The sequence below is a fragment of the Notechis scutatus genome, chromosome 5 (assembly GCF_049901735.1).
Source record: "Notechis scutatus isolate UNSWTSFEM ecotype Mainland chromosome 5, rNotScu1.2, whole genome shotgun sequence".
In the NCBI taxonomy this organism is placed as follows: domain Eukaryota; kingdom Metazoa; phylum Chordata; class Lepidosauria; order Squamata; family Elapidae; genus Notechis; species Notechis scutatus.
Genome location: NC_142013.1, coordinates 47,442,276 through 47,514,364, shown reverse-complemented (window position 1 = coordinate 47,514,364; position 72,089 = coordinate 47,442,276). Strand labels below are relative to the sequence as shown.

General features: G+C 35.4%; 1 long non-coding RNA gene across 1 annotated transcript; it reads right to left on the bottom strand.

Moving 5' to 3' along the window:
- Positions 1–28,718: 28,718 nt before the first annotated feature.
- Positions 28,719–69,444, bottom strand: LOC148130468 (uncharacterized). Its single transcript, XR_015749974.1, has 3 exons — positions 69,358–69,444; positions 60,633–60,710; positions 28,719–28,800 (listed from the first exon to the last, which is right to left on the bottom strand). It is a non-coding gene; the product is annotated as an uncharacterized LOC148130468 (long non-coding RNA).
- Between the last annotated feature and the right edge of the window lie 2,645 nt (positions 69,445–72,089).

Genomic DNA, 72,089 nt, shown 5'->3' with positions numbered 1-72,089 from the left:
TCTGAATAACTTTAATAAAGGTATGCAAAAAATTCATAGGTAACTTAGAACAATCTAGGTCCTCATTTTACTGACCTTGGGCAGATGGAAGGCTGAATCAGCCTTGAGTTTGTAAGAATTGAACTGCTGAACTGCTGGCAGCCAGCAATCAGCCGAATTAATCTTCAATACTGCATTCTAACTACCCATATAATAATCACACTGCTATGATTTTGGGAAGACTCTTTTATTAACATAATATTTTGCTGAATGATTTGCAAAGCCGTAGAATTTACCCTGCAATGTCTGTCTGTCTGTCTGTCTGTCTGTCTAGTATTTTAATAATGCAGATGAGTGAGATTTTATTTTCATTTTTTTTTTTTAAGAAAAGACTTTGAGGAACTGGGTTTTGGTACATTAAACAATTATTTCTGTATGCTAGAAAGTGCATTCCAAATAACTGCTAGAACTCCTTTTGTGTTTAAACATCAGTAAAAATATCATAATGTTAAATATTAATTGGCAAAAAAATTATCCTGAGGAATAAATAGGCCAATGTATGCATTGCAGTTAGGCTGTTTAAGAAAATATTTCAAAACACTTAAAGGCAATATTTGTGAAATAATATTTCCCCCAAAAGTTTGCTAAAATGTCCAGATTTCTTCAGGTGCTTAACATCGTGCATTGATATTCCTTACTAATTAAAACAAACAAAAAACAGGTAAATGATTCCCTTAAAGATAAAAGTTCATTGTTCGTCTTAATGGGTTGTAAGATAGATAACATTCTAGATGGAAAATGTTTTGTTATATATACCATACAGAATTATCCTGTGTATATTTGTTGAGGTCTGTAATTTCACTAAATATTTCTTTTATATGTGTAATCTTGAAAATAAATACGTCAGTTGAATAGTAATTATTAACACATGACAGAAACCTTTCTGCATTATTGAACCTTTGTTCAAATGCAATACTGGCAAGAATAATCATAGTAGTTGTTAAGATTAGCGTCAGACTGAATTTGTTTTTTTAAAATATTATAAGACAATTTTATGTAACTCTGTTCTCATGTCATTAACTTCTGAATAAAACCCTGCACTAATAAGCAAATACAAAATGAATAAATACAAAATAATTTTAACTTTCTTTGCATTTGTTGTTCTTTTCAGATTTTTTTTCCTGACTAGAATTCAGAATTCATATTCCAGGTATAACCTTGACTCTGTATTTACTGAAAACACAGTAATAGAAGACTAGAGATAATCATATAAATGTATATTTCATTCATTATGCAGATGATGCAGAATCATAGAGAAGTAAAAATATTGATATGGATAGTAGACCTGACTGATAAAATACACATTCTCAAGGCACCTCTAAGATTATTATTCAACATTTCTTTATTTCTTTAACATATTAGATTTGGGAAGCCTCTGCCCCATGACTTCAGTGGGCCACTTTCTATTTTGCAATTGATGGATGTCCCTTATACATTTGTTTAGTATATTTATATGCTGCTTCACATCCTAAAGCATTCAGAAACTCTTCACCAAACATATTACATTAAAACAAGGCATCTATTGAAAAGATGGGAAGAGGATAACAAAATATTCAAAATTATGTACCATTAATTCCTGAATGGGTGTTCAAAAGGTGCCAGACCATGGGTACTAGTTCAGAGAGCTGGTAAGTAACCTGGAGACAAGTTCTAGCACCCCCTTCCCACACAAGCTACTTTTTTTTCTTTCTAACATGGAGTGAAATTCCATTTACAACAGGTAAATCATGGAAAAAATACAACAGGTAAATCATGGAAAAAATACAACAGGTAAATCATGGAAAAAATACAACAGGTAAATCATGGAAAAAATACAATAACCATTGCCTGAAGCCATTAAGTCAATTCCCCTCATTTAGCGGTACTGACTGAGCAGAGGACCAGAAAAATCTGTGACAGAATAGGCAACTATATCCAGTTCTTATAAAAAGAAGGTAATCCAACACAACTGGACCTGATGTTCTGCTGCATAGCTTAGAATATATTATATCAAAAGAAGTGTTCTAGCTGATCCAAATCTAACTAATTTTATATCTGTATCCCTTAAAATCTATTTATTTATTTTATTTATATGATTTGTCAATCGCTTACAAGATGATAGGTATAAGAATAAACATGAGTATGAATACAGGAAGTAGGTATGGATAAATGGGGACAGGGACAGTAGGGACGATGGTGATGACCCAGGATGGGATACAAATCAAACACAGTCACAAAAAACACAGTCACAGGTGAAGCCCCTTTTATTCCTTCACTTTGCTTCCAAGCTCCGAATATTCTTGACAGAAGACAAAAAACTCCCACACAAACAGTTACAAGAAGAAGGAAAAAAGCAACACAAACCAGGCAAGATAAGGGCTGGAGGACCTCCACAGATAACACACACTGGGAAGGATGCCAAACTCAGAGAGGAACCATAAACTAGAGATATTTCCTCGCTTTGTTTCCAGTGCTCTCCTGTATACATGTCCGTTCTTTTATTCAGTTGTCACAGCTGCAGCCCATGAAGAGGATCAAGGCCCTCTCCTCCCAAGTAGACCATGTCTCTCACTTATCCTCTCCTCACTACATACCCTAGGTGATGGGCCTGGGTCCTCCTCTGATTGCTCAGCCGGCCTCTGCCGTTCCCCAACCTCCTCCACAACTTCTGGAGCCATACTTCCACTCCCTGTCGGCTGTTCCTCCTCTCTCTCAGAGTCAGTCTCCACCAGGGGCATGACAGTCCACTTATGCATGCCCCTTACAGACCTCTTAGGAATGGGGTGAGGTCAATAGTTTAAGGTTAAATGAGTGGAGGTTTCAGGATGTAACAACAGAGTTAGGTAGTGCATTCCAGGCATTGACCATTCTGTTGATGAAGTCATACTTTCTGCAATCGAGTTTGGAGCAGTTTACTTTGAGTTTGTATCTGTTGTGTGCTCTTGTATTGTTTCGGTTGAAGCTGAAGTAGTCATTGACTGGTAGGACATCGTGGCAGATAACTTTGTGTACTACATTTAAGTCCAACCGTAGGCAGCATAGTTCTAGGTTGTCCAAGCCCAAAATTTCAAGCCTGGTGGTGTAGGGTATTCTGTTGCAAGCAAGGGAGTGTAGTACTCTTCTCGTGAAATACTTCTGGACTCACTCAATTGTAGTAATGTCCAACATACAGTGCAGATTCCAGACAGATGAGCTGTATTTGAGTATTGGTCTAGCAAAGGTTTTGTATGCCCTAGCTGGCAATTTAATATTACCAGAGGAGAAGCTTTGTAAGATTAGGTTTACAACTCAATGCCTTTTTGGCAATGGTGCTATAGTTAGCTCGGGCGCTTAGGTATTTTGATATGAGTACTCCATTATCAGGTCTTTGAATACCTCTAGCATTGGATTTTCTAGAACTGTTGATAATAGAATAATAGAATCCTCACCATCTTAAAAAGCTTTCTTGGACTACTTTTTTTTTTAGTCTTGATTACCATCTGTTAGGCCTGATTGTATTCACTAAAGCCAATCTCCTGGCAAATTGTAAATCACTTCTGTTTGAGCCATAAATAATTTCTTCTCCTGGCTTGTTTCATTCATTCACAAAGTTTTCAGAAAACTAGGAAAAGATCAGGAATTGCAGTGCACTTAGAAGTAATTATATCAATGGCCTATTGTGTTTCTATGTCTTCATTTCAAAGATGAAGAACAGCATTGACAGGACCATGCTTTTTGACTTCTGAAAATTTCCTTAGTGTCAAGAATGTAAATTTCAGAGTGTAGCCCAACTGAATGGATTCAGGCTAATGTCTAGTTTGGGTGTTCCCAAACTTGACAACTTTAAGACATGTTGTAAGTGGGCATAAAGTGACCTCCTGGCTGGCAGGAAAATTCCAGGAGTTGAAGTCCACATTCTTAAAGTTGCCAAGATTGGAAAACCCTACTCTAGATTCCTTTTTTTTGTTTGTTTGTTTGTACTGAGGCACAAACCAAATTTGTTTAAATGCACATTACATGTGTGGATAAAACACTGGAGTTCTTCCTTTATGGTAGCTGTGAGTTGTGAAGGGGCATGTGAAGCAAGCAAGATGGTATCCATGAGGAGAATGAATATCAGTAGTGATAGTACTAATCATTATAATATTATAAGAAAGTTGTCAGAGAAATAGGTGGCACATGACACAGCTATACCACACTTAACAATAGGTTGTTTAGCAACTGTTCAAAATTATGAAGAACCCCCAAAAGGTATTTATGAACAATGCTGAAGTTCCATTGGCCACACTCTCCCCCCTGCCATGGTCATATGATAGCATTTTGAGCACATAGCAACTGGCTTATCTTTATAGACACTTATAGTGACATCACATTAACATGATTTTTTTGGCCAGTTTTTCTAGCATTTACTTCTGGTTTATGGCCAAAAACATCCATTAGATCAGGGTCCCCAACCGCCGGGCACGGAACAAGCCTTACCGGGCCGCTGGTTGCTGGGCGCCGCCATCTTTTTGGTAAAAAAAGCAATTTTTCGTCAAAAAGATGGCGGCGCTAGCTGGTGAGCTTTTCGGGTAGAAAGCCATTTCTACCCGAAAAGCTCACCAGCGCTGCGCCGCCATTTTTTATGAAAAATCACTTCCGTGACGTCACCGGAGTGATTTTCGATCAAAAGATGGCGGCGCCCAGCTGACGCTCGGGAACCGGGCGCGGCGCCAGCTGGCGCGGAACCGGGCAGCGGCGTCAAAAAGGTTGGGGATCCCTGCATTAGATAATGGATGTTAATGCTTAACAATGAAGCATTCATGAACTACTACCTTAAAAATATCATAAAATTATGCATGGTCACGTGATGATCCGCTTAATGATCCCAATGACTTACACTGTAATTCTGGGATGTCATAAGTTAAGGACTGCCTGTATTCAGCTGTTACCATTAATATAAAGCATCTGGACCCATGTTATGACTAGCTCAGGCACACCATGATCACTTAGCCCATACCATAACAGCTGATACAGATCATGATTCTTTTACACACACACACACACACACACACACATTAATTTTTCTTTGGTACCAAGTATAAATGAGTAATAAGCATATGTAGACAGCTCTAAAATTTATGTTCTTTAAGCACTGAATCTATTAATTTAAAGGTGAAGTGCTTATGTATACCTAACAGAAATCAGAAGGTTTCAATCATTTTGGAATAATTTTTAATGATGAAAATAAATATCAAAATTTAAAAACAATTACAATTAAAATTCCAGAAGTTTCTTGAAGTTTGCAGAGGTTCTTTCCTTCTTACATTTGTTACTTTTATTTATTTCAGATTCTTACTTCTTTGTATTGCAGATTCCCAGGGAGAATTAAGCTTCTGTTATTTAGCATTTTTTCAATTATAACATATTGCAAGTAGGACAGGAGCTTACATAATATTAGAGTTTACAAGAAAGGAAAAAAGAAACAGAGAAAAAGATGTAAGAGTAAATGGAATCAATGACTAATTTAAAGGATTACATGTAATTGGAAAGCACTTAGATTACTATACCTGAACTCTCTAAAGCAGCTTAGGAAAATTAATTCTTGATATTTCAGAGTGGGTTTTCACTTAAATTGAAACATAGTCCAGTCATTTCTACTCCGTTGAATGTGCAAATGTGCAAATGCATATGAAACCCATATATCGTTTATTAATTAATACATTAAATCTCTAACCTATCAGTAAATATAATGCATTTTTTATTTCCACCAGAATAAGTAGCTAAATTATGATGAAGATACCATGTAAAAATTTTCTAAAATTTAGAAAAAAAATACACTACCACAGCAGAGATATGATGGACAATTCCTTTGGATTCAATATAAAGTCGGAAAGGGCAAATCCAAAATCTTTGCAAGAAGTGGGGCAGGAAACTTTAAAAATTGGAAGTAGGAAAAATAATTGACAATACATATTCTGCCACATTTAGTCTACTGATAATTCTTAGAATTCCTATTGTTTGACTCAGCTTTCTGCTGCTTATGTATTTCCTGAATCAGAAAATTGGTATTTGAAAGTGGTATATAAAATCAGAAAGCTGGATTTGCATTTGCCAGTAATGAGTTGGTAGCAGTTTTCTATTATTTATTGGAGCTGGCATATTTTAAATGTAATTTAATTAAATGTAATTTAATCTTGACCAGCAAATGCTCCGCCCTAGTGGTGTTCCCCAAGGCAGTGTTCTAGGACCAACTCTCTTCATACTCTACATAAACTACCTCTGTGATCATATTAAGAGCAATTGCGTTCTCTTCGCTGATGATGTAAAGCTGTTCAATACCACAGACAATACTGCTACCCTACAAAAAGATCTTGACTATGTATCAGAGTGGTCAAACAAATGGCAACTTCAAATCTCAACAAATAAATGCTCTGTCTTACATATTGGCAAAAAAAATCAGAAAATAAAATACAAGCTGAATAGTCAAGATCTTGTTGATGACCCAAGCTCTGTAAAGGACCTTGGAATACTCACCTCTAATGATCTAAGTGCTAGAGCCCACTGCAACTACATAGCCAAAAAGGCATTAAGAGTTGTTAACCTAATCCCACGTAGCTTTTTCTCTGGTAATATCACACTACTAACCAGAGCATACAAAACATTTGCTAGACCAATACTCGAATACAGTTCATCAGTCTGGAACCCACACTACGTATCTGATATTAGCACAATTGAGAAAGTCCAGAAATATTTCGTTGTAGAATACCTTATGCCACCAGACTTGAAATTCTAGAACTAGAAAACCTTGAATTACGCCGTCTTTGGTCTGACTTAAGCATGGTATATAAAATCATACATTGCAATGTCCTACCTGTCAATGAATACTTCAGCTTCAACCATAACAACACAAGAGCACACAATAGATACAAACTCAAAGTAAACCGCACCAAACTTGATTGCAGGAAATACGACTTCAGCAATAGAGTGGTCAATGTCTGGAATACTCTACCCGACTCTGTAGTTTCTTCCCCAAACCCCAAAAACTTTAACCTTAGACTGTCTACTATTGACCTCACCCCTTTCCTAAGAGGCCTGTAGGGGGCGTGCATAAGTGCACTAACGTGCCTACCGTCCCTGTCCTATTGTTTCTCTTATTCTTTTATTTTTCTTATATGTACCCATTTCATGTATTCACAACTATGTATACATTTATACTTATTATCTTGTAAACAATTGGCAAATCAAATAAATAAATAAATAAAAATAAAATAAATAAAAATATTGGCAAAAAAAATCAGTACACCAAATACAAACTAGGTGGATATAATCTCGTTGATGATCCTCACTCTGTCAAGGACCTTGGAGTTCTCATATCAAATGACCTAAGCGCCAGAGCTCACTGTAGCAGCATTGCCAAAAAGGCATTAAGAGTTGTAAATCTAATCTTACGAAGCTTCTCCTCTGGAAATATCAAATTGCTAAGTAGAGCATACAAAACTTTTGCCAGACCAATACTTGAATACAGCTCATCAGTCTGGAATCCACACTGCATATCGGACATTAATACAATCGAGCAAGTCCAGAAGTATTTCACAAGAAGAGTACTACACTCCTCTGCTCGCAACAGAATACCCTATATCACCAGGCTTGAGATTTTGGGCTTGGACAACCTTGAACTACGCCACCTATGATTAGACTTAAGCGTAGCACACAAAATTATCTGCTACAATGTCCTATCAGTCAATGACTACTTCAGCTTCAACTACAACAATACCAGAGCACACAACAGATACAAACTCAACGTAAACCACTTCAAACTTGATTGAAAGTACGACTTTCCAGGTAGTGCCTGGAATGCACTACCTGACTCTGTTGTTACATCCTCTAACCCCCACTCCTTTAACCTCACACTATCCATTATTGACCTCACCCCATTCCTAAGAGGTCTGTAAGGGGTGTGTATAAGTGCCATCATGCCTACCGTCCCTGTCCTATTGTCCCATTTATTCGTACCTATTTCCTGTATTCTTACTCATGTTTATACTTATACCTATTATCTTCTAAGTGATTGACAAATCAAATAAATAACATAAATAAAATAATTGGAGACCAGGATTTGTGGAAGTCATCCAGTATTTTTGAGCAGAGGTAGTTGTTGTTGTTGTTTTAATCTCCCCCTTTCCCTACTATATTGGTCTACTGTCTTTAGCTGTATATGCAGGTTTATTGTCATCTTTTTGTTTTTTTTTTCAAAATCTTTGATATAAGCTTTCAAAAAAAAAAAAAAAAGGAGAACATGTATTTGATCAAAAATTTATTTTCAGTTCATTTCACAGATCTTTTAGAAATCCTTATGAACCAAGCACTTGTTCTTATTTAATTCCACAGCTCCTTGAATGTTTGAAATCCAGATATGTTCACAGATGAGTCAAGGAGAGCAAACTACAAATATGTTTAAAAAGTTTTAGAAGGAAGAATTATAAATTAGAAAGAAGTATAAATATTCATAGAAACTGGATGAAATAATGTCTCCCAAAACCTTTTAAAAAAGTAATGTATAAATGTATCTAATTAATAGTATTTGTACACTACATACTGGAATTATGTGGCATTATTATATACCTGCTTGATCTCCTGCAGAGCATAGTTGTGGCACAAAACAAAGACATATTATTACCTGTGGTTTCTAGCTTTAAATATAAATAACCATCAAATCCGTGCATTATTTAGCTGAAATTTCAAAGCAACCGTTTTTGAATGGTGCAATATCCTGTACTTGCTTTGTTCTCTGCATGTTTTAGGATTCAAGTCTGCATAGCTCTAAACACCGTGTTGAATGAATAGACAAGAGAATGGACACTGTAATTTAGGATTAAAATGATCAAAGGATATAAATAATTCATTAAAAAATTAGGAATAGTTTAAATGGTCAGGAAAAGAATGGTTAAAATTACTTTTCATATATTTTTATTTTAAACCAGGATATACCATCAGAAGATTCATTTAATTCAGTCTTGCCATAAATATATACTTTTAAGATAATAAAGTTTTGGAGATAAAAATGAATTTTTAGTGTTATGTACCCAGTTTTGTTAATTGATGGCACTGAGCTACTTGAATACTGTTGTTAGAATACCACCAAGCTTGGACAGCATCAAGGTAGGAGGAAAAGGAGGAGGAGGGTACTGTAAAGATAAATAGTCAATTTGATAATAATTTTGTGTGTGTGTGTGTGTGTGTGTGTGTGTGTGTGTGTGTGTGTGTGTGTGTATGGCGTTCGGCTTTGTTCGGGTATTTTCCCACGTCATTGTAGTTGTTCTTTTAAAGTTGTAGCAACGTTTCAGCAGAATCTCATCTGCCATCATCAGGCTTCTGTATAGTGTTAGTCTGTGAGTCAGACTTTTACAGTGGTTTCAGATTTAAATTTGGGGCAGCCTATTGCTGTGCCAGAATGGTTTTTTCTTCATCCTGATTGGTTGGGAGTCTTGGTCTGTGTTTATTAGTCTCAGAGTTTGCTGTGTTCTGCTTGATTGGTGTCTCTAATATCTTCTGTCTGTTTTTTGGCTCTTTTTGTATCTTGAATGGCTGGCAGCATTGTGTTACTTTATTGGAGGCCTTTAGTGCAGCTTGGCTTCGGGTAAATGGACGGCTATCATTAGTTAGGAAGCTGGGTTTCATCTGGGTGCCTGGTTGGGGTGTGTTTGAGCTGGAGGTATCAGGGGGGATCTGTTTGTGCCCAGGTGTTTGCCTGGCTTGTGGTGTGGAGATTTTTTTGTTTTTGTTTGTGAGTGCAGGCTTCCAAATGATTGACAGCCTGGTGGAATCATCTCCTCTATTCATGCTTTCTGATCTTTTTTCAATCTCTATGGCTTCTCTGATGATTCTGTGGCTAGGGTTTTCTATAGTGGCTAGGGTTTTGGTGCCATTGAAGTTGATGCTATGACCTGTGGCTTTCATGTGTTGGACTAGTGAGGAAGTGTGTTCCAGCTTTTTGACTGCATTTTTGTGTTCATCCAGGCAGGTACTTATTCTTCTATTTGTCTGTCCAATGTATGTGGCTGGGCATGATGCACAGGGGACTTTGTATATGCCTTGGTTTTCCAGGTCAATTTTATCTTTGGGGTTGCTAAGGATGGCTGCTATTTTTCTGTCTGTTTTGAAGGCAGTCTTGATGTGATATCTGTGTAGTACCTTACTAATTTTGTCTGTAGTACCTCTTATGTAGGGCAGGACAGCTGTTCCATAGGTCTGTTCATCTTCTGGGTGAATAATATATACATACCTGTGATAACAAATATAATGTGGGAAAAATGAATTGTTCATTGAAGAATTTATCTTCATCAATCTAAATTTTACAACAGCATAAAGACTAAATTAGCCCAGAGAAGCAAGGATAATTACTGCATTTTATAATTATGATATGAAAACTAGTCAATTAAACTTTGCTTTCAGGAACAGATATAAGAGACTTATTTTTGATTATAAACAACTAAAGGATAGTTTGATTATATAACTTTGAAAGAGGTTAATGACTTCTAATCGTTACAGAAGAAAAAATGACACTATACATTTTAAAAATATTTGGTTCATATTTATTTTTTAAAAAATAAGGAAAGCAAACAAATAAGTCTTTTTCATTTTCATCAACTTAATGATTTGATTTTACACAGACGCATACACACAAATAAATTAATTTTGAAGGAACCAAATTATTATCCAACACTGAACACTCCAGCAAGAGAATAATCAGGGAAGCCATTGAGATAGAGAAATACCCCCATAATATGAATAGATGGGATGATACCTCCCGCCTACCAGACACCTGGAAGCTAGCCCTCACCAACAAATGACTCCCAGCCACGAAAACCAACACCAGACCCAAAACAACACAGGACACCACCACCAATCCCCCTCATCAGATCCAGGCCCAAGCCCATCCTATAAACGAAGGACAACCACCATCCAGAAAACAGACCACGGCTGCTTTGCCAGCTGTCGCACCCCCCCGACCCCAAAACCAAACAAACTGACACACGCCAAGAACACAGACCCAGACCCCAAACTTAAAGCCAGACTAAAACCCAGAATGCTACATCACAGCCACCCGCTCAGGACATCACATCAGAAAACTCAGGAAATTACACCACAAGAACTAAAGAAGTTGCAACACAGCAAATGACCCAGGATATCACAGCACAAGACCAAGGATACCACAGCAATAAATCTCACAAGGTCATCACACAACCCATTGCCCAAGCTGTTACTACACAGGAGGCTAATGGAAAAGAGATCAAAACACAAATGACCCAGGAGATTACAACGCAGGACCCAGGATACCACAACAAAAGAACTCACAAGCCCATCACACAACCCATTACCCAAGCCGTTAAAACACGAGAGGCTAATGGAAAAAAGATAACTACAAAACAAACGACCCAGGAGATTACAGCACAAGGTCCAGGATATCTCCACAACAAAACTCACAAGGCCATCACACAGCCCATTATACCAACATCAACTCCATCAACCAATCAAGAGGCAGCAACGCAGCCAACCAGCCCAGCAAACCAGCCCCCTCCCCACCAGTATTTATAGAGAGACGGCAGCTCCGATCACACACTGCTTCCACTGGCACGAAGCCGAAAGCACCAGCCTGAGGATGGTGAGTGGGACAGCCAACCAGCCAATAACCAAAGATCCACATACAAATACCCACGAAAACCTCAGAAAACACACACACACACACACACACACACACACACACACAATATATATGTATGGTATTCAGCTTTGTTTGGGTATTTTCCCACGTCATTATAGTTGTGCTTTTAAAGTTATAGCAACGTTTCAGCAGAATCTCATCTGCCATCATCAGGCTTCTGTATTGTGTTTGTCTGTGAGTCAGGCTTTTACAGTTGTTTCAGTTTTAAATTTGGGGCTAGCCTACTGCTGTGCCAGAATGGTTTTTTCTTCATCCTGATTGGTTGAGAGTCTTGGTCTGTGTTTATTGGTCTTGGAGTTTGCTGTGTTTTGCTTGATTGGTGATTCTAATATCTTCTGTCTGTTTTGTGGCTGTTTTTGTCTTGATTGGCTGGCAACATTGTGTTCCTGTATTGGAGGCTTTTAGTGCAGATTGGCTCCGAGTAAATGGACGGCTATCATTTATTAGGAAACTAGGTTTCATCTGGGTGCCTGGTTGGGGTGTGTTTGGGTTGGAGGTATCAGGCGGGGGTCTGTTTGTGCCCAGGTGTTTGCCTGGCTTGTGGTGTGGAGATATTTTTTATTTGTGAGTGCAGGCTTCCAGATAATTGACAGTCTGGTGGAGTCATCTCTTCTATTCATGCTTTCAGGTCTTTTTTCAATTTCTATGGCTTCTCTGATAATTCTGTAGCTGGGGTTTTCTATAGTGGCTAGGGTTTTGGTGCCATTGAAGTCAATGCTTTGACCTGTGGCTTTCATGTGTTGGACTAGTGAGGAAGTGTGTTCCAGCTTTTTTACTGCATTTTTGTGTTCATCCAGGCGGGTACTTATTCTTCTATTGCTCTGTCCAATGTATGTGGCAGGGCATGATGCACAGGGGACTTCATATATGCCTTGGTTTTCCAGGTCAATTTTATCTTTGGGGTTTCTTAGGATGGCTGCTATTTTTCTGTCTGTTTTGAAGGCGGTCTTGATGTGATGCCTGTGTAGTATCTTACTGATTTTGTCTGAAGTACATCTTATGTTGGGTAGGACAGCTGTTCCATAGGTCTGTTTGCCTTCTAGGTCTCCATTATGTCTCAGTGTGTTTTTGTGGATCGGGCCAGTGATTTTGCTTTTGTGGAAGCTGTTGGCTGTCAGTACTTTAGTCAGGGTGCATAGGTCAGTCGAAACTTACCAGCAGATCTTTTTGTTCCACATGTAGATCTTTGATCATTTCCAAGAGGTGGTATGAGTTTTGTACATGTGAAGCTGCTGCTTCAGCATGGGGCTGTAGCTGCTTTGCTAGGTATTTGGCTTGGTTTTGTAGTGGTGCTCCTCTGGAGCTGACTATGGGTCTGAGAGGTATGCCTTCTTTGTGTATTTTTGGGAGGCCGTATAGTTTGGGGCACCTGGAGGATTTTTCTTTTGGGATGATCGTTTGTTGGATCTCTTTGCTCATGTGGCTGGTTATAATTTTCTTCTTGGTTATTTTTTTCCAGATATGTGTTTGGGTCCGTGTTTATGGGTTTATGTGGAGTCTTGGAGTAGGTCTGTCAATTTTATTTCATAGTCTTTTCTATCCATTACTACTGTGGCATTACCTTTATCTGCTGGAAGTATGATTATGCTGCTGTCGTTCCTCAGGGCTTGCAGGGCTTTTAGTTCCTCTATGTGCAAGTTGCTTTTGGGTGGTTTGCTTGTGCATAGGATGTTAGTGACTTGCTGTCTTATTCTATCAGCTTCATCTGTATTTAATTTAGTTAGGCTGGATTCCACTCCACATATGATGGCTTCTGTGGGGATTTTTTGGGGTGCTATAGCATAATTGAATCCTTTGGTTAGGACATCTGTTTCTGTTTTGGTGAGTTCTCTGTTGGAAACGTTGTATACTAATTGTTTCAGGTGTTGTTGTGGGCTTTCTTGTCATGTTCTAAGTTCTTTAGTTTCTTCAGGAGTTTTTTTTTTTTGTAAGTGGTTTCAGTTTCAGCTCTCCAAGTTGTAAGTTGTTTTATCTTGTCCCAAAGTAGAGGGTGGATTTTGTTGCTCAATTCCAGGTGTAGGGTTAGGAGATCTTTGTTTAACTGATCGAGGTGGAATCTCTTTCTGTGGAGCTCGTTCCTTAGTAGAGCCATTTCAGTTCTTTTCAGGATACATTTAGTAGCTGCTGTGCTGTGATGAAATGTTAATTTGAAGCAGGTCAGTGTTGCATTGTTGTCTCTGCAGCTGCATAGGAATTTGAGGTCACATAGTATTCCTGCTCTTTTAACTTCCAGCTTCTCATAGGTTTTGGTCTGGTTGTTTATTTCCTCCCTGTAGAGGTCTGATATTTGTTTTCTTAAGTTTTCGCAGGTATTTACTCGGAGCCAAGCCACACTAAAAGCCTCCAATAAAGGAAACACAATGTTGCCAGCCAATCAAGACAAAAAAAAAAAAGCTACAAAACAGACAGAAGATATTAGAAACACCAATCGAGCAGAACACAGCAAACTCCAAGACCAGTAAACACAGACCAAGACTCCCAACCAATCAGGATGAAGAAAAAACCATTCTGGCACAGCAATAGGCTAGCACCAAATTTAAAACAGAAATGGCTGTGAAAGTCTGACTCACGGATGAACACAATACAGAAGCCTGATGATGGCAGATGAGATTCTGCTGAAACATTGCTACAAGTTTAAAAGCAGAACTATAATGATGTGGGAAAATACCCAAACAAAGCTGAATACCATACATATAAATACCCGTGAAAACTTAAGAAAACAAATATATATACAGAAGCCTGATGATGGCAGATGAGATTCTGCCGAAACGTTGCTACAACTTCAAAAGCACAACTATAATGATGTGGGAAAATACCCGAACAAAGCTGAATACACACACACACACACACACACACACACACACACACAGCCTCAACATATCTATATTTCTGTAAAAATGTTGTTCACTTTTTTTTTATTATCTACGTAGTATACATGTACTTTCATGGACCACTGAAAGGAGGAAATGGCTCACATGCCTTACCCAAGAGGGTGATAGGCAACAGGCTTTTATGGGGCTGCCAGAAAGAGGGGGGGCAATGTATTTTCCAAAGCCAGAAGGCAAACAAGAAGCAATGGATGGAAACTGAACAAAGAGAGAAGCAACCTAAAACTAAGGAGAAACTTCCTGACAGTGAGAACAATTAACCAGTGGGACTGCTTGCCTCCAGAAGTTCTGGGTGCCTGATCATCGGAAGTTTTTAAGAAAAGACTAGACAGCCATTTCTATGATATGGTATAGGGTTACCCCCAAGGCTCCTTCTAAGTATTATTCTGTTATTCTGACACTTTTCCCAAGACCTCTACTCAAGAGTTTGGCATCCTCAGTTTTTACCTGCCTGAGCAGGGGTTGGACTAGAAAACCTCCAAAGTCCCTTTCAACTCTGTTAAACACACAATGCTCTGGACTATAGATATTCAATGCATGTAAACCCTGAAAAATATATGGTAGCCCTGGGCAAAAGAAAGGCAGTGAAATCACTCTAGGCGAGGCAAACTCTGGAATGGTGAAGGAGGGGGGAAACAAGCTCCATGGATGGTGGGGGGGCTAGTGTGACTTGCAGGCTTACCTGTGAGCAGGAAGATCAGGACTGCTCAATTGGGGCACAAGGACCATGTGGGAAGGCAGGTTAAAAAGGCAAGCCATGAGGACCCAGTGTGGAGTGAGGAATGACTGGGCAAGGCAAGAGTTGAGTGGGGTGAGCAAGCATCGGGTGGGCAGGGAAAGTGAGCGAACAGTGACCGGGCAACCAGGTAGGGTGTGTGGCCAATCTGAAGTCACAACCGGTTTGGTGACCCATGCCAAATTGTCACTACTGGTTCTGCTGAACCGGCTGAATACCAACATACACACACATGTATACATGTATTTGTATGTATGTATGTTTGTTTGTATGTATGTATGTATATGTGTGTGTGTGTGTGTGTGTGTGTGTATTAAATGTTATTTAATTTGTTGACATATAATGAACTTCAAAATATGGATTTGAAATATCAAAGACATATCAGGCTAACATTAGCTTTTTAGATGGAGTAAATATGGCAGAAATGCCATAGTCATATCTTAGCAAGGATTTGACAAATTTGATTGACATTGTAATGACTATTAATTAATGTGTTAATTAATAATAAGTTGTGTAGCTTGGATGTTAGATGGATGTCAAACTGTACCCAACAGTCCTTATCAAATTGGATGGAGATAACTGTTTATCTTAGTGATCTACTTATCTACTAACTGTGTTATCTCCTGGAAACAGCACACTTTATAACTTCACAAAATAGAAGATGTTCTTTACATATTTGTAAATACTTTGGAAAATAATCTTAGAAATGGGGCTGATTACAAATGAAATATGAACCAGCTGATTGAAAAAAATCGCTACAATCAATTTGAAATTGAAACTGGTTACCAAAAAATATAATGCTCCCCACCCCTGCTGAATATCTTTAAGCAAAAGCTACAAGCACATATGTTCAGGATGTTTTAACTTGAATTCCTTTTCTGATATTAGACTCAATAATCCAGTTTTTAAACATACTCTCTCACATATTTACAATAGTGAAAGCAAAGAATTACCATTGTAAAATGTATGTTCTGTCTGCAGCTCCCAACTTTTCCTCAAATGAAGCAATGAAAGAAAGCTTAAAAATCTTATCCCATCAAAAATAAAAATAGAGATAAATTCTTCTCTAGAGATTATGATCACTTTTGGGAACATCATTACTCATCACAGCTGGAACTATTATAGTCTTTCACTTGGTGTATTCAAACTTCTTTTTTTTTTAAGTGCACCGATTTATCTCTTTCAATCAGCATATAAAAACAAGGAAAAGAAAACAATGAATTCTATAAAAAAAATTGAGATCATTTTATAATTTCAGATCTGATGCCAAACTGAACATTTGCACAGGAGAATGCAATTATAAAAACACAAATGACAGGAAGCTAGTGCCTATAAAGAATTCTTCTTGAAGTGCCTCATCGAAAACTGGCAAATGGGTTTAAACACAATAAAATTCATTACTTCATAAAATATTAAAATGCAAATATCTACCAGCACTGTGAGATGCTGAAAAATGCCAGAGGGAAGAAAAAAGATGTTAACATATTGTTCATAAGGATAAAACAGGATATATAAATATAAAGCAAATTTGTCCTTATTGGTTACATATGCCTTATTCTTTAATGTTCATTTTCATTTATATAATTGTAGAACTCATAGGAGAGACTCTGTTGTTAAAAGGGCAGTAGAACAATAGGATCAAGGATCACAAGGATCAACTTTTTCAAATAAAAAAAAAATCTTATTTGATTAGCCTTTGAAAATAGAAATTGCTTTCAGTAATCATATTGTAGTTCCAGAGTTTGGCTTCGTTTTGCTTAATGTCCTTTGATGCTATCCGCTGTTAAAATAGTATGTGTCTGATTTATAATTGTTGTTGTTATATTGTATTCACAACTATTATATTTTCTGAATGGATTAGAAAAGAAGGTAAAATGTAAATTTTGCTTTGGAAAAAAAAATTAATTTAGAAATTTAATATTAATCATGAGATTAGATTTGGATAAAAAAACTTTTATAACAGATAAAATGTTATTTTTATTTATTTATTTATTTTGTCAAAACCTTACAATACAATAGAAAGAAGAATAAACATAGTTTAAATGTAAGAAATAGGAACTAATAATTGGAGACAATAGGACAGGGATGGTAGGCAAGATTGTACGCTTATGCATGCCCCTTACAGACCTCTTAGGAATGGGGTAAGGTCAATAGAGGTTAGTTTGAGGGTAAAGGAGTGGGGGTTTGAGCAGGTGACAACAGAATCAGGTAGTGAGTTCCAGACATTGACCACTCTGTTGCTAAAATCGTATTTCCTGCAATCAAATTTAGAATGGTTTACATTAAACCACTCTAAACCACAGTTTATATCTGTTGTGTGCTCTTGTATTGTTGTGGTTAAAGCTGAAATATTCATTAACTGGTAAGACATTGTAACATATGATTTTATGTACTATGCTTAAGTCCAATCTTAGTCGGCATAGTTCAAGGTTGTCTAAGCCTAGAAACTGAAGTCTGGTGGTGTAGGGTATTCTGTTGTGAACAGAGGAATATAATACTCTTCTGGTAAAATACTTCTGGACTCACTCAATTGTATTTATGTCTGATATACAGTGTGGATTCCAGACAGCAGAGTTATAAATTGTACAAAAGAGGCTCTTCCATAATTTGGTATCATCATGACAAATGGTTCTATTTATAGTACTCACCAGCCTTGCATTCTAATATATAATGGTAGCAGTATCATAAAAAGAAAAAGTATACCCCAAAAGTATATGTTACACCATTTTAAGCTGATCTTCAATAGAAATGATACCAATCCAGAAGAAAAGTTTGAAACTTCTACATTAAATATTTATTTTTCTTATCCTAATTTACACACATGGCAATAGTTGATGATAAACTGTCATATAAGAACCCATAAGAGACAAAGCAGATATATTAAGAATGATTCATTCAAAATCTTATTCTTTGATAATCACCTGCAGCTCTATGCAATATATTTAAGCAGCTAAAAACAAAATAACAAAAACCTTCTAGAGTACAGTTCTTTCAGTCTATGTATAGAAAACTTATCTACTCAGTGATGCATAGGTGGGAGATATCATTTGTAAAATTCCTCCCATTATTTCCCTGAAGACAGCAAGAAGCTATATTATGTTAGTTGTTGAAGCAAAGTAACTTTAGCAAAGTTAGTTGTTGAAGCAAAGAATTTTTATAAATTGTACTTCTTTCAGGAACAATTTAAATTTAATGGTTCATTAATTGATAGCATACTTAATAGAATTGTTCATAGTCCTGTACAGATTATAATTGCCCCATCTATCAGAGATATTCATTCATTTTACTATAAGTATATTAAACACAAAACTATTGATCAGCCTACATGAATATAAAAATCTTTATTTTGATGTAACTGATTAATAGAAAGAGAAAGAAGGTAGCCTGCTAAATGTGTATGATCTTTCTTTTATCTAGTGACCTTCTTGGTTTGTGCAATTCCCCAGTGAGAATTAATTGGTTTCCACAGCATTTATTATGAAAGCTGTGGTCAGCTTAAAATTATTCATTACCAGAACATATTGAAAGATTTATGACCACAAAGCTTGATAGAAAAGAACCCTGAAAATAACACAATGAAAAAGATGAGTTTTCATGAAGTTACATTGAATGGTTTGTTGGTTTCTTACTGTACCTCAGTACACATAGAGACATGTACACACACACATGCATACACAAATGTGTGCACACACACTGATCCAATTATTTACAATTATTAAGAAAATTATGAAAAAAAACTTCAGCTTTATTGTTGAAAAGCATTGTTCAAACTAACCATTATAGTTAGTAAATAATAGTTCTGTTAAACTTAGCTAATTGTAGTATTTTTTTAATAAAAATTGTTAAACAAACCATAGTTTAGCATAATCTGTGAACCTAGTCAATGATTTCAATATTCTTCTGTTTATAGTATTCTAGTATATAGTCTGCAGAATTATAATCTGAACAATTTGAAGAGGTGTAGATTTGAAGCTTTTTTATTTTTTTAAACTTTGCCTTATTTTTATAAATAATTCAATGAACATACAATAAATACTCCTCCCTCTTCCTACCCCCACCCAACAATAATCTTGTGAGGTAAGTTGATTTGAGAGAGAATAACTGGTCCGAAGACACCAATCTGTTTTACATGCCGATGACAGGACTAGAACTCACAGTCTTCTCATTTATAGCCTGATGCCTTAACCACTAGACCAATAGTTTGGATAAAGTCGAGTAATAATTATCCTTTCAATAAAACTGCCTCTTAATAGTTTAACAGAAGGTTTTATTATCTATATCTTTGACCAAATGTTTAATTTGTTTGATGTAGTATCCCTACATCTTTTTGAGGAATCTGTTAATAGAGAATAATTTTTCTAGACTTTCTCACATAGAATTTCCACAATCATGCACAATGATTAAAAGGAAAACTTAAATACCTGGTTTCAACAGCATTTCAGAAACGTTTAAAATATAATGTAAATTAAACATATCAAAGACATTGCATAAACATCTGAAAGGGGCAGAAATTTATTGTGCAATGCAAATGCAAATGATCATGCTTTCCAACAAATCAGTAAAGCCTGTGAACATTTGGGCTAGATCAATAAGGCTTGAGCATTCAATTGCAAGAGGAGGAGAATCTGACTTTAGTAGATTGGTTAGGTTGGGCAAGATCCAGTCCAGGGTTAAGGAAGAGAATAGGAGAAACAGCTACATGAAATTTTGTGAAGACAATTGTTGCTAGTGCAACAACTGGAGAGCAGAAATTGTTTGTGTAAATATTTACTCTGTGTTTGCAATGTATTGCATCTCTAAAGAAATGACTCAGTCTATTATGTATGAGCTGTTGGGAAGCCTCTCAAGATATAAGGAGACTCATCTGTGGAGCAGCGCAGTGTGGTTTTTTCCCTTTAAGTATGTATGGTGCCTGTTTCTCAAATAAAAATAGTCAATTGTTTTTGTCTGTTCATAACCAGAGGCTGGACATTTTTCTTACTGGATGTCCCAGAAGGAGGGAGAAAATTATCATTCAGAGCCTTGTGATTCAGCAACAAATTTGTTTAAAATGGTTTGGATAGAAACTCAAGCAATTTCACTGGATGATCCTGTGGGGAAAGTAACTATTAGAATTCAGGACTGCTATTTGTTTTGAAATGATTTTTTTCTGTTTTCCGAGCATTGTACGTTATATTCTTTATAAAGAAACATTAATATTTCAGACAGAAGCTGTTCAGATTGCTTATAATTATGATCCACGTCATCATAAGAGTTGAATGAGGATTCTGTTGCTTAGTTTTATTGCATGCACAGAATCTGAAATGCTATGGTCTTTCTGAAATGACCAGCCAGAGTATTAGATAAAAGATATTCCTTATGGCCCCTAGACCTATTCTTGAACTCAAAGGAAAAAACAAAAAGATGTCGTTCTCTGTATTAATCCTTGAAAGGCTATACTGTTAGCAGTTTGGTATAAAGTGCTATAGAATCTATTTTTTTCTCCAATATACTAATATAGCTGCTCTTTTCAAATATTTTCTCATGCTGTGTAGTGTATAAAACCAATGTTTCCTAAAGGAATTAGGGAACAACTGAATATAATTTTAGAAACATATGCAGCATATAAATACTGACAGATCAAATGCAAAAACACCCTATTTTAAAAACTAAGTCTATCATTAGCCTTTTATTTTTTTCTGCCTTGTGGCTCTAAACAAAATATGCAAACATCTTTGGATAGCATACCGATAAGGAGCTTTCTTAATCAGAAGATCCATATGCAAAATAATATTCTGATGATGATGTGAATTTTTATCAAACTGTTGATAATACAGTTCTATTTACTAGAAAACAAATGCATTTTTGAAACCAGTAGGATTTTAGAACATGAACCTCTTTAAAACACTGAATTGACAAAACAATATAGGCATGAACAATGTGCAGTGCACAGCTGTTGCCCCTACCAAAATAAAGGAATGTCTGAACATCAAAATTCATGAATATTTACCATTGTACAGTTTGATGTTTTATATTCCAATTTGTATTCTGAAATCATTGTCCTATTATTTGCTTTCTTTTTATTATTTCTTTTCCTGGGTGCTTTCAGCACGCATATGATGCTAGTTTACTGAATTGTCTGTTGTGGTTGGCTATCGTTGGTAGAATTCTATTTGTACCTTTACTAATCTATCTTCATTGTGCTTCTAATAATAAGGAACCTTTTATATATATATAATGTTAATCACCTTCACTCCTGTTTGGTTAAAAAAGCTAGTTATATACTTGATGATGAATATATTAAAAAATAAGATATCTAGCACCTTAACCTTTAAGCACTAGCTATTCTGTAGGTGAATGTTTCATTGGGAAAATGAAAGGGCAATCTATTCAATGACACAATTAATATCTGAATTCAAAGGATTGCAAGGTAGTCTTTTAAATTGGTAAGTACTGAAAATACTCTGGCTACACACATGAATATTTCCATTTCCTTTTCCTTTTCTGAAGCATCATACCAGAAATATCTTCACATGTCCTTCCATTTCACACAATTCTGAATTAAATAAAATGGTTGAAGAAAAAGATAATTAAGTTTTAATTGTTAAGCAGTTACAGATGTTTGACTAAATCTTAAGTGTTTAGTTAGCCAATTGCTACACTTCTATTTTCTGTTTCTCTCACTAAATGTTTGGATTTATGTAATGGTATGGTTGAATTAATGTATTTCAAATGACTACTTGGTTGATCTAATTATTCTTATTACACATTTCACATTTAATTAGAACACAAACTTTGCTTTACATGTTATTCTGGTTTGAAGACAAAGAAAAATATGGGAATGTAACTCAATATAAAGGGTTACAGTAGTAGTTAATACAAAAGATAAGATAGAAAGTCACCATGGTTTTATTTTTATGTCAACTCATCCCATTCTAGTGTATTTTATTGAAAGCCATCCAGAGCTTTATTTATTGGGCAGTTTAAAGAGAGGGGGGAAGGGAGGGACAGAGGGGAAGAGGGGAGAGAGAGGAGGGGGAGAGAGATATTCTGCTAATTGCTTTATTCAATGTAACTTAAAGGTAGGAAAACGAAAACAAATCACAATAACTTAAAATAATTAGCTAATCCTTTAAAATTTTGGACAATAAATAAAATAATACCTGAAAGCCTAGTCCTACTGTGTTCTTATTCTGTCTGGTGATGTCATACTCTTTATTTTCCCTTAGTGTAAAGAGTCTATGACTTTTTCTATTTTCCACTGAGATATTTCACACAAAAGCATCCAATCTTACATTCTAATGGGATTTTTCCCTTATTGTCATTAATTGGTTTAATGTACATGGTATTAAATACTGAAAGCTGCACTGATGTTTTTTTTAATATAATCTCTAAAACAGGAATTTCTAAAGTACATTCATTTTGATTCCAGCTTTCTTTATATAAGTATATCATGACTCACATTTCAAAAGTACTGTAATTTTCGCATCATTATTCCATTATAGAGGAAGGTATATTAGTTTTAGTGTTCAAATGGAGGAAGTCCTAAATCCAGCTTTCTCAATCAGAATCCATACCACAGGCTTCAATACCAACCATGTGATTTTAAAAATGCAGAGACCTTATCCTGTGTTAAGGATTTCACAACAGGTTTGCAGAAATGAAAATATACAGTACATCCTGGCTGCAGGTCTATTTTTGCAATATACTTCTAGCCGTTTTAAAAAAATAAATGCATGCATGAAAGAAATGATTTTACGATGAGGAAGACAAAGAATCGGGGGAGGGGGAGATGATGCTGGAAGGAAGAGAAAATAATGTTTACAGTTCAACAGGAACGAAGAAATTTAACATAGTAGAAACAAACTGGGAAGTTGACTACCCAAGTACTTAATTCAAAGGTTATTTTCTAAAGGTACCACAGATTATAATTCTTCCAACTATCTATTCTCATATTCTAGTGTTGGTTCTATTAAAATCTGAATTTTATTATCCAAGGTTAACCAACAAAGCTGCTTCAGTTCTCCCTTATGCTATAGAAGCAGCTATGTTTTGGAAAATTCTAGTGGCTTTGAATATTTGTCTCATAGTGTGAAAGAAAGGGCTATTCTTCAAATATGCTAAAAAGAAAATAATTGTTTTATCTGCTTATTTAGCTGTAATTCTCAAAATGCCACTTCATTAGACATGATTACTCTAATATAACACCTGTTAAACAAATTAATTTTTTAAAATACTTGGGCATTTCCCTTCAAATGCTAAGGTCTGAACTATGGGCCATTTATATCTAGACTCATAGACTTGCAAATGTGCATGTTTGCATTATGCCAACTGTAGGATAGGAGTTATGCACTTGCCACAATAAAAATTTAGAGCAAAGATAATTAAGCATCTGTTACAGGGTACACAGATCTGTATTCATTAAGATTCATACATCTGTGAGGTAAATTTTAAGAACTTTTTAAAAAATCTCTTTTGTATCAGATTTTCACACCCAAAATTTTCCACTAAAATTAACAAGTTATTAGGGGCTAAATATTCTGAGCTATAAACTTAACAATTGAAGCATTAAATATTAAGAAGTGATCATGATAAAATAAAGTATAAAATAGATTTTGCTTCACTTCTTTTTATGTACTCACTCTTCTTTAGTCCACTGAAATTGGATATCTATCAATACTATAAGATATTACAAAATGTACCCATTTGTCTCAGCCCCTATATAATTTCATTAAAATCACTGTTTCCATACTGATTTCAATTTAGCTAAATGTCTAACCAAACAAAATGAAATACATTTTAGTGTTCCTGGAATCCAGACTTTATTGACTAAAGCTTCTATCAAGACTATTTACAAGTTGTATATTTTAATAAAGTCCTGTTTTACATAATTTATTTAACATTTTTCTTCATGTTGAATAGACTTTGTGCAAGGGGACAGAATTATTTATTTGAAATACAGTTCTTAAAACAAAAATAATTGGCTGCTTGTTCTGAAGGACAAAGAAACAATGAAGTACACTATGAAAGGACAAACTAAGTCATTTCTATATAGTACAGTTTCATTGTTCCATTACTGCAGTTGAAAAATGCAGCATTTATTTTAATTTAGTGATGCACTATGTTGAATCTGTTATCACCACTGGCAGTGGCAGTAGCATTTGTCAAGTTAACCTATACAAAATCTTCTGTGGAAGAGAATAATTGCATTCCAATATACTCTACTCCCGATCTGATTTCTTTCATTTTTTAAAAAAAAAAAGTTATAGAAATAAGTCACAGTTTGCCTACTGTTAACTATTTATAAGCCTTGCTGGTTTTATTTGCAGAAATTATTACATAAATTAATGGATCTTAAATATACTTCATGAACTTATAATGCATGAGGAGCAAACTAAGAAAGATTTCTTTCAAAAAAAAGTGAAATCTGACCTTCTGCTTTTCCATTGCCCGTGTTTGTGGAATAGGATCCAAGTGTATGGTTTCAGATATTTGTAAAATAAATGGGAAAACCTATTTGTTCTGATCATTTTCTTACCTAATTTCTATTCAACAAATGATCCCCCATATGCTAACTAATATTTTAGTTAGATGATTTGAAAGTAAAAGGCCTTTATTTATTAATATCAGGTGGAATGGTATTCAATGAATTCAAGTAAGATAAAATCAACAGAACAATTGGACATGATTTAAATGTTATCACAATTCAACTAATTTATCATAGGTTTAATCTGTCCACATTAGCTTTAGAAAAAGAAATGTTGATATTCTAGCATTTGCTTAATCTTTTACATTATCCTAGGGGAAGGGTAGGGTGTCTAAAGAGAGGTTTACATACACTATTTTTTCAGGTTAATAATATATCATGCATAAAATTTGTTAGAAGGAGTAGTAAACAGCAGAAATTTGAGGTAGGAAGAAAGAGAAATAAGCGAAAAGGACATCTAACTAAAGATAACTTATGCCAAATTTATTTACATGCTTTTTTTCTATCCTTGTCCATTATGCTTATTTTTATCATGCCCTGTCCCTGTTTGTAATTATCTTTTATTTATTTAACTCCTTACCCTTCCCATTTGAAAATTTCAGTGATTTTATTCAGCTGCATCCATCTCAACTTTCTTCTTCCTCTACTATAATTAATTTTTATTCTATATTTGTATTTTGGAATTTAATTCTCAATTTTTCTCTCTCTAAGTTCTCTAAGACCTAATAACCTTGATTGACTTTTTTCATATTGGCATTTGTGTTCAGTTGACATACATTCATAATATTCTGATCACTTCTTATTTAATAGACACTCTTCTTAAGGAACATGTTTCTAATTTAATGTTTCTCATGATATTTGCAACTTGCATTTCCATATTAGTTGGCAGATGCTTGCACTTATATACAACCATTTTGATTATTTTAACAATAATTCTTTATTCATAACAGACCCATATTATATATTATCTTTCTGACAGCATGTTTACTTCTCAATTTTACCAGCTATATACAGATTTACGTTTAACTTGAAATTATAAATTCTATTTCTTCTTACACTCGCAGTTAACTTGGTCTTTAATGCAATAACAAATCTGTACCTCTTATTAAACCACAGAATCTTTCTAACATTGACTGCAAACAATTCTTATTCATTCATCAATATCCCTCCTACAAAGGTATATGCACATTGATGTAAATATATCTGTCTGACTTATTTTTTCAGATAGAAAGAAGGGAAAGCACACCATTGGAAATAATTCTATTATATCATTTTGGCCGATGAATTTAGATTGGTCTGATGATTATAAAACATATGAGCCAAGGATTATCCAATCCTATTGGACTAAAATATTAAAGAATGTAGTAATCTTAACAAAATGGTCAGTTAAATGGTCTCCTTGACTTACCAGATAATCTTGAAATCAAATGTATTTTTAAAAAAAAAGCACGCATTTTTAAAAACAAAATCTATACTTTTAAATTTTGGTTTATCCTACCCTATCAAACCTATCAAATATCTGAAATTTTCTTATCTTTCTTTTTATGAATTGAAAAATACAGGAAGACCATTATAAGTAGCAACAGTAATTTTAAGAATTATGTCTAAAAACCCATTTTAATTATTTTTCAATTACCCTTGCATTCAAGATTTTCACATCTCTTTCTCTCACTCACTCACTCATATACACACATTATAGATGCACTGAATTCAATCAGCAGCAATTTATACATATATTTATATCACATGTTTCTTTAAATATGTTTCTTTAAAGCCATTGATAGGAAATTATGCTTTCTTTCTTATTGTTTATCTCTCTTAGCAATTAAAATTAATGAGATCATTTAATTATAATCAGCCTAATTATTATGCAGTAAAGCATAATCTGTGAGATGCTGTGAGGTAGGAAATGAGAGATCAGTTGGTGTGCAAGGAAGTCATTATCCAGCCATAGATAAACTTTATTCATGGTTGGCCCATCACTTCTAAAGATCATCAAGCCAAATGAAGTTTTGCTCATTATATAATCATGAGATTTGGGGTTCTCCTTCTCTTTTTCTTTTCCTGCATCAATGTTAGAAATGTATTTATATACCCTGTAAACTTGGCAGTTATGATCAGGTAAACTAAAATGGAAGGTCTACAATGAATAACGATATGTGAAAAGTATACAGAGTCAATTATGTTTTTGTATATATAATCGCTATTGCTTTCTGGCTTATTCATAGTTATAAGGAATTGGAGCCTTGAAAATAAGTTTCTATTAAAGCTTCATCCAATTAAAACATTGTTTCAGTACACTGAAACAATCTTCTCCTTTAAAATGCCAGATTGGAGTGGATGCATGACTCCATGCACAGAAGTCCTTTCAACAAGCTGTCTAGTTCTTCAAAAGCTCTAAATTGGTCTATTATTTAGTTGTGCAAATGGAAGAAGTGCTGATTAAGTTGAGCTGAGTAACATTCTAACCTCTCTTTAAAATAATAATACATGAATTCATGGCATTTCAGTTTTCTATAGCTAAATTATGTCAAAAGTACGATAGCTATTGTAGCCATCTTTATAAAAGTACTCCTTATTGTAAGAATCCATCTTAGAAATATATTTTACTTTTGCCAGTCAGAGAAGAAATCATGGCCATAAGTAATTAAACCAGAATGTTAAAAGAACTATTTTGAGCAATTTATAGGCCATTCTTTAAGATTATGTGTTTTGGGCACTTCATAGAATAACTAAAATAAAAAGAATATATTAGTAATATAGCAATAAATATGCAATCCTAATTGTAAATTAAGAGAATAAGAATATGGACGTTTAAAACAGAACCATCACAGTGATAAACCAAGTTTAGTGGTACTAAATCATAATATAATTTTAGGGATAAACCCCAAGAAGTAGGAATGAAAAAAATCTTTTGAAGAAGATAAGCAATTGGACTACGTAATGTGATTACTATCTTCCCAGCAGGCAACAGTGCCTAGGTGGTCTTGTTTTCCCATACTCACACTATACTTTTTCCACATACCAACTTATAACTCAAATGAAGAAGTTTCCTAAACATTGTAGACCAACTTTTCGGAATGTTTAGTGATTGTAATAAAAAAGTGATGACAAAAAGCATCAAACTTATTAATGTTGGAGTAGATTTTCTTGTAAATCTAGGCTTTTATAGTGTTCCATATATCAGCCCTTAAAGGCTTTTTAATCCAAGTCTGTAATTAAAACCTGTTTTCATGATTTTCATATGTAGCTCATATCAAAAGGAAACGTTTTTAATTTCCAAAATTTCTGATCATTATAGCATTAAATCCATGATCAGTTTTTGACTATCAATAAGGATTCCAATGCTTTTTTTTTAAATTGAGGTGTATGGACTAACCTAGATTTGATTTGAATTAAGAATTCAAATTTCAAAAATAGCTCAATTGTAACTGAACTGGACATTCGAGGTTCAGAGGGAGCAAGGTTCAAATCATTGTTCCAAGAAAACATTTTTTACAGAAGTTACCAGATGCTTTTCCTATTTTTTTTCAATTGGGGGAAGCAAGAACAATAGGAACTGATGCTCTTCAGAGTAAATTAACCTAACCTAGTTTCAAATTATATACTAACAGCAATGTGGATTGACCTGCATAAAGAATTTATAAACTATTCTAGTATAATAGTATAACATAATATTATTTATATCCTATAATAGCAATTAAATACTCATCATATAGAAGCATGGTAAATCATTATTTTTATAGGGGAATAAACAAATATCTTACTTTTGTTGACTAATGAAAAACTTTTTCTGCAGTAGGTCTACAATTATTCAAATAACTATTAGTGTGCTGTTAGGATGTTTCATTACTTAAACTGGTTTTTATATGTGTCAATAAGTTCTCATAGATCCATGCATTACTAGTATTCATTATTTATTTTTCAGGAAAAATGTATTTTACCATTTAATTCTTCATCTCCAAATTACATATGAGTTGAATCTTAGGGCTTGAATCATACAACTGGGCTTAAAGAAAGAAATGATAATTTATTCAGTGCCAGGCATAGACCACATTTTTTAAAAAATAGTACCAATAATAACAGTTCATTGTGACAATCTTCTGAGACAATTGAATGCTTGAGTTACAGGGAAATTACAGGGAGAGAGAAAGAGATTTCTTCAATTATTTTTAAATGATTATTTTAATCTTGTTCGTGAGCATTTAAAAAGCATATATGGAGATATATGCATATAATATACAAAAGGTGTAATATAGAAAACCAGTTCAGTGTAGTGGTTAAAGCATTGGGCTAGAAATCGAGAAACTATGAGTTCTGGTCCCTTGTTAGGCATAAAGCCAGTTGGGTGACCATAGGCCAGTCATTTTCTCTGAGCCCTAGGAAGCAGCAAATGGGAAACCACATTGGAAATTTTGTCAAGAAAACTGAAGGGCCTTGACCAAGCAGTTACAAGGAACGAAGACTGACTCAAAAGAGAGGGAAGGAAGGAAGGAAGGAAGGAAGGAAGGAAGGAAGGAAGGAAGGAAGGAAGGAAGGAAGGAAGGAAGGAAGGAAGGAATTTAACTCAACTAAATTTGGATAGAATTTAGAAGTTGGATTTTTGGATTTCCTTATTACTTCTTCAGTGTTTTCTCTCTTAATTAAAGCATTACTTAATACATTGCTTATCACAACTTTTGTTTATGATTTGTTATTAAGATTATTTTTTGTTAGGCTATTCTTCATACATGCAAAATGATTAGTGTATGAGTTGACATTAGTTCAGTGGAAGGTAATATATGCTGACATATAAGCTATTATTGAACATTGTGTGTTAATAGACATGGATTGAAGTTAGGTTAGTAGACTGAACATATAATGTCAGCTCCTCTGTTCTAGTTGACTTTATCTAGTTTGTTATTAGATAGTAATTTTTCATTATTGTCTATATTATTTTTGACAGGAGTTACAACTCAACATTTTGAAGGTATTTTAATTTAAACATTTTATGTTGCCAGTTTTCAAAATTTTGGAAGTCCTTTGTTTTGTTTGTTTGTTTAGGGAAAGCAGATTTAATTGATATTAATTTATATCAATTATTGATATTATTTGCATAACCAGACTACATTAATGAGTGATATACAGAACAAAAAATTTGAAGGTTATAGAAAAGCCGAAAAACATCAGGAAAAAAATCTTCCCTAAAAATTATATATTTTGGGAAGTCATATTCAAAAATTTGTCACTGAACAATTCAGACACAAGAAATGACATCAGTCTAATGACACTATTTCATCAAGACCTTTGGCGACTATTTTTTAAGAAGCAATTTAAAATGCTGCTAATAATCTTTAAACCACTAATTGCTTTGGCATTAGGATAAATCTGTAGACATAACAATATTTCATGAATTTCGACAGGCACTAACATTAAACTCAAAGGCTTTGTTCTCGGTTTGTCAAAAAAATAAAAATAATTAGCTTTACTTAGAATCAGTGCTGACACCAAGAATTTCTTCCCCTGGTTGAATTCTTATCTTTCAGCCTCAAAAGAGATGCTAAGCACTCTCTTATTCTTGCAAAGACTTTAATATCTTAACTGATACTGATGCCATGTTAGTTTTCAAAATACCTTTAACTGTTGTAAGCTGTTTCTGAGGGCTTATAAATTAGAATTATAAAATATAAATTAACAATATATTTGTAAAGAGATGATCAGTAAATCATACTTAGCTCTGATTCAATACTGGTCAGCCATTTTGGAGAAAGAAGAAACATCTGATAGATTTTTTTAATAACAAGTATTTTACTTTCTGCAATCAAGTTTGGAGCGGTTTACATTGAGTTTGTATCTGTTGTGTGCTCTTGTATTGTTGTGGTTGAAGCTGAAGTATTCATTGACAGGTAGGACATTGCAGTAGATAATTTTATATACTGTACTTAGATTGGACCGAAGGTGGTGTAGTTCTAGGTTTTCTAGGTCTAGAATTTCAAGTTTGGTGGCATAAGGTATTCTGCAAGGAGTAGAGGAGTGGAGAACTCTTCTTGTGAAATATTTCTGGACTTTCTCGACTGTATATCCGATATATGTAATGTGGATTCCAGACTGATGAGCTGTATTCAAGTATTGGTCTAGCAAATGTTTTGTATGCAATAGTTAGTAGTGTGAAATTACCGGAGAAAAAGCTACCAGGATTAGGTTAACAACTCTTAATGCCTTTTTGGCTGTGTAGTTACAGTGGGCTCTAGCATTTAGATCATTAGAGATGAGTAGTCCAAAGTCCATGACATAGTTGGGGTCATCAACAAGGTCTTGATTATTCAGCTTGTATTTTATTTTCTGAACTTTTTTTGCCGATATGTAAGATAGAGCATTTGTTTGTTGAGATTTGAAGTTGCTATTTGTTTGACCATTCTGACACATAATTGAGGTCTTTTTGAAGGGTTGCAGTATTGTCTGTGGTGTTTACATCACCGGCGAAAAGAACGCAGTTGCTCTTAATATGATCAAAGAGGTCATTTATGTAGAGTATGAAGAGAGTTGGTCCTAGAACACTGTCTTGGGGTACACCACTGTTGACAGGTACGGGATTTGATAGGGTGTTTCCTATTTTGACCATTTGTTGCCTGTTTGACAGGAATGCATCTATCCAGTTATGCAGTGATGCATGTCCAGAGATGCCATAAGATTTTAGTTTTAGGAGTAGTTTGTCGTGTACATTGAATTAAAGACTTTACAGAAGTCTATGTAAATAGCATCAATTGCTTTGACCTGATCGAGTTCTGTAGCCCATATATTTTTGCAGTGTAGGAGTTGCAGGATAATTTTTTTCTGAAACCAAATTGTTTGTTAGCAAGTAGGTTGTTTGTCTCTAAGTGGAAGATAATGGATTGGTTAAGAATTGATTCCATGACTTTACAGGTCACACAGCATAAAGAGATTGGTCTGTAATTTTCAACTAGGCTGGAGTCTCCCTTTTTGAAGATGGGAATGACCATGACTAGTGACCATAGGTTTGGCAAGGAGCTGGTCCTGAAAGATTTTTCAAAGATCATGCTTAGAAGTTCTGCTATGGCAGTGGATAACTTTTTTAAGAAGTAGGCACATATTCCGTCCAGTCCAATAGATAGAGATGGTTTTAGATTGCGTAATGCTTTTTCAATATTATCTTCTGTAAAATAGAAAAATTGATATGTATTAGATCATTGTAGTTGTCTGTGGTTCGACTAGGAAATATTGGGCATGATTCATTGCTGTTTACAAATACTGAGCCAAAGAATGTGTTAAAGAGGTTGGCTTTAATGATGTCATTGTTACAATCTTTACCGTTATGTCCTTTCAGGGGTGGGATGGACCTTGAGTCTTTAAGTTTATTGTTTACAAAATTGTAGAAAGATGGAATTGGTGCATAGAAGTTTTTTCTCTTGCTTATTGTGATAATTGGTGCATTCAGTCTTTATCTGGTGGCATAATTTTTTGCATTAGCTTTTAAAGTTGGCAATGTGACCAGATTTGTTTTTCCGCCAAAGGGATTTCTTTTTGGATTGGAGCTTCCTTATTGTTATGGGTAATTTGGTTTTTTTATTTTTTTTATTTTGGGGTTTTGTTATTGGTACATATAGTTTGATGACTCTTTTGACTTCAAGTAAAAATATGTTGTAATGGTCTTCTACAGTATTGCATCCAGTGAATAGAATTTGCCATTGAGAGATGAGAAATCATTGTTTATAAGATCATAGTTGCCTTATTTGAAGTTATAATTGGGTATCCCATCATTATGATGATTTTTGTGAGGACATATGTTGAGACAAAAGTCAATCATGCTGTGGTCACTGTTGGAGAATGGTCTTTTATTTGTATATTTATATTTGTGTGTGTGTGTGTGTGTGTGTATGTGTGTGTGTGTGTGTGTATCTTTGGTTATTTGGGTTTTCTCCCGCGTAAGTTTGGAAGTATCTAGGCAACGTTTCGATGAAGTCTCATTCATCATCTTCAGGCTTGTGTCTTCGGCTCTGTGCTTCTCAGAGTGATTTGTGAGGTCACATAAAATGGAAGCTCTTTGGACTTCAAGTTTTTCATAAGTCCTGGTCAGATGGTGGGTTTCCTCCCCGTAGAGGTGCAATATTTGTTTTCTGAGGTTCTCGCGGGTACTTGTATGTGGATCTTTGGTTATTCGGGTTTTCTCCCGCGTAAGATTGGAAGTATCTAGGCAATGTTTCGATGAAGTCTCATTCACTCTGAGAAGCACAGAGCCGAAGACACAAGCCTGAAGATGATGAATGAGACTTCATCGAAACATTGCCTAGATACTTCCATCTTACGCGGAGAAAACCCGAATAACCAAAGATCCACATACAAATACCCGCGAGAACCTCAGTATGTATGTATGTATGTATGTGTGTATATATATATATATATATATATATATATATATATATATATATATATATATATATATATATATATATATGGATCTTTGGTTATTCGGGTTTTCTCCCGCGTAAGATTCAAAGTATCTAGGCAACGTTTCGGCGAGGTCCCACTCGCCATCTTCAGGCTGGTGCTTTCGGCTTAGTGCCAGTGCAAGCAGTGTGTGACCGGAGCTGCCATCTCTATATATACAAGTGGTGGGGGATGGTGTGCTGGGCTGGTTGGCTGTGCTGCAGCCTCTTGATTGGTTGATGGAGTTGATGTTGGTATAATGGGCTGTGTAATGGCCTTTTGTTGTAGAGATATCCTGGATCTTGTGCTGTCATCTCCTGGGTCGTTAGCCTCTTGTGTTTTAACGGCTTGGGTAATGGGTTGTGTGATGGGCTTGTGAGTTCTTTTGTTGTGGTATCTTGGGTCTTGCGTTGTAATCTCCTGGGTCGTTTGTGTTTTGATCTCTTTTCCATTAGCCTCCTGTGTAGTAACAGCTTGGGTAATGGGTTGTGTGATGACCTTGTGAGATTTATTGCTGTGGTATCCTTGGTCTTGTGCTGTGATATCCTGGGTCATTTGCTGTGTTGTGACTTCTTGAGTTCTTGAGGTGTAATTTCTTGAGTTTTCTGATGTGATGTCCTGAGCGGGTGGCTGTGATGTAGCATTTTGGGTTTTTAATATGGCTTTGAGTTTGGGGTCTGGGTCTGTGTTCGTTTGGCTTCGAGTTCGTGGTCGTGCCACATCTTCATGGTGGGGGTCTTACGCGGGAGAAAACCCGAATAACCAAAGATCCACATACAAATACCCGCGAGAACCTCAGAAAACATATATATATATATATATATATATACCACTGTAAAAGTCTGACTCACAGACGGACACAATACAGAAGCCTGATGATGGCAGATGAGATTCTGCTGAAACGTTGCTACAACTTTAAAAGAACAACTACAATGACGTGGGAAAATACCCAACCAAGCCTAACACCATACATGTAAGTACCCATGAAAACCTAAGAAAACATATATATATATATATATATATATATATATATATATATATATATATATATATATATGGTATTCGGCTTGGTTCGGGTATTTTCCCACGTCATTGTAGTTGTTCTTTTAAAGTTGTAGCAACGTTTCAGCAGAATCTCATCTGCCATCATCAGGCTTCTGTATTGTGTCCGTCTGTGAGTCAGACTTTTACAGTGGTTTCAGATTTAAATTTGGGGCAGCCTATTGCTGTGCCAGAATGGTTTTTTCTTCATCCTGATTGGTTGGGAGTCTTGGTCTGTGTTTATTGGTCTCGGAGTTTGCTGTGTTCTGCTTGATTGGTGTCTCTAATATCTTCTGTCTGTTTTTTGGCTCTTTTTGTATCTTGATTGGCTGGCAGCATTGTGTTGCTTTATTGGAGGCCTTTAGTGCAGCTTGGCTCGGGTAAATGGACGGCTATCATTAGTTAGGAAGCTGGGTTTCATCTGGGTGCCTGGTTGGGATGTGTTTGAGCTGGAAGTATCAGGGGGATCTGTTTGTGCCCAGGTGTTTGCCTGGCTTGTGGTGTGGAGATTTTTTGTTTGTGAGTGCAGGCTTCCAAATGATTGACAGCCTGGTGGAATCATCTCTTCTATTCATGCTTTCTGGTCTTTTTTCAATCTCTATGGCTTCTCTGATGATTCTGTGATTAGGGTTTTCTATAGTGGCCAGGGTTTTGGTGCCATTGAAGTTGATGCTATGACCTGTGGCTTCCATGTGTTGGACTAGTGAGGAAGTGTGTTCCAGCTTTTTGACTGCATTTTTCTGTTCATCCAGGTGGGTGCCAAGCTGCACTAAAGGCCTCCAATAAAGCAACACAATGCTGCCAGCCAATCAAGATACAAAAAGAGCCAAAAAAACAGACAGAAGATATTAGAGACACCAATCAAGCAGAACACAGCAAACTCCGAGACCAATAAACACAGACCAAGACTCCCAACCAATCAGGATGAAGAAAAAACCATTCTGGCACAGCAATAGGCTGCCCCAAATTTAAATCTGAAACCACTGTAAAAGTCTGACTCACAGACGGACACAATACAGAAGCCTGATGATGGCAGATGAGATTCTGCTGAAACGTTGCTACAACTTTAAAAGAACAACTACAATGACGTGGGAAAATACCGAACCAAGCCGAATACCATACGTGTAAGTACCCATGAAAACTTAAGAATATATATAATATATATATATATATATATATATATATATATATATATATATATATATATATATATATATATATGTGGATCTTTGGTTATTCGGGTTTTCTCCCGCGTAAGATTCAAAGTGTCTAGGCAACGTTTCGGCGAGGTCCCACTCGCCATCTTCAGGCTGGTGCTTTCGGCTTAGTGCCAGTGCAAGCAGTGTGTGACCGGAGCTGCCATCTCTATATATACAAGTGGTGGGGGATGGTGTGCTGGGCTGGTTGGCTGTGCTGCAGCCTCTTGATTGGTTGATGGAGTTGATGTTGGTATAATGGGCTGTGTAATGGCCTTTTGTTGTAGAGATATCCTGGATCTTGTGCTGTCATCTCCTGGGTCGTTAGCCTCTTGTGTTTTAACGGCTTGGGTAATGGGTTGTGTGATGGGCTTGTGAGTTCTTTTGTTGTGGTATCCTGGGTCTTGCGTTGTAATCTCCTGGGTCGTTTGTGTTTTGATCTCTTTTCGATTAGCCTCCTGTGTAGTGCTTGCACTGGCACTAAGCAGCACCAGCCTGAAGATGGCGAGTGGGACCTCGCCGAAACGTTGCCTAGACACTTTGAATCTTACGCGGGAGAAAACCCGAATAACCAAAGATCCACATACAAATACCCGAGAACCTCAGAAAATATATATATATATATATATATATATATATATATATATATATATATATATATATATATATATATATATATATATATATATATTCTTAAGTTTTCAGCGGTACTTACATGTATGGTGTTCGGCTTGGTTCGGGTATTTTCCCACGTCATTGTAGTTCTTTTAAAGTTGTAGCAACGTTTCAGCAGAATCTCATCTGCCATCATCAGGCTTCTGTATAGTGTTCATCTGTGAGTCAGACTTTTACAGTGGTTTCAGATTTAAATTTGGGGCAGCCTATTGCTGTGCCAGAATGGTTTTTTCTTCATCCTGATTGGTTGGGAGTCTTGGTCTGTGTTTATTGGTCTCGGAGTTTGCTGTGTTCTGCTTGATTGGTGTCTCTAATATCTTCTGTCTGTTTTTTGGCTCTTTTTGTATCTTGATATATATATATTTGGGTTTTCTCCCACATAAAATTGGAAGTATCTAGGCGACATTTTGATGAAGTCTCATTCATCATCTTCAGGCTTGTGTCTTCAGCTTTGTGCTTCTCGGAGTAAGCTTACATACAAATACTCCACATACAAATACCCGCGAAAACCTCAGAATATATATGAGGCAGTTGTTAAGTCTAGTGTTGTTGGTTACTAGTTGTTCCAGTCCCAGATTTGTTACAGCATTGTAGAAGTTGCATGTATGGGTTCAGTTGTACTTTCATTTAAGGTCCAATTAATACGAGGTAAATTGAAGTCACCAAGAAAGATAAGAGTATGTGGGCAGGAGGTTGCCCATGTTAGTAGTGAATTTAACTTGTTTACATGTTCAATGTCATAATCAGGGACTCTGTAACATAATAAGAATCAAAATGTGATATTTAAGGACAGTTCACAGATGCTGGTCTCAAGAAGAGCAAGCTCCTGGGTAACTTGGATGTTTTTTAGATGTAGGGACTTTTTATAGAAGATAGCAACACCACCTCCTCTATGGATTTCACAATCTGATCGCTAAACGTAATAGTTTCTTACTGTGGTAATGGAGTCTGGGAGAGATGTGTTGAGCCATGTTTCACAGACAAATATGATGTTGAATTTAGCTGTATTTAGTAAGAGGAGAAATTCAGGTATTTTATTTACGAGGCTTCTTGCATTGAGTAGCTTGCATGTAAGGCCAATTGTAGTTGGAATCAAGGTAATTAGGGGAGTGCGTGTATGTATGTGTATGTGTATGTATGTGTATATATATATATATGTGTGTGTGTGTGTGTGTGTGTGTGTGCATTAGAAAATCCAAATGTCAGCTCAAAAATAAATATGTTATGGAAAAGTATTTAGAAAGGGTCCAAGTTCAAATGTTTTTATTGATCTTTCTGAATACAACCTTGTAAGGACTACTGGGGTGGGAGGGAGTTGTTGAGGTATTATATATTTTAGAGTAAAATATATTCATTCAACTACTTGATGGGATTCTATGACAGACTAAGCCAAAAAACAAAACAAAATGGAAAAAAATTTTTTTATCTCTAGAGCTTTACCACTTCATAAAAAATCCACATTTAAAAAAAATCTATGACAGTGAGTTGTAGCTCCACATTAGTCACAAAGCTGGTGGCTTGTTTTTGGCTCTGTCTGTCTCTTTCTCTCTCTCTCCCTCCCTTCCTCCCTCCCTCTCTCCCTCTCTCTCTCTCTCTTTCTCTTTCCCCTCAGAAGAAGGAAATGGCAAATCATTTTTGAAAAAAACAAAGCCAACAAAAATGCAAAGATTCACCCAGGCAATCATCAGGAATCAACATTTACTGAAAAGGATGCACACATATATCCTATATATAAAACATCACAATAAAAATGTGTTGACGAACAATGAAAATAAAGGATACAAGTAAACTGAACCAGTGAAAGTTTCAGGCAGGGACATTATCCATGGGTACCAAAACATCAATAACATCAAATGATAGGCAAATAAAACTGTAACCTTTTATGTGATTCATAATTTACTACATATATTAAAAAGGTGGTTGGACTTTAATAGGCCAATGATACATTTTGGTATCCATTAACAACTCCTGATTTGGGGTAAATTGCTTTATACCTGCAAGACTTTCTATATTTTTCCCTAAAATTAAAAAGAAAACCGGAATGCATTTTGGCATGCAAGGTTTTTGAAAACAAATTACTGCAAATTACTAATTATTTGAGAGCCAGTTTGATGTAGTAGCAAAGGCATCAAGTTTGAAACTGAGAGAGTCTGAGGTCCAATCCCACACTGGGCATGAGGTCAGCTGGTGACCTTGGGCCAGTCATTTATTCTCAGTCCTAGGAAGATGGCTATAGAAAACCATTTTTGAAAAACCTTGCCAAGAAAATTGCAGGGACTTGTCCTTGGAGTTTCACAGAATTGAATAAGAGTTAATGGGAGAGAAAAACATACTTGGGCTTAACATGAATCCAGAGGCACACATAAGTTCCCATATATGTAGGACTCAGATCTCAAGGTTACAATTTACAAACATTTCTAAATGTTTTTAAGACTAAATCTATGTATTAATAAATTACTGATGCCCTGAGTTAATTTATTTTTTTTAAAGCCTTTTTCCGTAAAATATTATTTTATATTGAGATATAATTATTGATACAATATGTTCCTCTACCTTCTTTGACTCTATTACCTTTAATTTTTTTCTCTTTTTCATTGTTCTTGTGCTATAGTTCCCTTTTCTAAGATAAAAAAGAATGAGAAACAATAATAGTGTGTAAAGTGAATCAATATCACCAAGGTATTTTATGAAGTGCAGTATTATGCAATATTGCAGTATTGTCAGGTTAATTTTGGAGTGCAAAACTAAAGATCATTAATTTAAAAAAAAAAACCTTTAATGAGATCCACTGGGGAGTGATCAAGGGGAGGAACCTATACTTCAGTTTAAAAAGTAAGGATTAGAGATTATTCAAATAAAAAACATACATCAAAATAACAGCTAAGAAAATATTCAGATTTTAAAAATCTGAACAGGGTTATATTAGTTAAGGCTCATTATTGTGGTTGCTTTACAATAATAGGGACAATCAACCATTTCTAAAGCATAGGAACTGATTTCATTGTCAACAACTGATCAGCTGAAAGTTATGTTCTTCACCTTAAACTTTGCTGTTGCTTGCTGTTTTTTTATTGTCCAATGTGCAGATGGAGGAATGCCCTCTCATTTCAAACTACTCTAATCTTTGGACTCTTTGGTGCTCTTTTAGCTTTATTGTTTGCTTCTTATATTTTATGTTTCAGTGGCTAATGATGTTACCGTGTTATATAAAATGTAAAGTATTGTTGTTTTTTTAAAAAATGTGATTTCATCTCATTTTCTTTGAAGAATCTCATAGTCCCCCCCCCCCCCTTCCTATGTCTAAAAATATCAACATAAAAGGTAGATTAATGTTATCAAAACACTATTTAGTTTAAGGGAAGAAAAGTTCCACCCTGCATTTTTGTATATTTTCTACTATCAATTATTTTCTGGTTATTTTTAATATCATTTAATGTATTAAAAAGGTAATAATTATAGTTTCAATACTGTTTGTTTTCTCTGTTTCAGGTTACACATTAAATCCTTCCATCTGTCTACACTTTAAATAGAATCTGATTTTTAACTCTTGCACTGGCTTAATTTTAGACATAATAAAAGAGACCAGAGTGCGAGGGAGTGGGGAAAATATACTCTATGCTGCCAAGCAATAATTTGGGATAAAAAGTGAGGACAGGAAGCATATAGATGGGGTGACTATGAAAGGTATTTTTGTAGTATATACATTTATTTGCAACATAGCTTTTAGCAAAATAAGGAGATTGAGCTTTACAATTTATTGAGATGATACATTCATCTAACACATAAGCAGTAAAATCATATTATGATAATTATCAAGTAGAATGCAGTACCACAAAAGTTAGTAAAAAGGATAGAGAATGGATTTGGAACATAAGATATGCAAATTTGGTAGACATTTTTCAGAGGAGATTCTTGATGGATGTAGTAGTTCATAATTCTTGAAAAAAGTGGAAGAAGCTATTACACCACATAACCCCTGCGGAGTCCTCAGAATTACTATATATAATTGATTTATTGAAAATGATTTATTCGTAAAATCAGTGATGAATGAGTCACAACTTTTCTGCATACAGTCTTGCTAGACAGAATATACAGTTGTCCAGAACTGACCATAGAACATCTTAATATGACAATTAAAACTCTTACTAACTCAATTGAATATATACTTCTCTTTTTACCACATTTCTGAGTTCTGCATATATATATATATATATATATAAATTTCAATAACTATCTTGCATTAATTGACATAATATTTTGCTTATTACTGCACCTGCTCACTTCTTCTCTAATGCAATCATGCATTTTTCATACAATTATTTATTACTTGTGCGGCTTCCAATAGTTTAAAAATAAAATATGCTGTCAGAATCCTAACTGGTTTAAATAAAAAATATTCCACCCCAAGTAGATTGGAGGAAACATAACAAACAAAAGCATTATTACCACAGTTCAGAACTTCATTAAAATAAGTGCAGCTATGCTATATATATTAGAGAAATCATAAAAAATCTCACAAATCTCTTTAACTATCATACTTTTAACAATATATTGACATGTATAGGACATCTAATATTGATATATTACATTGGTAGTGTAGAGATATAATGAGAGATGGAATGTGAGATGTGGGACTGATACTTCATACCAATTTCATGTTCCATTTCCTTGATTCAGCTCCTGTAGTACCCAGTCAGCAGAACTTCTGGAGCCCTGGAAAAATTTTGGTTACTGTTGCTAAACTGAACAGACCTCTATGATTTAATGGGTGACATGGAGGCTCTGTGATTTAATAAGCCTCTGTAATATAATGGGTGATGAGGAGGCTGTCTTCACATATATTACCAAAACTTGTTGGGCCTAGAAGGGGTATGCGTGTGATCCTTTCAGAGATATGCCCAACTATGTTTTGGATGTGGCACCAGCTAGGCTCCAGGGCAGTTGTGGACATATGATGATAATCATCTGGGAATTACTGCAAAAGTGCTGCATTCAACCAAATGTGAGTCCCTGAAATTAAGTTGGGCTTTAGTTATCAGTTAGAATTGTGCTGGAAAGCAACCTTCTGGAGAAGGTGGTAGAGGTGGTAAATTCTTCCTTGAATAAGGGGTTCCTTAATTCTTAAGGAGGATTTGGCTTGCTCCCTCCACAAGAGGCTATTGTCTGAACCCAATGGACTGGACAATGTTTGTCCAGGATATAACCTTCTCTTTTTAGAGAAAGCGATTGAGAAGGTAGTTGTACAGGATCTTGGATGAAGCACATTATTTAGATACTTTTTCAGTCTGGGATGCAGATGGTATTGAGCAGTAGACTTCAAATGAACTCTGGCAATACTCAGTGGCTCTGGATTTTAGGCCCTCTGATTCTTGGACTATATGATTTCTGTTTCTGGATGTGGTTGCACTGTCTTAAGCAGATCCCATATGTAATCTGAAGTTCCTCCTGGATGGATGATTCCTGGTTGAGGAACAGGTGGCAGTCATGGTTATGAGAACTTTCATACACCTTCAAATTGTATGCAAATTGTACCCATTCCTACTTTGGGGGACTCAATTCCCAGTTGTACTAATGTAGTGTGCTCTACATGGACTGCCCTTGAAACATAACCAGAAGCTTCAACTTGTGTAAAATGCAGTGGTGCAGGCAGTTGTGTGTATTTCTGTTCTACAGGCTTACCAGTTTGTTTCTGGGTCCAATTCAAGTTGGTTTTGATTTTTAAAGCCCTACATGACTTGGCACTGGGTTATCTGGAAAATCATATTTTGCCAATTGCATCTGCCCATTCCATCAGACCTAAAATTCTATTGTATTTATTAGATGGTTTATCTGATTAATTTAATTCCCATTTCATTAAAAATGATTAATACTATTGCAGCTATTGACTAGAAAATTGTTGTTAATATTAATAGCAGCAGCAAACCACCAAAAACATATTTGATCAAAATAGTACTCCATTTTGTGCAACTTTGGATTAAATAACCCAAGATGATGCTATTCAATTTTTATTAGTTATACTGAAATTGTTCATTGCCTGATGCAATAAGATTAATTTTATTAGGGTTCTTCAAAGTGGTAGAGTAAATCTTATGCAGAAATATTTCCAGGATTAAGAGCTTGATCTGAAAGAAGATAAGTGTGAATTCATCAAACCTTCTTCTTACTAGACTTAGCTATATAAGTGGTCATTAGTCTACTTGCTTCACTGAACTAATAAACTGTAGCCATTGCTTGGAATAAGCAGAAGATAGGAAAAGTAATAAGAAAAAATTTATCTTAAAACTACCTATATTTTACAACAAAAACATACTGATGAAAAATTGTTTGTAGTCTTTGGCATAATTATTGCCCAACTGCTACCTTGTGCTGCATATTAAAATCAAATTTAGGGTATTCTTTTTATCTGATAACAGCAGCATTGCATAATTTTGACAGACTGCTTAAGATGAAGCTTGCAGATTAAAGACCAATATTTAACAGATGCACTGCATATTCTTTGAAAGTTGCATGGCTGGTGCAGATTAAAATTCAAATTTTCATACAGCCCTGACTTTATACATTCCATTGTAAAATATATGGAATAAAAATTTGAAAAGCTTGTTTTTTTCTGTATTATTCCAATGATTTTCTTGTTATTGTTGCTCTATTTTAAAGGCAGTCCATCAATCTAAATAATAATAAAATATTTTAACTGTAAAATGAAATATATAACATCATAAGCTACTGTGGTATAGCTACCATGCTTACTTAATGAGTAACAGATGATGTCATAAGCCATGATTACAATTTTGCAGTAATAAACCATTCCATCTTCTCTGGGTACCATAGCATCTCATATTTCTATATTGATCAGCCTATGTTGATAAATATATTTTATGGAGTGATTTAATTACAGACTTACACCTGAGCAGGTCTGTCACCTGGTACAATGATTACAGATATAGGCAACACATTTCCTTCAAGAGAATAGTGACAGATGTATACATGACAAACTACTACTAAAACTAAAATCTTATGGTATCTCTGGACACCTACATAACTGGATAGAAGCATTCCTGTCAGACAACAAATGGTCAAAATTGGGAGAATCCTATCAAATTCTGTACCTGTCGACAGTGGTGTCCCCCAAAGCAGTGTTTTAGGACCAACTCTCTTCATACTCTACATAAAAGACCTCTGTGGTCATATTAAGAGCAACTGTGTTCTCTTCGCTGATGATGTAAAGCTATTCAATACCACAGACAATACTGCTACCCTTCAAAAAGATCTTGACTATGTATCAGAATGGTCAATCAAATGGCAACTTCAAATTTCAACAAATAAATGCTCTGCCTTACATATTGGCAAAAAAATCAGAAAATAAAATACAAGCTAAATAATCAAGACCTTGTTGAGGATCCAAACTTTGTCAAGGACCTTGGAGTACTCATCTCTAATGATCTAAGTGCTAGAGCCCACTGTAACTACATAGCCAAAAGGCATTAAGAGTTGTTAATCTAATGCTACGTAGCTTCTTCTCTGGTAATATCACACTACTAACTAGAGCATACAAAACTTTTGCTAGACCTATACTTGAATACAGCTCATCAGTCTGGAACCCATATCATGTATCTGATATTAACACAATTAAAAAAGTCCAGAAATATTTCACAAGATGAGTTCTCCGCTCCTCTACTCATTGCAGAATACCTTATGCCACCAGACTTGAAACTCTAGACCTAGAAAACCTAGAACTATGCTGCCTCCAGTCCGATCTAATTATAATATATAAAATCATACATTGCAATGCCCTACCTATCAATGAATACTTCATCTTCAACCACAACAATACAAGAGCACACAATAGATACAAACTCAAAGTTAACTGAAATAAACTTGACGGCAGAAAATACGACTTCAGCAACAGAGTGGTCAATGTTTGGAATACTCTACCTGACTCTGTGGTTTATTCCCCAAACCCCAAAAACTTTAACCTTAGACTGTATATTATTGACCTCATCCCCTTCCTAAGAGGCCTATAGGGGGCGTGCATAAGCGCACCAATTGTGCCTACTGTCCTTGTCCTATTGTTTCTTTTTATTTTTCTTATAAGTATCTATCTCATGTATTCAAAACTATGTTTATTCTTATACCTGTATCTTGTAAGCGATTGACAAATCAAATAAAGACTAAATACTACAATATGTCTTCATGCAGAACATGGTTTTCTACCTGGAAAAATATGATCTACAAGTACCAGTTCCATGTCTCAACAGAGACCATTTCCTAATTCCTCACTTAGTAAGGGGGGGTAGACTACATGATGTGGCATGTGTGGGAAAAGACCATATTTCGTTTTGATTTTTTAAAGTACTGTGTGTATTTTTGGAAAAATAAAAGGCTAAATTTTTGAAGGTGCTGATCTCAGCATTCAAATGGGAGCTTAAAGAATCTTTATATGGTTAGAGTACCCTTCAGTATCCAGAGCAATGCAAGGTCATGATTTCCTTGTTGAAAAGAATGACTGCTTTTGACAAACTGTAATAAAATCTGTTGTCAGAGTTTTGATAAAAAAACAACAACAAAATATTTCTTCAGGCTAATATTGTTTGGCTGTCATAAGCACTATTATAATTCTAGCAAAGCTATTGTGAGGAAAACAGAAGAAATATCATGTAATATTTACCAGGCAGCCTATGAAATTGTGAATGTAGTCCTCTCCTTTAGATCCCAGCAAGGACCTAAGCAGATAATTGGTTTTATTTCTTGCTACATAAATACCAGTGGCTGGCTATTACCTAAAGGTTTTGCTTTATATTTTGCAGTCTCTGAATTAATGCTGCCTACAAAGAAAGTACACTTTTCTATTATTGCAATGACCTCTGCTGTCACAAATCTGATCTGGAATGTGACTGAGAATCCTTTCTATCAGAGAGCCCGTACAATTTTCATTGTGATCTAGTGGTGTTATACTTTAAACAGAGGCTGACTGCCAGTGACTGCAGTTCTGATTCATGGGATACAGACTGGCCATAAAGGAGCACTTACTATAAATAGTATATAACAACACTTATACATTTTAAGATCATACTGAGGATTTTGTATCAATTTCTCCTTTGAACTCTGTATGCTTGTATTATCAATAAGCTCTTGTGTTGATGTGTGATCATTTCTTCATCATTCTTCAACATACTGGAGATGAAAAAGTTATAAGGAATATTTACTGCATGTTTAGTCACATAGAAAGTTATAGCAGTAGAATTCCATTTTAAGAGAACACAAAACATGATTTTTTTTAAAAAAAATGTCCATGAAAATGGTGAAGACTTAGAAGGCTAGAGGCTTATGCCACTCATAAACCCACAAAAGTCAGCTTTCTAGAAATAATGAGTGTTTGGTTGGCATTGGTGGGCTGTCAAAATTCTCTGAAGAAAACCATGGAAAAATATTGTAGTAGAGAGCTACAATACACTATTTAAATATACATGGATATCTGACCAGAAGGAAAGGAGGTAGCTACTGCCTTCCAGAGTATTTTCCAAACAAGGTCTGCTATAAACATTCTGATAGTTCTTGTTTAATGACTGAAATTCGTCTCAGTGAAATAGTTGAAAAACGACATGTCACTAAGCAAACCATGTGACTGAGAGAAACAATGAAAATACTGTAGGTTCCTGCCATCTCATAAGCATAATGTATGCATAAGACTTATCAAAAATGTTTAAATGTAAAATAGTGGTGGAAAAGAAGATCTTAAAGTAGGGGAGCACATCAGAATATCCAGAGATTTGAAAAGATCTATCAATGAACCTATATGGATTAAATACTAATGATCAAGAAGTGGATACAGTTTATGGAGACGAGCTAGTAAAGAGCTCTTTCTACTTTGCTTCGGTCTAAATATCTCTGAACAACAGTATGAGCACAGTATGTTAAACAAATGCTCAGAAAAAAGAGAGTGGGAAATACGTAAACAAATTTTAGACAAATGGGTTAGACTCAGATGTAATGGCTTTGAATAAAGCAGAGTTTTACATTATCCTATCCAGCAATGTATCAACAGCATAAAATGAAAAGTTTTAATTTTCCTAGTAAAATAACAAGGTCCAGGATCCTCCTGGCTCCTGAGGATGAGGAGAAACACAATATCACATTGTTGAAACATATTAACTTCAGGCACACAATTTAAAATTACTAATGAGAAAAAGAAGGAATGTTTAGCCAGCTGGCAATACCCGGGGACACTGCCTCATAACACAGAGCAACCATTGCTATTCTTACTGGGTCACATTTGAACTGATTCTGAACTTTGCAGTGACCTAATTGTCACAAGAGAACTTTAAAAAAAAAGATGGCTTTTCACTCATGGAAAGTACATTGCTGATATCCACAGGCAACAAAAGTTTCAAATAAGAGTAAGACACATGACTGGTAGTCATAATTAATATGTCCTGAGACTTCTACATTGTGACTGGTTCTCCCTCGCCTGACAAGCTGCTGATTAACAAGGTAGCTGTGAAAATCAAATCCACATGAAGCTTATTGAACTTTGTCTGATGAAGGACAACAATGAGAATTATAAAGTACCACTTTTGTCAGCTTCTGTCTTTTCATTTACCTTTAAAAGTTACATCTCCCATCCATTGCCAAATATCCTGTTGAGTTACTGGGAACAAAGTAGTGGTGGTATTCAGCAGGTTCTGACCAGTTCTGGAGAAGAGGTAGTAGAAATAGTTCGGAAAACCGGCAAATACCACTTCTGACTGGAGATTTTACAGTATTCTTCCCCTGCCATGCCCACCAAGCCATGGCAACAGAACTGGTAGTAAAAAAATTTGAATCCCATCACTGGAACAAAGGTTTAGAATATTCTGGGCAAATAAAGTCAATAAAATCTGTTTCTGGGACAGCTGCTTACACAATTAGCAAATGTCTATATGGACAATATGGATTACATTAATGATTACCCTCTTTCAATATCCAGCACTGCAGGATTTCTCTGCCCTGTAAGGCAATGGTGAACAAATCTCCACAGTGTTTCTTCAACCTAATTATGAGCAGACTTGGTGGTGGTTTTGTGTGATAATACATATAGATGGTATAAATTTCAGATAAAAAAATATGAAAAACAGACTGATGTGAATCAGATGGGAGTTTCGCCAGTATAATTTGTCCTGTTTTGATCTTAGCCCTAATTAGGGTTGATCTGATACTATCCATTGATCAGGAGCTTCACTCTTTCTCAATCTTTTAAATTCCTATTGAAATCAATTGCACAAAAATATGCTTTTTGATTATATATGAAAATGTACATGCTATATACTCTTCCATTTATTCTCTGAAAATATGAACATTGTGGGGTTGATCTTTGTGACCGGCTACCCATAAAAGTGATCTCAATGTTTATCCATCTCCAAATTCCACCTGTTGAACATAGAGAAGACAGCTACTATATTTCCTATTGGATATGGTGATTTAAAAAAAAAATCATATGATCACCACTACATTCCCTGGTACCAGAGTGAAGGTTTTAAAGTTACAAAGTGGACAATGCACATTTCAACAACTGCAATACCCTCATACAGTGACCTTTAGACAGCACTGTAGTAATCAATACTTGCAGGACTGCCAGCCTTGCTGCGAATAAAAACACTTACTTGGTTTTTATTGTGTTTTCATTCATTTTACAGACTGGGCCAGTTATTAAACCTGAGCATATTTCTAGGACTTACCATCCAATTTCTAGAAATGGTGCCAGGAAACAAAGGTTTCTGAGATTCTAAAGCAGCCCTGGGACAGCAACAAATTAGATGTAAACCCTTTTAACCCTTCAGTTTCTCATTAACACATTCAGACCCATCACAGACATTGGAAGATTCAGTTCAGCCATAGTATTTATGCAGTTATCCTAATCCTTACGCTTCCTTTTCATGTTAAAGGTATGTTTTTGTGCTGTCCTTTCAACAAATCTAGCATATTAATATTAGGGACACATACAACCTGATAAATGAATGTGCCAGAATTATCCTTGGTATAAATGTCCTGAGACTGCTTCATTTTTTGTTCAGCATTTTTCTGTAAAATGTGGTTACACTGCTTAGGTCCTCTAGCTCTGTTGTGTCCTACATCAGTGAATATAATGGTAGCAGAAGTAATCAAGGCTCTTCTAGGGGGTAAAATGAGATTCAGTTTGTTTTATTCACATTCATTTTGTAGAAATATTTGTAGCATAGAAATCTAGAGTTAAATCTTCTTGTAGCAATGCTACCCATCCTTTGGAATCATTCTAAATTTATAAATCTTCAGTTTGCTAAGAAGTGCTACTGCCAGTTAGTGTGGACTGTATCCTTGATTTGGGCACCTGGGCACCTACAGCACCATTTCCCCATTCATTATTGGACTAGTTAATCAAAATCAATGTTTTGGGTAGAATCCCATTCAACAGTTGGCCAAAATGATTATCTTACGGTGATGTCCCTTCTATTCTTGTAAATATGACTAAATCAGTGTCAGAACTGATATTTAGGTTCTTGTTGTATACTGTATACATCAATCATTGGATGGAAAATGTGCAATACCTTTTCTCTGATTGGTGGTAGCCACCTGTAGGCAATAATGTGATTGTGTTTTTCTCCACTACATGAAATAGTACTGAGCCATGCAGACAGATGCTAGTGTAATGTGCTGGAACAGATCAATATATTGAATCTCATCCCCTTCTGTGCCTGTAAGAGAATCATGTTCTTTTCATCACTCCTTCCCTAAACAATTACAAGCTTCCATCACTATCTATCATTTGCAGTTGTAAGCTAGGACCCTTTTTAGTTTAAACACTCTCCCTGCCTTAGTAACACCTCATCTTAGAAAATCCTTTCTCTCAGCAGGAGTCATGTTTTCAGAACTGTGAGTCTTGATAGTGGGTGAATGATCCAGTGCAATTTAGATTGAACTTTGTACTAAAAAATTGTGGAAAATATCCCTTCTTGTCCTGAAATCCCATAACATTGGGAAATTTCAGATGGGGAAAAAACAGATCTCTCAATAAATCAAATCTTAAAGTATAGCAATATAATACCCAGAAGTTCACCAACCTGATTGAAAAGATCAATGTGGATGTTTTCACTGTTCTTGGAATTATGTAACCATAATATATACATACAACTGACAGACCTTGTTTTGGATTTTCTGTGGCTCAACACTATAACATTGTTACCTAATCATAACACTGCCACTTATCCATAGCACAGACATAATTTGATGTCATAATATTGTAGAACTTTAGCAACGTTTACAATAATGTAGCCGCTTGCCTTAGTTCTGAAATAGATAGCTGGAGATGATGGATGGATGGATGGATGGATGGATGGATAGATAGATAGATAGATAGATAGATAGATAGATAGATAGATAGATAGATAGATAGATAGATAGATAGATAGATAGATAGATAGACAGACAGACAGACAGACACATACACACCCCTAAACTTTCATGTTTTGCATGGAGCTAGAAAATATGGGCTTTCCTATAACATACCATTGTCATTGTATACAAGTAGGCATTGATAAAACTGTAAACATTTAGTTATCCACCCAATTATTTAAAAAAGTAAAACAGCATAGGTTAGGATTCTATAGAAATACAGAAATTTAAATTCTATTGATTTATACGAACACTGATTACTTTTATTGGCTTTTAGTCATTGTAAATCCGATATGTCATTTTGTTAAAGCTGAAAGTTTGCAAATGCTATTTTGCCTATAACAAGATACTTTTCCAAAACAAAAACAAAGTCCTAATTTCTTAATACCTTTTCAAAATAAATCAGTGCTTGAAAAACTAATATGGATCTTGCTTTGATCTGATTTGACTCTGTATAATATAATAAAGTAAGAATTGTAAAAATACAACAGTTGTTTTTATGTCCGAGATAGACAGATGATGATGATAGATAGGTAGGTAGGTAGGTAGATAGATAGACAGACAGACAGACAGACAGACAGACAGACAGACAGATAGATAGATAGATAGATAGATAGATAGATAGATAGATAGATAGATAGATAGATAGATAGATTATATGATTCAACAAAATGAAATCAGAGGCAGAATGTTAACATTTCCTTGTAGTATACTAATTTAACAATTTAATATATGATCCTTTTACAGATTTATAAGCAATTCAGACCAGATCTTTGACATTACATTCCTCTTCAATGCAATGTGTGAAGGTTGTCACTTCAGCATAATTATTCTACGTGAAATATAATTTATGCAACATTAAAAAAATGTTTGTAATGGCCTAAAATTTTTCAGGTCTGTAAAATTTATAGCAAAAGTTTTAATGAGTTCTTCTTCAGTATGGCCATCAATACAAATTGACTTCCCATTGCCCAGCATGTCTTGGCAAGGACAAAACTTCATCCTCCTTGGAGACCACACTCAGAAATGTTTCAATATATGCCGTCACTATAGGACATGGATGGCATTTACCTGTAATATGAAGTATGTACTATGAATATGTACTATGAAGGTATGTCTCTGCTTATTAGGAGATCTGTAGTTATTCCTTTGCACACGTTTAAAGTTTTGCTTTGATATTTTTAAAACAAACTTTGTTTTTCCTCAGAAAGACTCAAAACAGGATTTGAATAATATTAATCATTGTTTACTGGAGAGATAAATTTGTGTCTGTTCTTCGATAAACTCTAAAAAATGTATACCTTTCTTTAAAAATGCCAAAGGCTGATTCTAATCTAAGGATTCTTTTTCCTGCATTTAAGGTGCTGATCTTTAAACTCCACAAACTTAATTCCTTCTTACAATTAGCACCACAGTTAGTTGTCTGGTTTTCCAAATGCTCAGAATATGATTTTATTTAAAATATAGGTTTACAGTCAATGAATAAACATAAAACCAGTAATATGCCCCACTATTCGCACTCCTTATAAATTGTGTGCTGGAAAACTACTGAAACATTAAAAGTATAAACTCTGCATTTTTTTTTGTTTTGTTGACCATTAGGTCATTAGGAGACAGGATGTTTCCTCTTTGATTTTCGTTCAATCTTTTTGTCCCAAATCATGTGTCTTGCAATCTTAGACTTCTGCAATTACACCATGTCCACCATACTGTTACTATGAGTACAGTAAGCTGGGAAATTATTTAGAATACTAATAATCTTTAATAAAACTTGCTTTCCCTATCTTCAATATGTGTACAGACACGGTTAATATATTGGATCAACTCCCATACATCTATCTTGCTAAATATGGGAAATTATTCTGGGAAATTCCCAGTGAATAAACTGGGAAGTTACCTCAAATATTTTCTTACAGTACATTACTATATTTTAGGCAACATAGGAACTTTGCTGCCCTTCCACTCAAAGTCATGTTTGAAGGAAGCAGGCATCAAGTTTATCGAGTGCCCTTGATATCTTACCTGATTGATATAAAATATTAATCTTCAATATTTTAAGATTACTTCATGGCACAGAAAGAAAATAAGGCTCAATCTTTATAAGTCCCAAGGCACTTACAAATGGATAGGTTAAAGCAAGTCTTGAAGGACTACATGAAAAACAGCATAGAAGTCATTATTGAAAAGATCTATGTGAATTTTCAGGAAATTGCCTTTCATAGGAAAAGGTTACACTTTAATGTATCACTGTGAGCAAAGATAAACATTCCATAGGGATAGATATTTTGTAATAAAATTGTCATTTGATTCCTTTTTTGGGGAGGGGGGAGGAACATGCAATTTGCTGTATGCTACAATTGTTGCCTTCTTACTTGCCATGGGAAAAATCGTATCCTGAAGAAGGATGGCAACAATAAGCTGCTCCTGGATAAAGAATAGAATATCATCTGCTATTTATATTACACATAAAATGAGACAAGGGCAGAGGTGGTATTCAGCAGGTTCTGACCAGTTCTGGAGATCCAGTAGAGGATATTTTGAGTAGTTTGGAGAACCAATAAATGCCACCTCTGTCTGGAGACTTTACAGTATCCTTTCCCTGCCATTCCCATCAAGCCACGCCCATAGAAACGGTAGTAAAAAAAATTTGAATCCCACCACTGGACAAGGGGATAAACAAGGGCAGAAAAAGGCAATGTGGTACAGGTAGTACTTGCTTCTGATGTAAAATCTCTACTTTACAAATAGCTCTGGTTACCAGTAAGCTTCCAGGTGCTATTAAAGTTGCTGAATGTCACCATAAATCCTTCATGGTTTAAGATTAGGATACCTCTCTTTTTCTCTCTGTATTACTCTGGACTATTCTCCAGTGATTAATAAGCTCATATCTAACACAGTTTTTAGAGCAGAAGGCAGAGATCACTGATCTCAAAAGTCTTCTAGGTCTTCACATCTGGCCAAACCTTTTGTTTTGTGATAGCAACCTAGTTGAAAATACCAGCCTAGTTGAAAATTACAGACCAATCTCCTTATGCCGCGTCACCTGTAAACTCATGGAATCAATTATTAACCAATTCATTATCCTCCACTTAGAGACAAACAACCTACTCTCTAATAAACAATTTGGTTTCAGAAAAAAACTATCCTGTAATCTGCAACTCTTACACTGCAAAAACATATGGACTACACAACTCAATCAGGGCAAAACAATAGATGCAATCTACATAGACTTCTGTATAGCGTTTAATTCAGTGGTACATGACAAACTACTCCTAAAACTAAAATCTTATGGTATCTCTGGACATCTGCATAACTGGATAGAAGCATTCCTGTCAAACAGACAACAAATGGTCAAAATTGGGAGTGTCCTATCAAATTCTGTACCTGTCAATAGTGGTGTCCCTCAAGGCAGTGTTTTAGGACCAACTCTCTTCATACTCTACATAAATGACCTCTGTGATCATATTAAGAGCAACTGCGTTCTCTTTGCTGATGATGTAAAGCTGTTCAATACCACAGACAATACTGCTACCCTTCCAAAAAGATCTTGACCATGTATCAGAATGGTCAAAAAAATGGCAACTTCAAATCTCAACAAATAAATGCTCTGTCTTACATATTGGCAAAAAAATAATAATCAGAAAATAAAATACAAGCTGAATAGTCAAGATCTTGTTGATGATCCAAGCTCTATAAAAGACCTTGGAATATTCATCTCTAATGATCTAAGTCAGGGGTGGGCAAACTTTTTGGCTCGGGGGCCGCATTGACTTTTAAAATTTGACAGACGGGCCGGGTCAGCACAAGATTTTGGGAATCGCCCCCCACCCTTCCCCCTTCTCCTCCTTCCCCTCCCCTCGGAGGCCCCTGAGTCAGGAGTTGCTACCGCCGCGCGGCCCACGCAGCTCCAGTCCCGCGTTGCCTCGGGAAGGGAAAGGCAAAAGGAAGAGCCGCGGCGGTGCTTTGCAACGGGAGCAGCGGCACCGGAGGCTCAGGCTCAGCGGCTCCTGGTTTTGCCTTTTCCTTCCCAAGGCAACACGGGACTGGAGCCGCACGGAGCTGCGCCGGCAGTAGCAACTCCTCACAGCCCCAGCCAGACACCTGAGCAATGCAATTTGCTGTATGCTACAATTGTTGCCTTCTTACTTGCCATGGGAAAAATCGTATCCTGAAGAAGGATGGCAACAATAAGCTGCTCCTGGATAAAGAATAGAATATCATCTGCTATTTATATTACACATAAAATGAGACAAGGGCAGAGGTGGTATTCAGCAGGTTCTGACCAGTTCTGGAGATCCAGTAGAGGATATTTTGAGTAGTTTGGAGAACCAATAAATGCCACCTCTGACTGGAGACTTTACAGTATCCTTTCCTGCCATTCCCATCAAGCCACGCCCATAGAAACGGTAGTAAAAAAATTTGAATCCCACCACTGGACAAGGGGATAAACAAAGGGCAGAAAAAGGCAATGTGGTACAGGTAGTACTTGCTTCTGATGTAAAATCTCTACTTTACAAATAGCTCTGGTTACCAGTAAGCTTCCAGGTGCTATTAAAGTTGCTGAATGTCACCATAAATCCTTCATGGTTTAAGATTAGGATACCTCTCTTTTTCTCTCTGTATTACTCTGGACTGTTCTCCAGTGATTAATAAGCTCATATCTAACACAGTTTTTAGAGCAGAAGGCAGAGATCACTGATCTCAAAAGTCTTCTAGGTCTTCACATCTGGCCAAACCTTTTGTTTTGTGATAGCAACCTAGTTGAAAATACCAGCCTAGTTGAAAATTACAGACCAATCTCCTTATGCCGCGTCACCTGTAAACTCATGGAATCAATTATTAACCAATTCATTATCCTCCACTTAGAGACAAACAACCTACTCTCTAATAAACAATTTGGTTTCAGAAAAAAACTATCCTGTAATCTGCAACTCTTACACTGCAAAAACATATGGACTACACAACTCAATCAGGGCAAAACAATAGATGCAATCTACATAGACTTCTGTATAGCCTTTAATTCAGTGGTACATGACAAACTACTCCTAAAACTAAAATCTTATGGTATCTCTGGACATCTGCATAACTGGATAGAAGCATTCCTGTCAAACAGACAACAAATGGTCAAAATTGGGAGTGTCCTATCAAATTCTGTACCTGTCAATAGTGGTGTCCCTCAAGGCAGTGTTTTAGGACCAACTCTCTTCATACTCTACATAAATGACCTCTGTGATCATATTAAGAGCAACTGCGTTCTCTTTGCTGATGATGTAAAGCTGTTCAATACCACAGACAATACTGCTACCCTTCCAAAAGATCTTGACCATGTATCAGAATGGTCAAAAAAAATGGCAACTTCAAATCTCAACAAATAAATGCTCTGTCTTACATATTGGCAAAAAAATAATAATCAGAAAATAAAATACAAGCTGAATAGTCAAGATCTTGTTGATGATCCAAGCTCTATAAAGGACCTTGGAATACTCATCTCTAATGATCTAAGTGCTAGAGCCCACTGCAACTACATAACCAAAAAGGCATTAAGAGTTGTTAACCTAATCCTACGTAGCTTTTTCTCTGGTAATATCACACTACTAACTAGAGCATACAAAACATTTGCAAGACCAATACTCGAATACAGCTCATCAGTCTGGAACCCATATTACGTATCTGATATTAGCACAGTTGAGAAAGTCCAGAAATATTTCACAAGAAGAGTTCTCCACTCCTCTACTCATTGGAGAATACCTTGTGCCACCAGACTTGAAATTCTAGACCTAGAAAACCTTGAATTACGCCGTCTTCGATCTGATCTAAGTATGGTATATAAAATCATACATTGCAATGACTTACCTGTCAATGAATACTTCAGTTTCAACCATAACAACACAAGAGCACACAATAGATACAAACTCAAGGTTAGCCTAACCAAACTTGATTGCAGGAAATACAACTTCAGCAACAGAGCGGTCAATGTCTGGAATACTCTACCTGACTCTGTGGTTTCTTCCCCAAACCCCAAAAACTTTAACCTTAGACTGTCTACTATTGACCTCACCCCTTTCCTAAGAGGTCTGTAGGGGGCATGCATAAGCGCACCAATGTGCCTACCGTCCCTGTCATATTGTTTCTTTTATTTTTCTTATATGTACCCATTTCATGTATTCATAACTATGTTTTTACTTATACCTATTATCTTGTAAGCGATTGATAAATAAATAAATAAATAAATAAATAAATAAATAAATAAATAAATAAATAAATAAATAAATAAATAAATAAATAAATAAATAAATTTATGTTTTTGGTTGTCTTTAAACAAACTGGCATCTGCCAATTTGCTTCACAGATGGAGGGACAGCTGGAGAGGCTTTGGGGGTAGTTTCATCTGAAGGACTGGCAGAACCTTAATACTTATTTGTAGCATCTTATTGTATATAACAAAACATCCAGTTATCAGTTGGAACTGCGAGGGTGAAAAGTAAGGTAAGACAATGTATGCCTTAGCAACAATAGATCAGAATGAGTCTTGTTGTAGACAAAAGCTTGGATCAATTGTTTTTTGAATCACAAATACAGATGCATACAGAATGGCTATTAATGCTTGTAGTTAATTTCCAACTCTATATTGAAAAGCTGCACTAGTAAAGCAGTTATAAAAGTGAAATATACAGGTTGTTGAAATGATATTTTCCCTTTATTATTATTATTTGTTTCTTTGTTTAAATTGCTGTTGCTAGGATTATTCCCAAATTCTGGTCACTGGAAATCGAATAACTATGTTATAGTGGCTCATACTACAGCTTTATACTCTTTCCAGCACTTATTTTAAATTTTTTAAAGAAATAATTTCTCTTGAGGGATCAAAAAGCCAAAAGGCATGATGCATATTAGAGACATATATATCTAAATATATGAGAAAGAAACCAATTAAGTAAAGGAATAAAAGCAGAATAATTTATTTTAGGATATTTATATTCTCAAAGGATTCAAAACTACTGACGTACTCTTTTATAGAAAATGTTTATTTCAATAATATTTGAAAGATCTTTTGAATTTAGAATAAGCCATTGGGTATTCTTCAATGCTACACATTCAAATAGGCTTAATTTATTAAAGCACTAAGATTCTCACATGTAGAATAAATGATCAAAGCTGTCAGAACAATGCTTTCCAGCATCATAGCATTGTGACATTTGGTACCAAATTAACCAAGATTCAAATAAAAATAATTTACAAGCCCAAATATTTTCTTTAAATTACATTAAATTGAAGTCTTAGTGGAAAAAATACTATAAATAATTTACACAGTAAGGATATGAAAGATTTAGAAATATTTATTATTATGACTAGTGAATTGAAAGCTATTGAGATAGCTATACAGTCTTGTATATTTGGACCTTTTTAGTGCTAATCTATAACATTCAATAACATACCTACAAGTAGGTCAGAATGTATTTATCCTTTTAGTATTAGAAAGATATTTTATATATCTATAAAGTATATTTATTCAACGTTTCTTAACCAATGCATTAAATGGCTTGTGGGCTGTTTCCAGGGCCAGTTTCTAGACAGAAATGTATTCATTTAATCAATTGCATGCAAGCAACATTTCCAGCATCTTATTCTCAATTTGTATATATCTCATTTATGGATTTGACAGTGGTTAGGATACAAGAGCCACTGAGCGTCAGCACTAGTATTTCTTTAAAATCATTCTATGTAACGGAAGTGGTACTGAATTGTTATAGGCGTTTCTGAATAAAGTTATTTAATATTAGGTTCTCTGTCGTATTTTCATTTCTAAAGTTGTCCACCACTGCATCCATTCTGCATTTTAATTTCACTGTTTCCATTAAAAATAAAAAAGAACTGTCTTCAAAAGAGGTGGCAAAAACACATTTTGTGTACCAAACTATCTTAACCGTAGATATCTTCATGTGACCCGCTATATAAACTGAAATAAACTTTTGCCACTTAATTTGTTACACAAATTACTTTTTTTAACAAAATGAAAGCCTCTGATTATCCAGTCAGCATTAGAGATAGAACAAAATTTAACTTGCAATTATGTTTATATTTTGTTGTAGTATATAGTACTGTATACTGTATTTATATTAATGGATTCCATTCATAATCTTGGATTTTTGATAATGCACAGATTAGATACAGCAAAGAATATTATCCAGATTTTTTAAAAAAATAAAGAAATGAAATATTAACAGAAATTTCATAGCCATAACTCAATATCTGCACCTATTTGACTTTATTTCTTCTTTATTGGAACTCATAGCTACCCATTAAGAATGGCACCACAAATAATAGCCGTCATGTCTCCATGTAAATTAATTGGACAGGCAGAATCTATGTATGTTGTTATGAGTGGAGTTATTTCAAAAGAGGTTTTCATAGAAGATCTATGTGTGTGGGGGTACATTTTATATCAATATGGCACTACAAAGTCCATTTGTCTCACTCAGACACCTTGCATTATTTTTCTCAAGCACATCTAGGAGCATGAAGAGACTTTGGCGTTTGCATTGAAGCCTCCTCCTCTTATACACACATAGAAACCTCCCCTCATGACTCCAATGATTTACTAGAAGCATTCAAGGAAATGTTTGTATACAGAAAACTCTGGATAGTTTAACAGAATAGCAGAGCTGTAAGGGACCTTGCAGCTCTTCTAATCCAAAACTCTGTTCAAGCAGGAAGCTCTACATCATTTCAGACAAATGGTTGTCAAATCTCTTCTTAAAAATCTCCAGTGTTGGAGCATCCACAACTTCTGGAGGCAAGTTGTTCCACTGATTAATTGTTCTAACTGTCAGGAAATTTCTCCTTAGTTCTAAGTTGCTTCTCTCCCTGATTAGTTTCCATCCATTGCTTCTTATCCTGCCTTCAGTGTTTTGGAGAATACATTAACCCCCACTTCCTTGTGGCAGCCCATTAGATATTGGGACAATGCTATAAAATCATATTTTGGAAAAGCTCTCCGGAACCATGTAAAATTAAGTTGGTTTCTTTAAAAGCACTTTACAATAGTGCTTTTAAAGAGACTCCTTTCTTCAAAACTTTTGCATTTATAATGCGTAGTACTGCAGTTCTCAAATCACACCAGAAAGCACACCATCATGACAACCAAAACAACAAAAATTAGCAACTGGATCTGGAACGATGTTTACCACTATGGTACATTTCCCCCAAAGCCCAGATTAAAGAATAATGAATGAGAGGAAATTGTGGCTGAACGGAACCTGTTTTGTTAACCAGCCCCCCATTCCTAAAAATTATCTTTGCCTGCAAGGATTTATATGAAGATCAAATGCTTTGTGGAATATTTCACATTCAGCACTTGTATTTCTTGACTAAATTGATTTTAGAAGTCTTCACCAAAATTAAACAGTATTTAATACATATGATTTTATCATATTATCTTATAGTATTGTGCTATAATCTTCTAATGAAGACCTTTTATTGGCTTCAATTATGGTTGTTACCTCAACCAAAGACAGAAAGTTGATCATCTTCTTGAATTTATAGAGCTAACTAAAGTCAACAAAGTCAGTACACCTATAGAAATAAACTTCCTAAAGCAAACTGCAAATAGTGAGCCCATTCTGAGATAAATATAAAATATTTGAAAGTTCTTGTATTTGGGCACACATCACCACAGTGACAAGACCAGACATTACTGCAGCAGAATCCTAAATAGGAAGGTCAGTATGTTAAGTAAATGGGATTGGAGTACAATAAAGACAGTGGCCACTCCATATTAGAGAGTGTTGCAGTCTTAGTTGCAACAGCAAGCCCAGTTGAAAATTTATATAGATATAGATCAGTCAATGAGGGATGTATTCAGATTTTCCACCTGGACAAAACTACATGCAGAATAAAGCATAAATGCAACTTAATTATGTTGAGATGCTTGAGAAGAAGAAAATAATACCTATTAAAGAGCAAACACATTGCTAAGTCTTTGTGTAGAAATTGATAATCCTTCAAGAAACATAGGAATTGTTGACTGATATAGAACTAATATGAAAGATTGTTCGAGAGCCAATTGAAAATAGCTTGATAGAAAACATTTCTGTCTGATATGAGCAACAACGTATTTTAAAAATGAGAAAGTACAAGAAATTATGATCTGCATTTGTGAAATTTGTGAAAAGTTTATATTGCATGAATTTTCAAAGATTACTTTGTTTTCTCCATAGTAATATATCATGGTTATATTCTAAAGAGTCCCCCATTAATGTGTACTTCTCTTTCTTACAATATCATCCATAACTGCTTCTTTTAGTGTTAGCTTTAGATTCTTGAATAAGGATTTTTATTTCATATACAGTATGTTTTTTAAGGTCATCACTTCATCACAGAACCTGTGCTTAGTGTCATGCACAGCCAACAGCATAAATTTCTTCCACCTCTTCAGAACTCCATTGTGCTTGTCAGTCATTAGAAGGGCATTGTGTTAGATAAAAGCCACATAATTCTTAAAGCTGAGTCCAGAATCAAAGATCTATTTTCTGATGACCTTTGCAGTATTTTCATCACCTGTGTGGTTTACTGTAGAGACTGAATTCTAACTGAATTTTGAGACTTAAAAAGTGACAAGATACTGGGAGATATTAGAAGAGTGTTTTGGACATACGGAACCAAAGTTTGCTGAAATTGCTGATCAGGATTCTGATAGTGAAGATACTTATATTGAAATGGCCAAAAGAAAGCGAACCAATAAAATGAAGTAATAAAGCATATGTCCCTATTGTAGGGAAAGATGATAAGGAAACAAAGGATCTTAAATGAAGCTTGCTCAAAATACACATTTTGTGTGTCCAATCACACTTACCCAATAAAGAATTCTATTCTATTCTATTCTATTCTATTCTATTCTATTCTATTCTATTCTATTCTATTCTATTCTATTCTATTCTATTCTATTCTACATTGCTATAGGATGTGGGCACAGATATTTTAGTAACTTCTGTACTTGATCTACTTTTGTATACAAAAATGTACATCCTTTTAATGTAACCAAGTAAAGCATAAAAGCCTGCTAAATAAATCATATGGATCTTTTTAGCTTTATGGGAGGACTCACCTTTCTCCAGATCTGAATAATTGTGTGATTTAGAGAGAATTGGACTCTCTTATTTGCGCTGAGGCAGACTTAGTCAACCTGCATAACAACAAAGAGAAAATATATGTTTCAACAAAATATAAGGTCATTGCTGGCTTGCCCAATAAATAACCTTTTCTCTTGATCTTCACAGATAATGAGTATCAGGAACTATATGACAAACACTCTGTATTATGAAGTAATAAATACATCTGAATGCACTTGGAAATAAAACAGTATGTAAGGGTAGGCTAAAATGATGACCAGCAAAATAGACAACCACCAGGAGAAGGTCAAAGTATATCAATGGATAAAACTATCAAGAGTTTACCTGTGAAATAGTATGTGAGAATAATCTTGGAAGGCATGGCAATGAGATGCAATCAAAGGAAAACTTAGATAGAAGGTCACTTAGCCCACAATGGGGGGGGGGTGTTCAAAAGAGACCCCCCACTAGTTTTGGGACTGTAAAGGGGAAGAGGGGAGAGAAGCACTTTCAGACTTGCAAGATTTTGTTAATATAACCTTACAATAATATAGAATTAATTCCTGGTATAATTCCTGTCTGGACACATTGGAATGCTGATAACATGATCAAGAACTGCTCAGAAATAGGTACACCACTTCCTAACTTTTCCTTTAAAATTGCAATAATATTTCTTGAGAAGATATATTGAAACTTACTGGTTTGATTCCAGCATTTTTAGATTGTAAAATAAGATAGTGAGGAGGTCAAAACATGGCACATCAAGGTAAACATAGCAAAACAGAGGCTTGAAAAGTTGTTGTCAGCCTTTCTTCTGAGGGAGTGATGCCAATAAATAAGCCATGCTGAGCTACCATCTAGATGTACATCTGAGGTACATTGCAATCACTCTTTTCCCAGTCTGTTTCTTGGCTAGGCTATTTGACCTGCAGAGTTCAGTCCTCTGCTCTTATAGCTTGAATGCATACTTCTATTTGAGAGGGTGAATGAACCTCAGAGTTTCATAGGCATCAATGGCAATGAGTTGTGGGGATTTGCTAGTTTCCCTCAGTATTATTGGCTTCAACACCGCTAGAGTAATCCCTACTAGGTTGATTATCACTAGAAGCCTTTAACTCTACTTTTTACTACTCCTCTTCAGGAGACAAATGCAGCATGCCTATAAACTTTATTTGCATTGAGGAAAAAATGTTGATCAGTGATATGTCCTTCTAATTAGCTGTGCTAGAATTAAGAAATGTATTCAAGGGACAACTGTATTCAAGTTTTGATTCAAAATCCTATGCAACTGATGCTTTATTGCCATTTGTGGTGATTGTCCAGGGACAGAGATTCTGGGGTCTAGGACAACTCACATCAGCCATGGCCAACTCACTTCAGTTGTTTTGCCATGGCCAATGGACAACTTGCCAGAGGACAATTCCATATGGGATAACTCAATGTAATAAATGTTATCCACCAGAATTTCCTTGACATTATTTCCATTTTTATCAATAGAAATAATGCCAAAGAAACAATGGTGGGTGATAGTTATCATGCTGAGTTATCCTGCATGGAATTGTCCCACTGTGAGTTGGCTGCAGCAAAATGGATGTGGCAAGTTGGTCATGGTGAAGTGTCCCTTTCCAAAGATTCTGAAAGGAGGAAGTTAATTATCTTTGTTTTTTTTCCATTCCAAGAGGAAAAGTTGGACATACTGTGACATCTACCATTTTTACTCAGTGAAAAAAAAATGGTTTTAGATCATAGAACTTTTTGACTACTAATTATGGAATGGCATCTTCATTTTCTTTTCCCATGCACTTTACTGAAATATCATTCAAAATAAATAATGATAAATTGTGTTATGATTTTTAAAAAATCCCTTTTTCTAGAATATAGTTCTACATTTAGGTAGAATATAATTCTACATTTAGTGCTCTGTCACTGGATTGTATGAATTGGACTAAGAACTCATCCATGCTCAAGAGTATTTTAAACTCTTTCTACGTGTATCTTTTGCTTGACAGTACCCATATGCTTCTTTTTATTTTGAATCCCTCCATAGGATATTGAGAAATTTGTATACATAAATTTTACAAAACATCTCATATATATATATATATATATATATAAATACTGGGCAATAGGCATTGTCGGTAATCCACACGCAGGAACTCATTTAAATTATAGAGCACACGGGTACAGGGAAAGCAGAAACTATCCTTGCCCTCCAGCCAATACGCTTGATTCCGTCTGTGGGTCAGCCTTTTAACAATGGTTTACATTGTCAATTCTGGGGCAGCTACTATTAAGTTTTTCAGGGCCATTAATGGTTTGACTGCATTCTAAACAGACTGCTGATTGGTAGTTTTGGAAATCTGTGCTCTTAGTATCAAAGCTCTGGGGTTTGCTGTAGATTCTGCTTGCGATAGTCTCTGATATCTTCTGTACCAATTTGTGTTAGCCTTTTGATATCTTGAAAAAAGGGAGATTGGCTGGCATGTTTTGTCATGCTTTACTCAGAGCCTCTATAGTGCAGCTTTGTTCCGTAAATAGGAGAGCTATCATTTTGGATATAAAGCTGGGTTTCATCTGGGTGACTCTGGTTGGGGTTGTGTGTTTTTAAAGAGCTGGAGGTATCAGGGGATCTGTTTGTGCCCAGGTGTTTGCCTGGCTTGTGGTGTGGAGATTATTTTGTTTGTGAGTGCAGGCTTCCAAATGATTGACAGCCTGGTGGAATCATCTCTTCTGTTCATGCTTTCTGGTCTTTTTCAATCTCTATGGCTTCTCTGATGACTCTGTGGCTAGGGTTTTCCATAGTGGCCAGGGTTTTGGTGCCATTGAAGTTGATGCTATGACCTGTAGCTTCCATGTGTTGGACTAGTGAGGAAGTGTGTTCCAGCTTTTTGACTGCATTTTGTGTTCATCCAGGCGGGTACTTATTCTTCTATTGGTCTGTCCAATGTATGTGGCCGGGCATGATGCACAGGGGACTTCGTATATGCCTTGGTTTTCCAGGTCAATTTTATCTTTGGGGTTGCTAAGGATGGCTGCTATTTTTCTGTCTGTTTTGAAGGCAGTCCTGATGTGATGTCTGTGTAGTACCTTACTAATTTTGTCTGTAGTACCTCTTATGTAGGGCAGGACAGCTGTTCCATAGGTCTGTTCATCTTCTGGGTCTCTATTATGTTTCAGTGTGTTTTTGTGGATCAAGCTGGTGATTTTGCTTTTGTGGAAGCCATTGGCTGTCAGTACTTTAGTCAGGGTGCATAGTTCAGTCTTAATGTGTGTCTTGTCTGCCAGGCGTTTGGTTCTGGTAATTAGTGTTTTAGCCACGGAGTTTATCTGTGCTGGGTGGTGGTGGGATTGGGCGTTGAGGTAGCGGTTGGTGTGTGTTTTCTTCTGGTATATGGTGTGTCCTAGTGTGCCATCTGTTTTTGTAGATTAGTACATCTAGGAATGGTAGTTGTTTGTTTATTTCTGTTTCCATGGTGAACTTGATTTTGGGGTGTTCCTAACACACCTAAACAGCGCACACCCCAAAATCAAGTTCACCATGGAAACAGAAATAAACAAACAACTACCATTCCTAGATGTACTAATCTACAAAAAAACAGATGGCACACTAGGACACACCATATACCAGAAGAAAACACACACCAACCGCTACCTCAACGCCCAATCCCACCACCACCCAGCACAGATAAACTCCGTGGCTAAAACACTAATTACCAGAACCAAACGCCTGGCAGACAAGACACACATTAAGACTGAACTATGCACCCTGACTAAAGTACTGACAGCCAATGGCTTCCACAAAAGCAAAATCACCAGCTTGATCCACAAAAACACACTGAAACATAATAGAGACCCAGAAGATGAACAGACCTATGGAACAGCTGTCCTGCCCTACATAAGAGGTACTACAGACAAAATTAGTAAGGTACTACACAGACATCACATCAGGACTGCCTTCAAAACAGACAGAAAAATAGCAGCCATCCTTAGCAACCCCAAAGATAAAATTGACCTGGAAAACCAAGGCATATACGAAGTCCCCTGTGCATCATGCCCGGCCACATACATTGGACAGACCAATAGAAGAATAAGTACCCGCCTGGATGAACACAAAAATGCAGTCAAAAAGCTGGAACACACTTCCTCACTAGTCCAACACATGAAAGCCACAGGTCATAGCATCAACTTCAATGGCACCAAAACCCTAGCCACTATAGAAAACCCCAGCCACAGAATTATCAGAGAAGCCATAGAGATTGAAAAAGACCAGAAAGCATGAACAGAAGAGATGATTCCACCAGGCTGTCAATCATTTGGAAGCCTGCACTCACAAACAAAATAATCTCCACACCACAAGCCAGGCAAACACCTGGGCACAAACAGATCCCCTGATACCTCCAGCTCAAACACACCCCAACCAGGCACCCAGATGAAACCCAGCTTCCTAACTAATGATAGCCGTCCATTTACCCGAAGCCAAGCTGCACTAAAGGCCTCCATTAAAGTAACACAATGCTGCCAGCCAATCAAGATACAAAAGAGCCAAAAACAGACAGAAGATATCAGAGACACCCATCAAGCAGAACACAGCAAACTCCGAGACCAATAAACACAGACCAAGACTCCCAACCAATCAGGATGAAGAAAAACCATTCTGGCACAGCAATAGGCTGCCCCAAATTTAAATCTGAAACCACTGTAAAAGTCTGACCCACAGACGGACACAATACAGAAGCCTGATGATGGCAGATGAGATTCTGCTGAAATGTTGCTACAACTTTAAAAGAACTACAATGACGTGGAAATATATATATATATATATATATATATATATATATATATATATATATATATATATATATATATATATATATATATATATATATATATATATATATATATTGTTCCAGTGGCATTATAAAGTCCCAGCTCTTGGTGGAATGTGGGTGATCTCACAATGTTTTGGGATTTCTATTTCAGAATATCAAGGAATTGCACAGCCGATGTCCAAATGAAATCAGAGACTCTGACATGAACCAGTTTTATATAAATAAATATATGTACAATAAATAACATAGGCAAATAGGAACATTGTCAGGTAAATCAACACAGCAGGAACATCATGAGGTAAATTACAGAGCACACAGGGCATACAGAGGAAAAAAGCAAGAAACAAGGAAACTCCCCTTTTACCCTCACAGCAACAATCACAGCTTGAATTGACTCATGTAGTGGCCAGCTCTCTTCAACCAATTAGCTATAATAGTATGTTCTTACTCATTGTCCAACCCTTCACTGCTCCAGCTACTAAATTAAGTATTTTAACAGGGCCATTAATGGTTTGAAAATAAAACTGCATTCTAAACAAGAAAGACTGCTGATTGATACAGTTTTGGAAAATAAAATGCTGCTCTTAGTATCAAAAGCTCTGGAGGTTTGTACTCACAAGCAAAGATTCTGGTTGCAGAGTAAGAATACATGGTTCCATCTTGGGCTTTGTGACCAATAATTTTGTTAGCCTTTCCCACATTGTCTGAATATTTCCTCAAGTTTCAAAAAAAGGGAGATTCCCTTGGGATGATTTCATTCTCATGCATCTACTCAGATGTTTCTCTATCATGCTCAGTATTGTCTATTTGTTCCCTCCAAATAGGAGAGAATAGCAGGCTTTATTGGATTTATTTAAGGCTGGAATCATCCTTTCCACCTATCTATGACTTTCTGGACAGTCTGTGACAGTTGACAAGTATGATTGTTTTTTAAAGAGTCTTTGTCAAATAATGATGCCACAAATCTCTTTGAAAATGCATTAAACCATATCATTGTTATTCATACATGTCTGGTCAATCTTAGAAAATTCTAAAAGGGCAGTGGGAGAAGATTTTGTTCTATAGAAATTGTATAGATTTTTTCCTTCAGCAAATCTTATCCAATAATTTTAAATTTTAAAATGTGCTTTAAGTGTTTTCATTCTTTTTTTTTAAACAAATTTTATTGATTTTCAAAGACAATACACAAACAAACAAAACATAAAACATAAAAACATAAAACATCTTTTCTGAAAGCTGCTTGATCCCGGGTTACATCTCTTCGTACAGACACAAATTCAAATTCATGTTCATTTTATATACCATTCCATATCTTATTACCATTTTCCATTTTCTATATAGCTTCTCACCTCTTTTAACTTTCTTAGTTTTATTTTATTTATCTCATCTTAGTTCAGATCATAATACTTATTATTCTTTGTCTGTTCTGTTTCCAGCTATCTATTTGTCTTTTCTCTTTAAACAAAATTTCTCCTGTACACTGATTGCAGTGTGACGCCTTTAACTCTTTCCCCTAAATTTTATAACACTTAATAAAATACATGACTTCCATTGGGATTCTGTTTAGTACATTCTAAAATTACACATTATATTTTATAAAAAGAATAAATTTATAAGTATATAATATAATTAAAACAACTATCCATGCCAGTTCAGATCTAATCATTAATATTAATATTCATTTAAATCTTAAACATTTTACACATTACTTTTCAATTGATTATCATACTTTTATGGGAACGCTTATACTTTTCATAATTACCCCCCCCACATCACATCACTTATATGTTAAATCATTGTATCATTAAAATGTTCCCATTTCCTCCTACTTGAATTCTCTCATTTATTTCATTACCTTCCTTTTATTCACAAAAATTTCACTAAGTTACACTAAATATTTTATCCCATTTTTGATCACATGTTGTTTCCAATTTTCTAACATTTCTAAATACAAATATAACAATACAATCTTATGTACCTTTGCAGAATCCCTTTTTCAATTAAATTTACCCATTATCTCTAAATAAATCTTGTTTCTTTACATCTTGCTCCCCACCATTGAGGCTTCTCATCCCTTCCTTCCTCCCTTGCTTGTTCTTCTCCCTGCCCTTTTTACCCCCTTGTCTCTCCACCCCCTTTTCTTCTTCTGCTTTCCCCCTTTCTGTTGTTTTCTAACATTATATCCACCTTTCACCTTATTTTTCTCTTTTTTGGTTGTTTTTTCAACTCTTAAAGTCCCCCTTTTCTTTTCCTCTTTCTCCCTTTCTTCCCCAAATAAAGTTACTTGTTCATCAAAGATGGCTTCTTCTTTATCCCAATCATCTTGTTGTGCAGTCAGTTTCTCATAGGTGCAAATCGCTATTTCTAAGAATTGAAAAAGAGTGCCAAGAGAGTCTTTCCCTTCTTATTTTTCTTCTTTATATTTTTTGTATTCAATTTTCATTTCATCCACAAGTGATGCCATTGTAGAAAGAAAAAGGTTTTCCAAAACAACCACCCAAGTGTTTTTAGTCAAAGATAATTTCCAAAAGTCCCAAAATCACCAAGCAGTCCAAATAAGCTGTTTCTTTTAGCACTTTCTTCTTTTTTCACTTTCTCTTTCTGGGGTTACTGTTTAGTTGCAAAGTTCCAGTTAAAATGTATCTTTTAGAAGTCTTGTTAGTATTTAGTAATTCTTTAAGATTCTAGGCAATCTCCTCCTTAATTCCAAATCCTGCTCCAATTCTTTTCCTCTCCCTTCCCACTTACAGCAAAAAAGAATTTTTTTTTAGATATTCAGAAATCCTTGTTATCCCTTTAGCATTTAATTACCTATTAGTGCCAATGTGGGTTTTTCTGATTTCTCATGGATTTCTATTCGCTGTCAACGTTAGGAAGGAGAGTGGAAAAAAAAACTTTCCTTTTTAACTTCCATTCGCCGCTTGTAGATCTCTAGGAACAATGTATCTTTCGCAAATTTTAGGTTCCAGGGTACTTTTGTTGTTGCTTTGTCCCAGTCAGCAAAAAAAACTTTCACTTCTTCTCAACTCCTCCTGCACTTTCTTTTCCGGCTGAGTGCTTCTTTGTGGCAGCCATTTCTGGCCGCCGTTCAACTGCCTTCAGAAAAGGGGGTTTAGCCGGCTAGAGAAGAGAGATGTGATATCTCTCAACCCTGCCAGATCCCCCTATCTTCGCCACCTTCTACGGAGGTGGCTAGCCCTGAAGCCGGGTGGCTCAGGGCACTCCAGCAGCAAGCACAGGCAGAAACCGTGCACAGTCACGGATTCCTGCCTGCCCCAAAGCACTGCAGACCGGAACTCCAAGTGTTTTCATTCTAACAATCAAGTTAAATATACTGTTTAAACAAGTCAAACACACCATTGCAATGTTGAATAGAACACTACTGTTTGATTTAATTCCTCATATTATCACATTAAATATTAGAGATCAGGTATGTTCATCTGCCTTATATAAAGAACAGATTGGAGGCATCAGGAAAGAGAAAAGGAAACTAAGATACTTACTGAAATATTAAATAAATATGTAGAGACTCTGTTACAGAAAAATATAGGTAATGTCCTCTCTATGATTACCTCCAGTTATGTTTACAGGATACAAAGTTTGCTTAACAACCGTGCGACTCACTTAACAACTGCAGTGATCAGTTTTACAACCATGGCAAAAAAAAAGTTGTAAAATTGGGTGCAATTGCTTGGCAATGGAAATTCTGATCCCAACATAATAAGTTGAGGATTACCTGTACATAAGAGAGAGGAAATACTTGTCTGAGTAACTCTATGTTTCCAAAATGATCTTAACTAATAGACAAGCTATATATTCCAGCATGAAGCACACAGAAGGCTTTTTGCTTTTCTGATAAACTTTAACAATATTCTTTAGATAATTTAATTACCTTTCAGGATCTTTAGTGATACATGCTCTCCAATGTCTTTTATGGAACTTGAGATCACTCCACAATAACATTGATTCATTAATTGACCTCTTACAGGATGGCAGCAGCTTCTTAGTGGTAATTACAGGTCTTGTCTGTCTGAATATGAGCAACTAAAATAGTAAAGCCTCTGCAAGCTTATTATGATATCAAGTGTTTTGTGACAAGTGAAAGAGTGCTGTTATAAGGCATTAGGCAGTGTGTTATTCTTGAATCAATGTACAGTAATACTCCTAAAATTCATCCTTTTTTGTTACTTGAGTCTATGAGACTGTAAGAATTCTAAAAATAATTTCTTACTGATTGAATGAAGTGCCTACAATATCCCCATTTGTGGAGATTTTAGCATTTATATAGCACTTCTTTTTTCTAGAAACTTTTAGTTGCTTAGTTTTCTTAGAAACATTCACTTTTCCTTCTCTATCTGTCCAAGTGAAAGGCGGTATCTTGACGATCATAAAAATTTTGAGCCAGAGCTTTCTGATGCACTGATACCTTTTAGCCTATTGATTTATGATTATATTTTTCTATTTCTGTTGTTGATAAGAAAGACAAAATAGTCTATGTGGACAGTACCCGGAGACAGCAAAACAGAAGAGCAAGAACTGGAGAAAATCACAAAATACAAAGATCTGCAAATAGAATTAAAATGACCGTAGCAAAATAAAGAAAAAATAACATTTGTAATAGCACCTTTGGTGCAATCCCAAAACAACTGAAGCACCATTTGAACACCACTGGAATTGACAAAATCCCTATCAGTAATTCCAACGCAGTTCTGCTTGGAATAGTTTACAACTTCTGATAATACCACCAAATAACAACATTTTCCTATCCCAGTCCTTGAAAAGGACTTGATATTTGGAAAAAATGCCAAATCAAGGCCAGCACCTGGCTGAAAGTGCAACCACCACAATACTTTATTATTATTACTATTTTAAAAAAATAAAGTTTTTTATTTATAAACCCAAACATACACATACAAAAAGATAAAATCCTCTTCCATTTTATATACATACAGTGTGTCAGTTGGTTACGTATCTTTTGTGCTATACTTTTGTAGTCATTTACTCACAATTTATATCAGTCTTCACATTGTCAAACTAACATATGTTTATATATTTATCAGTTATTAATCACCATGACTAAACTATTTATTCCATCGTTTTATATGAGATGTTCCAAGTTTTATCTTAAAATTTATGTTATACTTTCAACCAGTGGTTATATATATATCTATATTATGTTTTATATCAATCTATTAGATTTCTATCAGAAAATTATCTAGTCTATTATATTACCATGCCTTTTTATCCAACCATTGATAAAACAAATTCCATATCATATAAAATTGCTTATCTTCTTATTCTCTAATTTCAAATGTCAGTTTACTCATTTCAGCACAGTCCACAGTTTTGTTTTGTTTTTGATAACTTCCTCCTGCATAGGTATGTTGTCATTTTTCCAGTTCTTTGAAAATACAATTCTAGCCGCTGTTAAAACATTTACAATAAAATATTTCAGTTCTTTATTGTATGTGTCCAGTATGACTCCCAATAAAAAGATCTCTGGTTTAAAGTCTATATGTTGTTTTATCATTTTTTCCAACCATGTGTGGATTTTAGTCCAATATTTCTTTGCGTCTGAACATGTCCACCACACATGGTAATATGAACCAGGTATCTGATGACATTTCCAGCATTTATCCGATTTATTCTTAAACATTCTCGCAAGTCTCATCGGGGGTAGGTGCCACCTGTAAAACATCTTATACAAATTTTCTTTGTATGCTGTTGACATTGTCATTTTATAATTTTGAGACCACAATTTTTGCCATTTTTTCCAAATCAATCTCATATCCAAAATTTTTCCCCCAAGCAATCATTGTTTCTTTAACTTGCTCCTCCTCCAATTTAAATTCTAAGAGATGTTCATAAAGTTTTTTAATTACCTTTTCATCAGTACCCATCAAAATTTTATCTAAGTCAGCCAACTTATCCTAAACACCTTCCGCCTCGGAGTCTTTATCAAACCTAGATCGTATTTGCAAATATGAAAACCAATTCATTTTTACACCTTGTTCTTGCAACATTTGCATAGATTTAAGTTCACCTTTTTCATTAATTAACTCCCCATATCTAACTGTTTGTTCCTTTTTATATATTATTGGATAAGAAAAAGCTTCAATAGTTGATATCCATGTTGGAATTTATAAGTAATATTGTCTTTTAATCTTCTCCCAGCTCAAAAACAATGCCTCGCGAATATAATGTCTTATAAAATACCCCTGTGTTTTAGTTCCCTTATACCAGAGAAAGGCATGCCATCCCAGCAGCAAATCATGACCTTCTAAAGTCAATAATCTACTGTTCCTTAGTGTTATCCATTCCTTTACCCACATCAAACTTGTCGCCTGGTAATACAGCTCCCAATTGGGCAAGGCAAATCCTCCTCTTATTCTTGCATCTTGTAACAGCTTTAATTTTATTCTTGCTTTTTTACCCTGCCAAATATATTTCAACAAAATAATATTTAAATCTTCAAAAAACTCTTTAATAATCGAATAGGAATTGTCTGGAATAAATATAAAACTCTAGGCAATATATTCATCTTAATTGTGGATATTCTCCCAATCAATGATAGTTGCAATTTTTCCCATTTCATCAAGTCTGTCGCAATCTGCTGTTTGAGTT